This window comes from Zea mays, chromosome 1, assembly GCF_902167145.1.
Source record: "Zea mays cultivar B73 chromosome 1, Zm-B73-REFERENCE-NAM-5.0, whole genome shotgun sequence".
NCBI classification, from domain to species: Eukaryota; Viridiplantae; Streptophyta; class Magnoliopsida; order Poales; family Poaceae; genus Zea; species Zea mays.
The window spans coordinates 87,175,314-87,246,660 of record NC_050096.1 but is presented as its reverse complement, the minus strand read 5'-3'; the positions used below and the strand labels follow the sequence as shown (position 1 = coordinate 87,246,660).

Sequence of the window (71,347 nt, the reverse complement as noted above, 5' to 3'; positions counted from 1 at the left end):
CATGACTTGTGAAATATAGTCATCAACTAATACATGTGCTAGTCATCGACTCTGACTAGGGACATCATTTAGAATAACCATATAAGTAAAGAATCTCACAAACAATTCACATAATTGCTAATCAATACAAGGTGCCTTCCATGGATATTCAATTAAGCAATATATATATCATGGATACAAAGAAATATGCTCATCTCTATGATTATCTCTAGGGCATATTTCTAACAGTCCGGTGCACCACCGGACACTGTCCGGTGCACCACCGGACAGTCCGGTGCCCCAGACCGAAACATCCTCTTGGCTGTACACAGCCAACTCTCCTCTTCTTCTTTCTGTTTCTGATACTTAGACAAGTATATTAGTACACAAAACCAATGTACTAAGACTTAGAAACATACCTTTGCTCTTGATTTGCACTTTGTTCATCCATGGGCATAGATTCACATTTAAGTACTTGTGTTGGCACTCAATCACCAAAATACTTAGAAATGGCCCAAGGGCACATTTCCCTTTCACTAAGCAATGGCATGAAAAGTTTGATAATACTCTTACAGCTGCTGGTTTTGCTGTAAATGAATCTGACATGTGTGTGTATTATCGGTATGGTGGGGGTGAGTCTGTTATGTTGTGCCTTTATGTTGATGACATCTTGATCGTTGGATCAAATCTCAATGTGATTGAGGAAGTTAAAAATCTTCTATCGAGCAATTTCGAAATGAAAGATTTGGGAGAGGCTGATGTCATTCTAAACATCAAGCTTGTTAGAGAAGCTGATGGTGGGGTAACTTTGTTACAATCCCATTATGTGGAAAAGGTATTGAGTCACTTTGGTTTTAGTGACTGTGATCCTGCTCCAACACCTTATGACCCCAGTGTGCTATTAAGAAAGAATCGAAGAATAGCAAGGGATCAATTGACATACTCCCAGATCATTGGCTCGCTCATGTACCTTGCAAGTGCAACAAGGCCAGACATCTCTTATGTTGTGAGTAAGCTAAGTCGGTTTGTGTCGAAACCAGGAGATGATCACTGGCGTGCTCTTGAGAGAGTGTTGCGGTATTTGAAAGGTACTATGACATACGATATTCATTATACTGGAAACCCAAAAGTGCTGGAAGGCTATTATGATGCCAACTGGATTTCTGATGCTGATGAGCTTTATGCCACAAGCGGATATGTGTTTCTGTTTGGAGGTGGCGCTGTTTCCTGGAAGTCTTGCAAGCAGACTATCTTAACGAAGTCTACAATGGAAGCAGAACTCGCAGCATTAGACACTGCTGGGGCTGAGGCCGAGTGGCTTCATGATTTCCTATTGGATTTATCGGTAGTTGAAAAACCAATACCGGCTATTTCTATGAACTGTGACAACCAAACGGTGATTACAAAGGTTAACAGTTCTAGGAATAACATGAAGTCTACAAGGCATGTTAAGAGGAGATTGAAATCTGTCAAAAAGCTGAAAAACTCCGGAGTTATAACGGTGGATTATGTCCACACATCAAATAATCTGGCAGATCAATTCACTAAGGGTCTGTCACGCAGTGTGATAGAAAGTGCATCGAGAGAAATGGGTATGAGACCCATGTGAGATCTACTCTAGTGGTAACCTGCTCTATGTGATCGGAGATCCCGTGAAGTAGAGTGGAGAAACAAGCTAGGAGTAGATTGTGAGGAAAGATCCCTTCTTTAACTCATTTCTGATGCACGTCTTTCCTATCTGTAAGGCAGGATGGTTTTTACCTTAATGTATTCCAAGAGTCTTATAAAGGTGAGATGTTGCCCTACAGAACATCTTTTGAGGAATACACCTATATGAGTCAGACTGCTGGTCACAGTCTATGGGACTTGGGTAATCCCTAAATACTCATGAAAGACAATGAAGTGTGACTTATATGCTTCTAAACAGCGGGAATACCCTTTTGCAGCATAGTATCACCAAAGGATTTGAGTGAATCTTATTTCGCACAAAACTGTCAATTCAAGGCATAGTCCATTGTTCAGTTGTGAATGAGTGAAACTCTTATTCTAGATGGATGTTCAACTTAACAGTCTCCATCGAAACACTTGTATATCAAAAGATTGTGATTCTGATACTTCATCATTACAAACCCTAGAGTTTGGTGGGGATTGTTGGATCTTTTATGGGCTTGGCCCATTTATTGAATAAACTCTATGGTGTGTAGTGGTGGAGAATACCAATAGTACCATATTGGAAGTCCAAGGGTCTGTTGGCTTGACTTATATGGCGGGAATTATTCCACCTAACTTGAGAAGTCAAGAAACGGTCAAGGGCGTGCCACACGCGCGCGCGCGCCGCCGCCGGTCGGGCCGGGCGTGGCGTGGCGTGGCAGGCAGGCGAGCGAGCGGGCGGGCGTGGTGTGGTGTGGTTGTGTTAATTTTTAGCACCCACTAATCGCGTAAACCTTTCAGCTGCTTGTCTCTTCGTCAGCTGCATGCGAGACTCTTGTCCTTCAGCTACCTGTCCCTTGGCGTGGAGACTCTTGTCCTTCAGCTGCTAGTCCCTTGGCGTGCAGACTCTTCTCCTTCGGCTTCCCTCTGCGAGAGGTTAAATAGAGGAGAACCCCTGGCACTTGGCACACACGAGAAAAGAACCATTTTTAGAGTCACTTTCCAGCCGCAAGTGTGGGTGTTTCCATCTCGTAGCTCTGCGCGCACAGAGAGGCGAGAGGGCAGGTGCCTCCGAAGCCCTTGCCGTTCGAGACCCTGCTCGGGGGATCGGCAATTAGGTTTTTGGGGAGCGTCTACGCGATTGCCCAACGTCCGTCTTCACTGGTTCCTGGCGTCTTCATCTCGTACGGATGGCAAGAGAAGTTGGACAAGGATCAGGATCCTCGGACCGCATGGGAGGGTATGATCAATTCAGTTCGTTACTGTTTTACATTCTGCATATTACATATTGTCGGCGTTTCGAGACAGGGGGGTCCCTAAGCCGACGAGTGAGTGTGTTGCGTGCCCCAGCCCAGATGGGTCGAGCGCGTGGGCGAGCGCGAAGGGGGGAGAGGCGAGGTGGCCGGAGCCGAGCGTGAGAGTGAGAGCACCTAGAGGGGGGGTGAATAGGTGATCCTGTAAAAACTTCAAACTTAAGCCACAAAAACTTGTTAAGTGTTAGCACGATTATTTCCAAGTGGCTAAGGTGAAGTCTCAACAATCTCAACAAAACACAGTACCACAAGAGAATCAAACACAGAGTGACACAGTGGTTTATCCCGTGGTTCGGCCAAGACCAACGCTTGCCTACTCCACGTTGTGGCGTCCCAACGGACGAGGGTTGCAATCAACCCCTCTCAAGCGGTCCAAAGACCCACTTGAATACCACGGTGTTTTGTTTTCCTTTCACTATCCCGTTTGCAAGGAATCTCCACAAATTGGAGTCTCTTGCCCTTACAAGTATATGATCACAAATGAAACACAGAGTAAGGGAGGGAAGCAACACACACAAATCCACAGCAAAGGCGCACACACACGGCCAAGAATCGAGCTCACAAGACTATCTCAGAGTTCTCACTTAGAACAGAGCTCGAATCACTTAGAAACACAAACGAATGCGCAGAGACTTAGTGTGGATGATCAAGAATGCTCAAAGGTTGCTTATTTTTCTTCTCCATGCGCCTAGGGGTCCCTTTTATAGCCCCAAGGCAGCTAGGAGCCGTTGAGAGCAAATCCGGAAGGCCATCCTTGCCTTCTGTCGTCGGGGGCACCGGACAGTCCGGTGCACACCGGACACTGTCCGGTGCCCGATTTGTTTCCTTAAACGGCGAAGACGACCGTTGCAGACCGTTGGCAGATCTGGCGCTGTTGGCGCACCGGACATGTCCGGTGCACACCGGACAGTCCGGTGCCGTCTTCCGACCGTTGGCTCGGCCACGTGTCCCGCGCGGATTGCGCGGCCGACCGTTGGCCCTGGCCGACCGTTGGCTCACCGGACAGTCCGGTGCACACCGGACAGTCCGGTGAATTTTAGCCGTACGCCGCCGGCCAATTTCCCGAGAGCGGCCAGTTCGAGTCGCGCCAGCCTGGCGCACCGGACACTGTCCGGTGCACACCGGACAGTCCGGTGCTCCAGACCGAGCTGGGTCTTGGCAGCACACAGCCAAGTCCCTTCCCCTTTTCTCTATTCTTCTTCTTTCTGTTTCTAACACTTAGACAAATATATTAGTACTTAAAACCAATGTACTAAGGCTTAGAAACATACCTTTACTTCATGATTTTCACCTTGTTCATCCATGTACATAAATTCACATTTAGGCCCTTGTGTTTGCACTCAATCACCAAAATACTTAGAAATGGCCCAAGGGCACATTTCCCTTTCAATCTCCCCCTTTTTGGTGATTTATGCCAACACAACATAAAGCAAGTGGAACAAGTGCAAAATCACTTCAAATAAAAACTCAAATTGGTTTTGATTCAATTTTGGCATATATGGATCATCCTTTGCCACCACTTGGTTTGTTTTTGCAAATCAAACTCAAATCTCTATCTCTAAGTCAAACACACATGTTGAAGTATAAAGGGAGTCATTCCAAAAGAGATTGATCAAAGATTTCAAAAACTCCCCCTATTTCCCATAATCAATACTTCTCCCCACAAGAAGCCAACTTTTGACAAGAGAGACAATAAAAGCTTTTGACACAACAAAAACGACAATAAAAGCTTTTGACACAACAAAAACTCTATTCTACTATTTTCAAAATCTCTCAAGTGGTAGCTGATCCATTTATCGCTTTGGCCTTTATTTTCTCCCCCTTTGGCATCAAGCACCAAAACGGGATCAATCTTGGCCTTTTAACCCCATTGCCTCACCAAAGTCTTCAATTAAGAGCAAATGGCAATAAGATTTCATGAGATGTACTTGGAATTAGTTACCCTCTCATCGGAGTGCAGTGGAAGTCTTTCATGGTCCAAGTCCACCTTTTCCCTTTCAATCCTCCTTCGAGACTCAAACAAGCAAACTCAAGCAAATGGTTAGTCTCAAAGGGTCAAGTTGTAACACATCTCCCCCTAAACATGTGCATCACTTTGCAACGGACTTGTGAGGTCCAGGGAGTGGTTGTACAACTTGAGCACCATAATAAGCAACAAAATGCAGAATGAACCTGATCAAATGCATAAACACATATATGCTACAATTCAATCCAAGTTCCGCGAATCTAAGACATTTAGCTCACTACGCAGCCTGCAAAAGGTCTTCTCATCTAGAGGCTTGGTAAAGATATCGGCTAGCTGGTTCTCGGTGCTAACATAAAACACTTCGATATCTCCCTTTTGCTGGTGGTCTCTCAAAAAGTGATGCCGGATGTCTATGTGCTTTGTGCGGCTGTGTTCAACAGGATTTTCCGCCATGCGGATAGCACTCTCATTGTCACATAGGAGTGGGACTTTGCTCAGATTGTAGCCAAAGTCCCTGAGGGTTTGCCTCATCCAAAGTAGTTGCGCGCAACACTGTCCTGCGGCAACATACTCGGCCTCAGCGGTGGACAGGGCAACGGATGTTTGTTTCTTAGAGTTCCATGACACCAGGGACCTTCCTAAGAATTGGCACGTCCCCGATGTACTCTTCCTATCGACCTTACATCCAGCATAGTCGGAGTCTGAGTATCCAACTAAGTCAACGGTAGACCCCTTTGGATACCAGAGCCCGAAGCAAGGCGTAGCAACCAAATATCTAAGAATTCGCTTCACCGCCACTAAGTGACACTCCTTAGGATCGGATTGAAATCTAGCACACATGCATACGCTAAGCATAATATCCGGTCTACTAGCACATAAGTAAAGCAAAGAACCTATCATTGACCGGTATGCTTTTTGATCAACGGACTTACCTCCTTTGTTGAGGTCGGTGTGTCCGTCGGTCCCCATCGGAGTCTTTGCGGGCTTGGCGTCCTTCATCCCAAACCGCTTTAGCAGATCTTGCGTGTACTTCGTTTGGGAGATGAAGGTGCCGTCCTTGAGTTGCTTCACTTGGAACCCAAGGAAGTAGTTCAACTCGCCCATCATCGACATCTCGAATTTCTGCGTCATCACCCTGCTAAACTCTTCACAAGACTTTTGGTTAGTAGAACCAAATATTATGTCATCGACATAAATTTGGCACACAAACAGATCACCATTACAAGTCTTAGTAAAAAGAGTTGGATCGGCTTTCCCAACCTTGAAAGCATTAGCAATTAAGAAATCTCTAAGGCATTCATACCATGCTCTTGGGGCTTGCTTAAGTCCATAGAGCGCCTTAGAGAGCTTACACACATGGTCGGGGTACCGTTCATCCTCGAAGCCAGGGGGTTGCTCCACGTACACCTCCTCCTTGATTGGCCCGTTGAGGAAAGCGCTCTTCACATCCATTTGGTACAACCTGAAAGAATGGTGAGCGGCATATGCTAGCAAGATTCGAATTGACTCTAGCCTAGCCACAGGAGCAAAGGTCTCCTCGAAATCCAAACCTGCGACTTGGGCATAACCTTTTGCCACAAGTCGAGCCTTGTTCCTCGTCACCACCCCGTGCTCGTCCTGTTTGTTGCGGAACACCCACTTGGTTCCCACAACATTTTGCTTTGGACGAGGCACCAGTGTCCAAACTTCATTGCGCTTGAAGTTGTTTAACTCCTCTTGCATGGCCAACACCCAGTCCGGATCTAGCAAGGCCTCTTCTACCCTGAAAGGCTCAATAGAAGAGACAAAGGAGTAATGCTCACAAAAATTAGCTAATCGAGATCGAGTAGTTACTCCCTTGCTAATGTCACCCAGAATTTGGTCGATGGGATGATCCCTTTGTATCATTGCTCGAACTTGGGTTGGAGGTGCCGGTTGCACTTCTTCCTCCATCACTTGATTATCTTGTGCTCCCCCTTGATCAAGCGCCTCCACTTGAGGTACCTGTTCGTCATCTTTGGTTGGGGGATGCACCATAGTTGAGGAAGAAGGTTGATCTCGTTCATCTTGTTCCTGTGGCCGTACTTCTCCAATCGCCATGGTCCGTATAGCGACCGTCGGAACATCTTCTTCATCTACATCATCACAATCAATAACTTGCTCTCTTGGAGAGCCATTAGTCTCATCAAATACAACGTCGCTAGAGACTTCAACCAAACCCGATGATTTGTTGAAGACTCTATACGCCTTTGTATTTGAGTCATAACCTAACAAAAACCCTTCTACAGCTTTGGGAGCAAACTTAGAATTTCTACCCTTCTTCACTAGAATGTAGCATTTACTCCCAAATACACGAAAGTACGATACATTGGGTTTGTTACCGGTTAGTAGCTCATACGACGTCTTCTTGAGGAGGCGATGAAGGTAGACCCTGTTGATGGCGTGGCACGCCGTGTTCACGGCTTCCGTCCAAAAGCACTCGGGGGTCTTGAACTCTCCTAGCATCGTCCTCGCCATGTCGATGAGCGTCCTGTTCTTCCTCTCTACCACACCATTTTGCTGTGGTGTGTAGGGAGCGGAGAACTCGTGCTTGATCCCTTCTTCTTCAAGGAACTCCTCCACTTGAAGGTTCTTGAACTCGGACCCGTTGTCGCTCCTTATCTTCTTCACTTTGAGCTCAAACTCATTTTGAGCCCTCCTGAGGAAGCGCTTGAGGGTCCCTTGGGTTTCAGACTTATCCTGCAAAAAGAACACCCAAGTGAAGCGGGAAAAGTCATCAACAATAACTAGACCATACTTACTTCCCCCTATGCTTAGATAGGCGACGGGTCCGAAGAGGTCCATATGCAGCAGCTCCAGGGGTCTTGAAGTGGTCATCACATTCTTGCTGTGATGTGCTCCTCCCACCTGTTTACCTGCTTGACAAGCTGCACAAGGTCTATCTTTTTCGAAATGCACGTTAGTCAAACCTATCACGTGTTCTCCCTTTAGAAGCTTGTGAAGGTTCTTCATCCCCACATGTGCTAAGCGGCGATGCCACAGCCAGCCCATGCTAGTCTTAGCTATTAAGCATGCATCTAGACCGGCCTCTTCTTTTGCAAAATCAACTAAATAAAGTTTGCCGTCTAATACACCCTTAAAAGCTAATGAACCATCGCTTCTTCTAAAGACAGACACATCTATATTTGTAAATAAACAATTATATCCCATTTGACATAATTGACTGACAGATAGCAAATTATATCCAAGACTCTCCACTAAGAATACATTTGATATAGAATGCTCATTAGAAATTGCAATTTTACCTAGCCCTTTTACCTTGCCTTGATTCCCATCACCGAATATAATTGAATCTTGGGAATCCTTATTTTTGACGTAGGAGGTGAACATCTTCTTCTCCCCCGTCATATGGTTTGTGCATCCGCTGTCAATAATCCAGCTTGAACCCCCGGATGCATAAACCTGCAAGGCAAATTTAGGCTTGGGTCTTAGGTACCCAACTCATGTTGGGTCCTGCAAGGTTAGTACAAATGTCCTTAGGGATCCAAATGCAAGTCCTGTCTCCCTTGCATTTTGCCCCTAACCTCCTAGCAACTATTTTCCTATCCTTTCTACAAATAGCAAAGGAAGTGTTTAAAGCACAATAAATTACAGAAGGTTCATTCTCTACTTTTCTAGGAGCATGAATAACATTCTTTCTAGGCACATGAGCAATATTTCTCCTAGGCATATCCCTATCATGCTTATAAGAAGAACTAGAGGCAAACATGGTATGAGAATCATAAACATGTGAATCAAATTCATTATAAGCATTTCTAGCATTTCTCCTATCATAATACATAAAAGCATGGTTCTTTTTAGCATTACTAGCCATAGGGGCCTTCCCTTTCTCCTTGACGAAGATGGGAGCCTTATGGCTTGTTAAGTTCTTGGCCTCTCTCTTGAAGCCAAGTCCATCCTTAATTGAGGGGTGTCTACCAACCGTATAGGCATCCCTTGCAAATTTTAGCTTATCGAAATCATTCTTGCTAGTCTTAAGTTGAGCATTAAGACTAGCCAGTTCATCATTAAGCTTGGAAATTGAAACTAGGTGTTCACTACAAGCATTAATGTCAAAGTCTTTACACCTAGTACAAATTTCAACATGTTCTACACAAGAATTGGATTTGTTTGCTACTTCTAATTTAGCATTTAAATCATTGTTGACACCTTTCAAAGTAGAAATGGTTTCATGACAAGTAGATAGTTCAAAAGAAAGCATTTCATTTCTTTTTACTTCTAAAGCATATGATTTTTGTGCCTCTACAAATTTATCATGTTCATCATACAATAAATCCTCCTGCTTTTCTAAAAGTCTATCCTTTTCATTCAATGCATCAATCAATTCATTGATTTTATCTATCTTAGATCTCTCTAAGCCCTTGAACAAGTATGAATAATCTATGTCATCATCACTAGACTCACTATCACTAGAAGAAGCATAAGTGGAGTCTTGAGTACTCACCTTCTTCTCCCTTGCCATAAGACATGTGAGACGCTCGTTGGGGAAGAGAGCCGATTTGTTGAAGGCAGTGGCGGCGAGTCCTTCGTTGTCGGAGTCGGAGGAGGAGCAATCCGAGTCCCACTCCTTTCCTAGATGCGCCTCGCCCTTTGCCTTCTTGTATTGCTTCTTCTTTTCTCTTTTGTTCCCCTTTTCCTGGTCACTTTCATTATCGGGACAGTTAGCGATAAAATGACCAAGCTTACCGCATTTGAAGCATGAGCGCTTCCCCTTGGTCTTGGTCTTGCTTGGCTGCCCCTTGCGACCATTTAGCGCCGTCTTGAATCTCTTGATGATGAGAGCCATCTCTTCATCGTTGAGTCCGGCCGCCTCAATTTGTGCCACCTTGCTAGGTAGCGCCTCCTTGCTTCGTGTTGCCTTGAGAGCGAGAGGTTGCGGTTCGTTGATCGGACCATTCAAGGCGTCGTCCACATATCTCGCCTCCTTGATCATCATTCGCCCGCTAACAAATTTCCCAAGAACTTCTTCGGGCGACATCTTGGTGTACCTGGGATTTTCACGTATATTGTTCACCAAGTGAGGATCAAGAACGGTAAATGACCTTAGCATTAGGCGGACGACGTCGTGGTCCGTCCATCGCGTGCTCCCGTAGCTTCTTATCTTGTTGATAAGGGTCTTGAGCCGATTGTATGTTTGCGTTGGCTCCTCGCCCCTTATCATTGCGAACCGTCCAAGCTCGCCTTCCACCAACTCCATCTTGGTGAGTAAGGTGACGTCGTTCCCCTCATGAGAAATCTTGAGGGTGTCCCAGATTTGCTTGGCGTTATCCAAGCCGCTCACCTTATGGTATTCATTCCTGCACAAGGAAGCTAGAAGAACAGTAGTAGCTTGTGCATTCTTATGAATTTGTTCATTAATGAACATGGGACTATCCGAACTATCAAAATGCATTCCACTCTCTACAATCTCCCATATACTAGGATGGAGAGAGAATAGGTGACTACGCATTTTGTGGCTCCAAAATCCGTAGTCTTCTCCATCAAAGTGTGGGGGCTTGCCGAGTGGAATGGAGAGCAAATGAGAATGTGAACTTTGCGGAATACGAGAGTAATCAAAAGAAAAGTTCGAATTAACCGGTTTTCTTTGTTTGTCGTAGTCGTTGTGGTCCTCGTCCTTTTGGGAAGAAGTAGACTCGTCGCTGTCGTAGTAGACGATCTCCTTGATGCGCCTGGTCTTCTTCTTCTTCCCTTCCTTCCGTCTTTGGCCCGAGCCGGAGTCGGTAGGCTTATCGTCCTTTGGCTCGTTGACGAAGGATTCCTTCTCTCTGTCGTTGATCACTATACCCTTCCCCTTAGGATCCATCTCTTCGGGCGGTTAGTCCCTTTGTGAAGAGAACGGCTCTGATACCAATTGAGAGCACCTAGAGGGGGGGGTGAATAGGTGATCCTGTAAAAACTTCAAACTTAAGCCACAAAAACTTGTTAAGTGTTAGCACGATTATTTCCAAGTGGCTAAGGTGAAGTCTCAACAATCTCAACAAAACATAGTACCACAAGAGAATCAAACACAGAGTGACACAGTGGTTTATCCCGTGGTTCGGCCAAGACCAACGCTTGCCTACTCCACGTTGTGGCGTCCCAACGGACGAGGGTTGCAATCAACCCCTCTCAAGCGGTCCAAAGACCCACTTGAATACCACGGTGTTTTGTTTTCCTTTCACTATCCCGTTTGCAAGGAATCTCCACAAATTGGAGTCTCTTGCCCTTACAAGTATATGATCACAAATGAAACACAGAGTAAGGGAGGGAAGCAACACACACAAATCCACAGCAAAGGCGCACACACACGGCCAAGAATCGAGCTCACAAGACTATCTCAGAGTTCTCACTTAGAACAGAGCTCGAATCACTTAGAAACACAAACGAATGCGCAGAGACTTAGTGTGGATGATCAAGAATGCTCAAAGGTTGCTTATTTTTCTTCTCCATGCGCCTAGGGGTCCCTTTTATAGCCCCAAGGCAGCTAGGAGCCGTTGAGAGCAAATCCGGAAGGCCATCCTTGCCTTCTGTCGTCGGGGGCACCGGACAGTCCGGTGCACACCGGACACTGTCCGGTGCCCGATTTGTTTCCTTAAACGGCGAAGACGACCGTTGCAGACCGTTGGCAGATCTGGCGCTGTTGGCGCACCGGACATGTCCGGTGCACACCGGACAGTCCGGTGCCGTCTTCCGACCGTTGGCTCGGCCACGTGTCCCGCGCGGATTGCGCGGCCGACCGTTGGCCCTGGCCGACCGTTGGCTCACCGGACAGTCCGGTGCACACCGGACAGTCCGGTGAATTTTAGCCGTACGCCGCCGGCCAATTTCCCGAGAGCGGCCAGTTCGAGTCGCGCCAGCCTGGCGCACCGGACACTGTCCGGTGCACACCGGACAGTCCGGTGCTCCAGACCGAGCTGGGTCTTGGCAGCACACAGCCAAGTCCCTTCCCCTTTTCTCTATTCTTCTTCTTTCTGTTTCTAACACTTAGACAAATATATTAGTACTTAAAACCAATGTACTAAGGCTTAGAAACATACCTTTACTTCATGATTTTCACCTTGTTCATCCATGTACATAAATTCACATTTAGGCCCTTGTGTTTGCACTCAATCACCAAAATACTTAGAAATGGCCCAAGGGCACATTTCCCTTTCAGAGAGAGGTGGAAGTCCCACGGCCTTCGTGTTCGTCCCGCGCCCAGGTCAGGTGCGCTTGCAGTAGGGGGGTTACAAGCGTCCACGCGGGTGAGGGAAGCGAGCGGCCCCAAGAGAGCGCCTGTCCCGTCCTCGGTCCCGCGCGGCCAACCTTCTCTGAGAAGGCCCTGGTCCTTCCTTTTATAGTCGTAAGGAGAGGATCCAGGTGTACAATGGGGTGGTGTAGCAGAGTGCTACGTGTCTAGCGGAGGGAGAGCTAGCGCCCTAGGTACATGCCAATGTGGCAGCCGGAGAGATCTGGGCACCCTGCTGGCGTGATGTCGTGGCTGTCGGAGGTGCGGCGGAGCCTGATGGAGGGACAGCTGTTGGAGCGGTCGAGTCCCTGCTGACGTCGTCCGGCTTCCGTAAGAGAGCTGGGGGCCACCGTCGTCATGGAGCTTGTGGAGCACCATCATTGCCCCTCTGGCGGAGCTGGCCGGATGAGACGCCGGTCTTGTTCTCCGTGACCCGAGTCGATTCGGGGTAGGATGATGATGGCGCCTCCTATTGACGTGGCGGTCTGTGCCCTAGGCAGGGCGACGTGGGGTTTCCTCCGAAGCCGAGGTTGAGTCTGCCTTCTGTTGCCGTGGCCGAGCCCGAGCCAAGGGGTCGGGCGAGGCGGAAGTCGTTCGGCCGAGGCCAGGGCGGAGTCCGAGCCCTGGGGTCGGGCGAGGCGGAGTTTCGTCGTCTTCCGGGTCTTAGCCCGAGTCCGAGCCCTGGGGTCGGGCGGAGCGGAGTTCGCCGTCTTCCGGGTCTTAGCCCGAGTCCGAGCCCTGGGGTCGGGCGGAGCGGAGTTCGCCGTCTTCCGGGTCTTAGCCCGAGTCCGAGCCCTGGGGTCGGGCGGAGCGGAGTTCGCCGTCTTCCGGGTCTTAGCCCGAGTCCGAGCCCTGGGGTCGGGCGGAGCGGAGTTCGCCGTCTTCCGGGTCTTAGCCCGAGTCCGAGCCCTGGGGTCGGGCGGAGCGGAGTTCGCCGTGGCGCCTTTGGCAAGGCCTGATTGCCTGTCAGACTCACTCTGTCGAGTGGCACTGCAGTCGGAGTGGCGCAGGCGGCGCTGTCCTTCTGTCAGACTGGCCAGTGGAGCGGTGGAGTGACGGCGGTCACCTCGGCTCTGCTGGGGGCGCGTGTCAGGATAGAGGTGTCAGGCCACCTTTGCGTTAAATGCCCCTGCAATTTGGTCAGTCGGTGTGGTGATTTAGTCAAGGTTGCTTCTGAGCGAAGCCAAGGCCTTGGGCGAGCCGGTGATGTGTCCGCCATAAAAAGGGGGCCTCGGGCGAGACGGAAGTCTCTTGAGGTCGGCTGCCTTTGGCCGAGGCTAGGCTCGGGTGAAGCGTGATCGAGTCACTCGTGTGGACTGATCCCTGACTTAATCGTGCCCATCAGGCCTTTGCAGCTTTATGCTGATGGGGGTTACCAGCTGAGAATTAGGCGCCTTGAGGGTACCCCTAATTATGGTCCCCGACAGTAGCCCCCGAGCCTCGAAGGGAGTGTTAGCACTCGCTTGGAGGCTTTTGTCGCACTTTTTTGCAAGGGGACCAGCCTTTCTCGGTTGCATTTCGTTCCGGTGGGTGCGCGCGAGCGCACCCGCCGGGTGTAGCCCCCGAGGCCTCGGAGGAGTGGTTACACTCCTTCGAGGTCTTAATACTTCGCTTAACGCTTCGGCTGGTCTGGTCGTTCCCTCATGCGAACTGGCCGTAGCCCGGGTGCACGGTCGGGGCCCAAGCTCTCGGGCTGGTATGTTGACGCTGTCAACGATTTGGTCGGAGCCGGTTTTTGCGAGAGCAGCCCCCGAGCCTCTGCACAGGGCGAGAGGACGATCAGGGACAGACTCGGCTTTTTACATACGCCCCTACGTCGCCTTTCCGCAAGGAGGAGGGGGGAGTGCGCCATGTTACCCTCGATGGGCACCGAACATGGTGTCTCCGGTGAGCTGCAAGCGGGTAATCCGAGTGGACGTCCGTGCCCCGTTCGTTGGGGGTCGGCTAGGGGCCCAGAGGCACGCCCAAAAGTACCTGCGGGTGATTTGCCGGACCCGGTCCCCTGGCGACGGGGTCCGAGGGCTCGATGCCTCCCTCCGATGGGATTCCGTTACAAGATCGTTCCCGCTGGTCTCGGAAATGTCCTAGGGTACCTCGGGAGCGCAGCCCGAGCCTCGGTTATGTATCGAACGTACCCCTGGTCATCCCTCGCTCGGTGTCTGAGGCGACTGTGAACCCTTCGGGGGCCAGCCTTCGAACCCCTGATCAGTAATGGGCGCGGAGCCCGAGTAGCCTGAGGCGGCCATGGAGCCCTTCGGGGGGCTGGCCTTCGAACCCCTGACCAGTAGTGGGTGTCGGGCCCACGCGATCTGAGGCGACTGTTGAACCCTCGGGGGGCCAGCCTTCGAACCCCTGATCAGTAATGGGGGGCTCGGAGCCCGGTTCCTTCGCGGAGCAGGATCCCTTTCGGGGTATCCCCCTTTCCCGGTCCCTGTTGCAAGAGATAGAGAAAGAGGAAAACGGAAAAGGATACGAAATCGGACGACGTGGCGTACCTTTTCTGGCGCGGTTATTGCGGCGAAGGTGAAGCGTCGCGCGCTCCTCCTACCAGAGGCGCCGCGTGTCTCGCCGTCGTTTCCAGGATCCGCTTTCCGAAGTAGTCAAGAAGCACGAAAGAAATCCTGCTAAAAAGAGATCCTTTTTCGAGGAAAGATTCGACGCAGAGGGGGTCTCCCCCCTTTTAGCCCCCGAGGGAGGGTCGGGCTTTGCCGAGGCTAGGCCGACCCTTCCTTGACAACTAAACTTTGCGTAGGTGCGAGGTATATGAACAACTTGAAAACATCTTAAGGGTAGAAGCGACGTAGCTGTTTGATGTTCCAAGCGTTGCCGTAGATCTCGCCTTGATTGCTGGCCAGCTTGTATGTTCCGGGCTTCAGAACTTTGGCGATGACGAATGGCCCTTCCCAGGGGGGCGTGAGCTTGTGCCTCCCTCGGGCGTCTTGTCGCAGCCGAAGCACCAGGTCACCCACCTGGAGTTCTCGGGACCGGACCCCTCGGGCGTGGTAGCGTCGCAGGGACTGTTGGTACCGCGCCAAGTGCAGCAAGGCCCTGTCCCGAGCTTCCTCCAGCTGGTCCAGCGATTCCTCTCGGCTGGCTTGGTTGCTTTGTTCGGTGTAGGCCCTCACCCTCGGGGAGCCGTATTCCAGGTCAGTGGGCAAGATAGCTTCAGCCCCGTAGACCAGGAAAAACGGCGTGAAGCCCGTGGCACGACTCGGCGTCGTCCTTAGGCTCCAGACCACCGAGGGGAGTTCCTTCATCCATCGCCTGCCGAACTTGTTGAGGTCGTTGTAGATCCGAGGCTTGAGCCCTATGCTGTTGGCACGCTCTACCTGCCCATTCGACATGGGATGAGCCACGGCGGCCTAGTCCACCCGGATATGGTGATCTTCGCAAAAATCCAAGAATTTTTTGCCGGTGAACTGGGTGTCGTTGTCGGTGATGATGGAGTTCGGGACCCCGAAGCGATGGATGATGTTGGTGAAGAATGCCACCGCCTGCTCGGACCTGATGCTGTTCAGAGGTCGGACCTCGATCCACTTGGAGAATTTGTCGATGGCGACCAGTAGGTGCGTGTAGCCCCCGGGCGCCTTCTGCAAGGGACCGACGAGGTCCAGACCCCATACAGCGAAGGGCCAGGTGATGGGTATTGTCTGCAGAGCCTGAGCGGGCAGGTGTGTCCGCTTCGCATAGAATTGGCACCCTTCGCAGGTGCGGACAATTCTAGTGGCGTCAGCCACCGCCGTTGGCCAGTAGAAGCCTTGCCGGAAAGCATTTCCAACAAGGGCTCGGGGTGCTGCGTGGTGGCCGCAAGCCCCCGAGTGTACTTCTTGCAGCAGTTCCCGACCTTCGGCGATGGAGATGCATCGCTGGAGGATGCCCGAGGGGCTGCGATGGTAGAGCTCCTCTTCGTCGCCCAGCAAGATGAATGACTTGGCGCGTCGCACTACCCGCCGAGCCTCGACTTGGTCGAGGGGTAGCTCTCCTCGACGGAGATATTGCAGGTACGGGGCCTGCCAATCTTGGTCTGGCGTGGCCCCGCTCTGCCCTTCCTCGATGTTCAATGCCCCGCCCTCGGGGGCCGAGGGTACCTCGGGCTGGGCCGAGGGTGCCTCGGGCTGAACCGAGGGTACCTCGGGCTGAGCCGAGGGTACCTCGGGCTGAGCCGAGGGTACTTTGGGCTGAGCCGAGGGCACCTCGGGCTCGGGCGCGTCGTCGAGCTTGACGGAGGGTTGATGCAGATCCCGGGAGAAGACGTCCGGGGGGACTGTCGTTCGCCCCGAGGCTATCTTAGCCAGCTCGTCTGCGGTTTCGTTGTAGCGCCGAGCGATGTGGTTGAGCTCGAGCCCGAAGAACTTGTCTTCCAGGCGCCGAACCTCGTCGCAGTAGGCCTCCATCTTCGGGTCGCGGCAGTGGGAGTTCTTCATGACTTGGTCGATGACGAGCTGCGAATCACCGCGGGCGTCGAGGCGTCTGACACCTAGCTCGATGGCGATCCGCAATCCGTTGACCAGAGCTTCGTACTCGGCCACATTGTTGGACGCCGGGAAGTGGAGGTGCAGCACGTAGCGCAAGTGCTTTCCGAGGGGCGAGATGAAGAGCAGGCCCGCGCCGGCCCCCGTCTTCATCAGCGACCCGTCGAAAAACATGGTCCAGAGCTCCGGTTGGATCGGAGTCGTTGGCAGTTGGGTGTCGACCCATTCGGCCACGAAATCCGCCAACACTTGGGACTTGATGGCCTTCCGAGGGGCGAACGAGACCGTTTCGCCCATGATCTCCACCGCCCACTTTGCGATCCTGCCCGAGGCCTCTCGGCACTGGATGATCTCCCCCAGGGGGAAGGATGACACCACAGTCACCGGATGGGACTCGAAGTAGTGTCGTAGCTTCCGCCTTGTCAGGATCACAGCATACAGCAGCTTTTGAACTTGTGGGTAGCGGATCTTAGTCTCGGACAACACTTCGCTGATGAAGTAGACCGGCCTCTGAACGGGCAATGTATGCCCTTCCTCCTGCCTTTCGACCACAATCGCGGCGCTAACCACCTGAGTGGTCGCGGCGACGTAGATCAAGAGGGTTTCTCCGTCCGCCGGCGGCACCAAGACTGGCGCCTTTGTAAGGAGCGCCTTCAGGTTGCCGAGGGCTTCCTCGGCCTCAGGGGTCCAAGCGAAACATTCGGCCTTCCTTAAGAGGCGGTACAGAGGCAGACCTCTTTCGCCGAGGCGTGAGATGAAGCGGCTCAAGGCCGCGAGGCATCCCATGACCCTCTGTACCCCTTTTAAGTCCTTGATGGGTCCCATGCTGGTGATGGCCGCAATCTTCTCCGGGTTGGCTTCGATGCCTCGCTCAGAGACGATGAACCCTAGGAGCATGCCTCGGGGTACCCCGAAGACACACTTCTCAGGATTAAGCTTGACTCCTTTCGCCTTGAGACACCGGAATGTCACTTCAAGGTCGGAGAGGAGGTCGGAAGCCTTCCGTGTCTTGACTACGATGTCATCGACGTAGGCCTCGACTGTGCGACCGATGTGTTGGCCGAACACATGGTTCATACACCGCTGGTACGTCGCGCCTGCATTCCTCAAGCCGAACGGCATGGTGACATAGCAGTACATGCCGAACGGCGTGATGAAAGAAGTCGCGAGCTGGTCGGACTCTTTCATCCGGATCTGGTGATACCCCGAGTAGGCATCGAGGAAGGACAGGGTTTCGCACCTAGCAGTGGAATCCACGATTTGGTCGATGCGAGGCAGAGGGTAGGGAACCTTCGGACATGCTTTGTTGAGACCAGTGTAGTCTACACACATCCGCCATTTCCCCCCTTTCTTCCTCACAAGCACAGGGTTGGCAAGCCATTCGGGATGGAATACCTCTTTGATGAACCCTGCCGCCATTAGCTTGTGGATCTCTTCGCCAATCGCTCTGCGCTTCTCCTCGTCGAATCGGCGCAGAGGCTGCCTGACGGGTCGGGCTCCGGCCCGAATATCCAGCGAGTGCTCGGCGACATCCCTCGGTATGCCGGGCATGTCCGAGGGACTCCACGCAAAGACGTCGGCGTTTGCGCGGAGAAAGTCGACGAGCACTGCTTCCTATTTGGGGTCGAGCCCGGAACCGATCCGGATCTGCTTGGTGGTGTCGCCACTGGGGTCGAGGGGGACGGCCTTGACCGTCTCCGCTGGCTCGAAGTTGCCGGCATGGCGCTTCACGTCTGGGACCTCCTTGGAGAGGTTCTCCAGGTCGGCGATGAGGGCCTCGGACTCGGCGAGGGCCTCGGCGTACTCCACGCACTCCACGTCGCATTCGAACGCGTGTTTGTACGTGGGGCCGACGGTGATGACCCCGTTGGGGCCCGGCATCTTGAGCTTCAGGTAGGTGTAGTTGGGGACGGCCATGAACTTCGCGTAGCATGGCCTCCCTAGCACGGCGTGGTAGGTTCCTCGGAACCCGACCACTTCGAACGTCAGGGTCTCCCTTCGGAAGTTGGAGGGTGTCCCGAAGCAGACTGGGAGGTCGAGTCGCCCGAGGGGCTGGACGCGCTTCCCAGGGATGATCCCGTGGAAGGGCGCAGCGCCTGCTCGGACGGAGGACGGATCGACGCGCAGAAGCTTGAGGGTCTCGGCGTAGATGATGTTGAGGCAGTTGCCCCCGTCCATCAGGACCTTGGTGAGCCTGACATTGCCGACAACGGGGTCGACGACGAGCGGGTATTTCCCCGGGCTCGACACATGGTCGGGGTGGTCGGCCCGGTCGAAAGTGATGGGCTTGTCGGACCAGTCTAGGTAGACTGGCGCCGCCACCTTCACCGAGCAGACCTCCCGGCGCTCTTGCTTGCGGTGCCGAGCCGAGGTATTCGCCGCATGCCCTCCATAGATCATGAAGCAGTCGCGGACCTCGGGGAACCCCCCTGCTGGGTGATCTTCGTTCTTGTCGTCGTCGTGGGCCCTGCCACCCTCGGCGGGTGGCCCGACCCTGTGGAAGTGACGCCGAAGCATAACGCACTCCTCGAGGGTGTGCTTGACGGGCCCCTGATGGTAGGGGCACGGCTCCTTGAGCATCTTGTCGAAGAGGTTCGCACCTCCGGGGGGCTTCCGAGGGTTCTTATACTCGGCGGCGGCGTCGCGTTTCGATTGTGACTTCTTCTTGCCTTTCTTCTTGGCGCCGCGCGGAGCAGACGCCTCGGGAGCTTCTTCCGATGGGCGGCCCTGGGGGTGCTTGTCCTTTCGGAAGATAGCCTCGACCGCCTCCTGGCCGGAGGCGAACTTGGTGGCGATGTCCATCAGCTCGCTCGCCCTGGTGGGGGTTTTGCGACCCAGCTTGCTCACCAGGTCGCGGCAAGTGGTGCCGGCGAGGAACGCGCCGATGACATCCGAGTCGGTGATGTTGGGCAGCTCGGTGCGCTGCTTCGAGAATCGCCGGATGTAGTCCCGGAGCGACTCCCCCGGCTGTTGCCGGCAGCTTCGAAGGTCCCAGGGATTCCCGGGGCGCACGTATGTGCCCTGGAAATTGCCAGCGAAGGCTTGGACCAAGTCGTCCCAGTTGGAAATCTGCCCCGGAGGCAGGTGCTCCAACCAGGCGCGGGCAGTGTCGGAGAGGAACAGGGGGAGGTTGCGGATGATGAGGTTGTCGTCGTCCGTTCCACCCAGTTGGCAGGCAAGGCGGTAGTCCGCGAGCCACAGTTCCGGTCTTGTTTCCCCCGAGTACTTTGTGATAGTAGTCGGGGGTCGGAACCGGGTTGGGAATGGCGCCCGTCGGATGGCCCGACTGAAGGCCTGCGGGCCGGGTGGTTCGGGCGAGGGACTCCGATCCTCCCCGCTGTCGTAGCGCCCCCCACGCCTGGGGTGGTAGCCTCGGCGCACCCTTTCGTCGAGGTGAGCCCGACGGTCGCGTCGATGGTGCTCGTTGCCGAGGTGGCCCGGGGCCGCAGGCGCGGTGTTGCGCGTGCGCCCGGTGTAGACCGAGGCTTCCCGCATGAATCGGGAAGTCGCGGCATGAGGTTCCGAGGGATATCCTTGCCTCCGGGATGCAGTGCTCTCGGCCCGCCGGGCCGCAGCGCCTTCCAGGAGATTCTTGAGTTCTCCCTGGATTCGCCGACCCTCGGTGGTTGACGGCTCCGGCATCGCGCGGATGAGCATCGCTGCGGTTGCCAAGTTCTGACCGACCCCGCTGGATGCGGGCGGCGGCCTGATCCTGACATCGTTGGCGACGCGGTGCTGGAGACCTTGGGGCAGATGACGTATTTCTCCGGCCAGGGGTTGGCCCACCCATGCCTGTCCGACGTCCCGACGGATCGGCTCAAGCGCTCCTGTTCCCTCGTTGAGCCTGGCCTGCGCCTCGCGGACTTGCTCGAGTTGTGGGTCGTAACCCCCCGCCGGAGCGGGGACCACAGCTAGCTCCCGTGGGATGTCGGCGCGAGGCACCGGCCTGGGGAGGTCACCATCCTCCGGCATGCCAAGATGGTTGCCTTCGGTGGGATCCCCTAGCTCGATGTGGAAACATTCGCGGCTTGGGCCGCAGCTCTCGTCGCCAAGGCTGCGGCTTCCATCGGAACAGTCGGATAGACAGTAGTCACATGCGGTCATGAAGTCCCGCACGGCACTGGGGTTGCCAAGTCCGGAGAAATCCCAACCGATGCTGGGATCGTCATCTTCCTCGGACCCAGAGGGCCCGCAGGTCGAGACGTCCGTCAGTCGGTCCCAAGGCGACCGCATACAGAACCTCAGTGGGGTTGCACTCGCCTCAATGAGAGCGCCCGCCAAAACGAGGTCGTTTGGCGGGTTGAGGCCGAGTCGAAATGACGCAAGATGGGAGTTAGTCGTTACCTTTTGGTCGACGAGGAGCGACGTAGTCACACCGGGGACTGGTTGCGCCGTCATCCCTGGTTCGAGGGCGACGTCCTGCAGGCTTTCCGTCGGGGCGTCGGGGGCGTCGATTCGCTCGACGGCCGACGAAGCGCGGCCTCCCGTCTGGCCTTGACGGCTCTGCCTCCTCCTCCGTTGGCGGGGGAGAGAACGGAGCGAGCCCGAATATTGCTCTTCCATCACGCGGGGAAGACGTCGTCGATTCCGCCGCCGGCGGGCGGGTTGTCGGCCGCCATTGTCGTAGTCGCGCGGCGGTGGAAGAAGTGTCATGTCGTAGCTGCCGTCGAAGGACATGAACTCGAGAGTCCCGAAACGAAGCACCGTCCCGGGCCGGAGAGGTTGCTGGAGACTGCCCATCTGGAGCTTGACGGGGAGCTGTTCGTCAGCACGCAGCAGGCCCCTACCTGGCGCGCCAACTGTCGGCGTTTCGAGACAGGGGGGGTCCCTAAGCCGACGAGTGAGTGTGCTGCGTGCCCCAGCCCAGATGGGTCGGGCGCGTGGGCGAGCGCGAAGGGGGGAGAGGCGAGGTGGCCGGAGCCGAGCGTGAGAGAGGTGGAAGTCCCACGGCCTTCGTGTTCGTCCCGCGCCCAGGTCAGGTGCGCTTGCAGTAGGGGGGTTACAAGCGTCCACGCGGGTGAGGGAAGCGAGCGGCCCCAAGAGAGCGCCTGTCCCGTCCTCGGTCCCGCGCGGCCAACCTTCTCTGAGAAGGCCCTGGTCCTTCCTTTTATAGTCGTAAGGAGAGGATCCAGGTGTACAATGGGGTGGTGTAGCAGAGTGCTACGTGTCTAGCGGAGGGAGAGCTAGCGCCCTAGGTACATGCCAATGTGGCAGCCGGAGAGATCTGGGCACCCTGCTGGCGTGATGTCGTGGCTGTCGGAGGTGCGGCGGAGCCTGATGGAGGGACAGCTGTTGGAGCGGTCGAGTCCCTGCTGACGTCGTCCGGCTTCCGTAAGAGAGCTGGGGGCCGCCGTCGTCATGGAGCTTGTGGAGCACCATCATTGCCCCTCTGGCGGAGCTGGCCGGATGAGACGCCGGTCTTGTTCTCCGTGACCCGAGTCGATTCGGGGTAGGATGATGATGGCGCCTCCTGTTGACGTGGCGGTCTGTGCCCTAGGCAGGGCGACGTGGGGTTTCCTCCGAAGCCGAGGTTGAGTCTGCCTTCTGTTGCCGTGGCCGAGCCCGAGCCAAGGGGTCGGGCGAGGCGGAAGTCGTTCGGCCGAGGCCAGGGCGGAGTCCGAGCCCTGGGGTCGGGCGAGGCGGAGTTTCGTCGTCTTCCGAGTCTTAGCCCGAGTCCGAGCCCTGGGGTCGGGCGGAGCGGAGTTCGCCGTCTTCCGGGTCTTAGCCCGAGTCCGAGCCCTGGGGTCGGGCGGAGCGGAGTTCGCCGTCTTCCGGGTCTTAGCCCGAGTCCGAGCCCTGGGGTCGGGCGGAGCGGAGTTCGCCGTCTTCCGGGTCTTAGCCCGAGTCCGAGCCCTGGGGTCGGGCGGAGCGGAGTTCGCCGTCTTCCGGGTCTTAGCCCGAGTCCGAGCCCTGGGGTCGGGCGGAGCGGAGTTCGCCGTGGCGCCTTTGGCAAGGCCTGATTGCCTGTCAGACTCACTCTGTCGAGTGGCACTGCAGTCGGAGTGGCGCAGGCGGCGCTAACCTTCTGTCAGACTGGCCAGTGGAGCGGTGGAGTGACGACGGTCACCTCGGCTCTGCCGGGGGCGCGTGTCAGGATAGAGGTGTCAGACCACCTTTGCGTTAAATGCCCCTGCAATTTGGTCAGTCGGTGTGGTGATTTAGTCAAGGTTGCTTCTGAGCGAAGCCAAGGCCTTGGGCGAGCCGGTGATGTGTCCGCCATAAAAAAGGGGGCCTCGGGCGAGACGGAAGTCTCTCGAGGTCGGCTGCCTTTGGCCGAGGCTAGGCTCGGGTGAAGCGTGATCGAGTCACTCGTGTGGACTGATCCCTGACTTAATCGTGCCCATCAGGCCTTTGCAGCTTTATGCTGATGGGGGTTACCAGCTGAGAATTAGGCGCCTTGAGGGTACCCCTAATTATGGTCCCCGACACATATATTCATCTCTATTGTTTCGTATGTAGCTCTGTTCTGTCATATTATAATATGTTATATATGTCTGTTATAATTTTACAGTCATCCTGTTTAAATTGCTATATGTTTATTTCCAGTTGTTCCGTAATAATTCATGAACCATGTTTACATATTTATTATATTTATATGATTTACATGCTTCATATGTTTTGTGTTCTCATGATCCATATTGTTATGGATATTTTTTAGATCACGATTTCGATGGGTAATTATTTATTATATGTCATCATCATAATGTTAATTTATGAAATTAAAATGGTACAAAAAATGCCTATAATTCTAACCGGAAATTTGTACCAACTCATGGTTAGTAGCCTGGCATCCAAAAAATGAGTTCAACGAACGATGTGGCAACTCGTTGATGCTTTGCATGGATGCATGCGACAAAATAAAAAAATGCGGGGTCCAACATGCACACGCAACGCCGGACGGATTGGGAGGTATAAATCACGCGAAAATATGAGGGATGAGAGCAAGCGGATGAGGGACAATGGTTTTTTGGAGAAAGAATGAGGAAGCTGTTGGAGCAAGAAAAATATTTTTTCTTCCCTAATATTTGTTTTGGGTTGGTTTACATTTTTCCGTTGGAGTTGCTCTAAGCCATTCGTAAAAAGCTACATGATTTGCTTAAAGACTCCATGACCGCTATATACATGAAAAATTATTGGTTGTATTCCACTCTTTGTTTGTGCAAATGTCAGCTTCATATGACCATGTAATGAAGAATCTACATCAGTGCTTTGAGGCCTACCATGCTTCCACAATTGTTAAATTATGATAATGCATAATCGCATGATAAAAGAACAAGAGAAAATTCTTTGTATACCACATTAATTACATCCAGTATCTTATTTACTATTGTAAATATCCTAATTCCTTCTATGCTACTCAGGTGTAATTTTGTACCCTTTTCATGCCATCGTCAGTGACATAGAAGGATAAAAAAATGCATGTCATAATCTCTTCTATGCCACTGGGGATGGAACCGAATAATGTAGAAGATATTATGATATATTAATATTTATGATGACAAATAGAGTACTAGATAGAATTTCAGTGACATACGGAGAATTGTCCCAAAAGAACAAACAACAGACAAACCAACAAACACAATATCCACCCATGATCCACAAGCATAGAGCAAGAACGGCCGTAGAGAAACGCACCCTATCATCCTGATGTCATCATAGCGAAGTAAGAAATGTATTAATCTTGGTCACTATGGGGTGTTTGGTAGGCTATCCAGTCTATTATGTAGGCTATGGATGTGCAACTAGGATTGTTTGGTAGTCTGCACTAGCACTTGTGCCTGCCTTTAGCAGTGCAAAGAGGACTACAGTTGTTCGGCATACTATGTGGTATTTATTTCAAGGAAGAAAACATGGGGTTTACAATGATTGGGCCACTTGTAATGACCAAAATGTGGGTTATGGAAGGCCGCATTCCTAAAGTATGCTAGTGAGCATGAAGCAAGAATTGCATTCAATTCATATATGCATAGTCGAAGTGATGAACTTGGAAAACATTACTACAAGCATGTTGCTACACCGCCTAGTAATCAAGAGATGGTTTGTGTAGTTGGAAGGATATAGTTATCATTGTTCAGAGTACTGTCATAGTGTCATTCTTTTGCTCCTTTATTTACTGATGTAACCACACCTCACTATACATGTCCCTTTTTAATTAAGTGAGGGTGCGAACATTAAGTGAGGCCTTGTATGTCACTTTTAATTAGAAATAAGTACTTATTGTTGTAGAACAATTATGGCACTAGTAATCAAGAGAAGTCTGCTTTGTGTATGATTAATTGTGCCACTATTAACATGATCATCCATGTGGTGAAATAATACTTGCTTGTGTTTTGAACCTTGAACGACTTGTGGTTGGTAAACTCACCACCACTGTACAATAGTAGACCACATTCTGTTATGCAGGGAACCAAACAAACAAGGCATCGTGCTATGTAGGAAATTTTACACATGAAACCAAACAAGCACTCCTAGCTAACTGGATGCAACCCCTGACAGCCTGCCTAATACAACCAGGCATCAACTGTAAAATGCACAATCTTCGGTGAAAAGACAAAATACAGATGTGGTTAGTATCAATTCGTACTTCGACAACAAGCAAGATTAGCTTCCTTTGCAGACTTCAAACCAAGAGACAAAAGATGGAAACATTCTATGACCATCCGAATGTGTGAAGAGTTGGTTTAAGTATTCAAAGATTTGGCTCACATATGAAGAATATAAGATAATGTCATGAAGCTAAGTGCGATGAATCAAGCTCGAGTTAAGTGGAGTCATAATCATTCATATTAATGTCATGAAGCTAAGTGCGATGAATCAAGCTCGAGTTAAGTGGAGTCATAATCATTCATATTCTAAAGTAACCACTCAAAAAAGTCTATATGTGGTAATTACCATAACTATATTCTTGTTTTACGGGAACCCGCCGTTCCATATTTAGTACCGAAGTACTCTCTCCGTTTTTTTATTTGTCGTCGTTTAGTTCAAAAATAAACTAGCGAGACAAATATTCGAAAACGAAGGTAATATTAGTCATTAACTTGTAAATTATCAAGCACAAAATACTATTTCTAGTTACGGATAAACCTTTTCTACATTCAATCGAAAATGTTTTCGAGATTTGATAAAAGGTTCAACCTTAATAAATATAAAATAAAAATGTTCCGTTTGCTTATTTATAATGCACTATTAAATATATTTTTTGTTTGTTTTATTTGAAACCAATGTATCACTAGACACTGGAACATTTTGAAATGTCATACTAAGATAATAAACACAGAATCAAGAAGAATAGAAATTAAAAAGAGATCAGAAAAAGAGAAATTGCTAAAAAAGAAAACGCGAAACGGCCCAGGACAAGGCCCGTGGGCCGTGGTGAGCTCTCCGTGTCCGTCGGCCGAGCCGAACCCTCGGACTGGGCTACCGCCGCATGCCCCGTCCCGAATCCATTCCGTTCACCCCGTCCCCCTCGTTCTCTCTCTCGTTGCGACGACTGTGTGGAGTACCGCCCCCGCCCCCTCACCCTCACCCCCCGACGCCGACGCCCTAGGCGGCTACGCCAGGTCCCGAGGGACGGGCCCTTCATCTTCGTCAGTCTATTCGCCGGGCGACGAGCACCCGCCAGGTATTCTTACCCTTCTCTTCCGTTCCCGCTGTGTGAAACGGAGCACCTAAACCCTAACTTAAATCTGAATGCATTTGTCTATTCGGTGCCTGAAAACTTCGAACTTTTTGCAAAAAATATCTTGTGTACCATGTCTCTCTAGGTTTTGTTAAACAAGTTAGGGGTACAAATACAATACATTCTACAGGAGAATCAATCCAGAGGGGGGTTGGGCGATCCCTCTCCCACCACCCAAACCCCTCCTGCCTGGAAGGACATAATCCATTTTGTTTGATTGCCAATTTGGGATAGGTTTCGATTGTTATGGATTTGCATGTATTTCAATATTTGGCTCATGGCTGAGGCAAGTTTTAGACCATTTGACTATGTACATGATAAAATCAGTGTAGTAAACAAGATATATTATTTCTCTTGCATAATAAGATACTGAGCGAGTATCACGTATACAGAGACAACTTTGACTCAGTAATACACTAGAAATTTGTGTCTAGTTAGGCCCAACACTCAGTAACTTGGTCAATATACCAAACTTGCTCTCCCGCTGAAGCTGAGAGGTGGGCTATGAAGCAGCATCTGCACTGTGAGAGACTGAGAGCACAAATGAATCCATCAAAAGTGGTCACTAAGGAACACTGAACTGCAAAAACGAAGATAAATAAAGCATTTGTTAGAGTAAAAATAATGATCACTGAAAACTTCACGAATTGCGTTTTGCAAAGAGCACACCACTATTGAGATACTAACAATAAAGGATTTCAAGACGATTTCGTTTTGGGGCCTAAGCAATATTAAATCAGTCCTCCTCAAATAGAAAATTTAATCGGTGCTATATCAGTACATAAAAAAAGAATGCTGGATGAAAACATGTTTTTTTCCTTGTACTCGGAAAAGTGAAAAACAAAGTTTTGCTTGACCGCTGAACATATATGGATAAATAGCTCTGTGTTAAGTTCTTCCAGAATACTGTCCACGGAAAATTTCTGCTAAAATTGAGAATTACTAAATTACAAAAACTCTGAAAGTATCAATTTAGCAGTAGCACTAGACACTAGGATATTTATCCAAATAAAATGGACTTAATATCACAGGGAAAAACCTCAAATTAATCTGATCACCATACATTTTAAAAATAATATACTAGTACAGCATGAAAATAACTAGTACTCGGAAAAATGTAGAATAGACATAGAGTAACGATTTTCTGAACAATTTAGCAGAGCAAGAACTCAGTCAGATAGGTTAACCAAGAACAAATGAGAGTAGCACTGTAGCAGTAAGCTAGTAACGACCAGATAAAATTATATAATGCATACCAATGATACTGATATAATACTCTATTCTGCAGTGAACTAGTGAAGTATGGCCAGAGACAAGTGAAAACAATTGAAAATAGTAACTCTATTCTGGTTTGTCATAAATGTGGATAATCTTCTATATAAACTTGGTCAAGCATAAAACATTTCGTTTAAGATAAAACCAAAACGCCACTCTTTGCAGGGTAGAGGTAGTATTAATATTAATATAACTTTGTAAGTTCAAATCTGTGAGATTGTACTTTGAAAAATTCAAATCCATGTTGCCAACTAAAAGCTAACTAATACAATACATTCTTCAACAGTAACTGTCATACTGTCTGCATCTTCTATGGTCTATTAAAGTAGCATAAGAGATCCAATTAACAATTCACAACTGCAAGATAATACCTGTAGTGGAAATCCAGTTTCTGGTGAGTCTGAACATTCAGAAATAATGAGAGCACATGAGAAAATGCTGCAGTAGGACAGTACCTAATTATCATGTGCGTGCCCCTAGACACACCATTTTTATCTTATTGAGGAAACAGAAAATCTAAATCAAATGCAAGAAATATTAGCCAATACTAAGCGGCAAAATTTCCTTCCTCAACCCTTAATCCCTTATCAATATTTTTTACTTATCCCATTCATCCTACCACTATTGTCAGGACAAACAAAACTAATGTATGCCGAAATGAACAGAGCACATATATTTAAAATGTCCTTCATAGTTGTTAAGGCGTCGCTTAATCGGTAAGGCGAGGATTAGGGGCAAGGCATCCGCCTCGCCTTACGTAGTTACGTCAGTGACTAAGGTGTCCGCCTTAGACCTCAAGGCGTCGCCTTGGCGCCTAGAGTCTCTGAGGCATCGCTCCGCGGACGCCATGAAATGATGTAGGGCTGGCCGGCTGGGTACATACCTTAAGCGGCTACGCGTTGAAGGTGCTCTGGAGCCTGGATCTCCAGCGACGGCGGCGGTTTCCCGGTGGTGGTGATTGCGTTGCGCCTCTCTAGGCAGCTTCTCAAGGCGGTGGGTGGCCAACACGGGAGAAGCTCCCCTCCGGGCTCAGTGGCAAGTGTCGGCTGTGCTCCCAAGAGTTCCAATCGAACGAACTGTTGGAGGTGGGTCTGTCAGCCGTGGAAGGAAGGAGGATTTAGGGTTAGGTGTTTTATAGTGTTTCCCTGTTTGGCCTTTGGGCTATTGGGCTGCAGCCTCCCTATTTGCTACTATTATCTCTATCTATTTGAGACAATTCCTATATTTTCTAATTTTATTTCCTATTTTCATATATTACTAAGGTGTCGTATCGCCTTACGCCTTATCGTTTAAAAGGTAGGGGGGGGTCGGTCGCCTTGCCGCCTTAGCAACTATGCTGTCCTTACCTTCTGATAGTACAAACGAAACATAAGCCGTAAATTCATTTTGCAACTTCTAGTGCTTTCAATGGAAACATAATTGATTTAACCTACTAATTTGCAAGCAAAACTGAGTAAGTGCTAAACTAGATTCAGATCCCAGCCTATTATAGGCTTAAAACACTGCCATATACTTTAAGGAGTTGCAGTGGTAATTAAAAAAACACTAGCCAAAATCGATTCCCAGCTGCAATCACTAAACCATATGTTTTACATTTTAGAATGAAGTGAACTATACCATGTGGATTTTGGTACACAACCAAGTACCCTATGCCGTTCTCGTTTTCAATTTGCAAGCACAAATAAATATATGCACCTCGAATTGTGACACTAGGCACCTTACTATACTACACTTTGTATTTATCAACACTACTGTATTAGAACTTTAGAAGCTTGGAAGATTAAAAAAACCATTTTAATCCACTGGCATTAGTTTCTCTATCTTCTGAAAGTTCTATTGTTGAAATGGCAAAACGTTTTTATTGGTTTGGAAATATATATGTTTCCTAATACTATCAGAGAACCAATTTATCAAGATGATATGAACAGTACAAAATTGATCCAAAAAATCTAGTTATCTGTCCCTAAGGAAAATAATACCGAAGATTGTAAGAGGCACTAGGATAAGGCTGGATTTTGCCTCCTGGCTGGAGGTGTCCCAAACATCATACTTGTTCGGGCTGGAAGCATATGAGCCACACGGCATCCCATTGCAGCATTGTGCATTCTCCGTGGATCTATGGCGTGAGCAAGCCATTCACCATGTAAGACTGTAGCACAGAGGGAGGGAGGGGGGGCAAGTACCAGGCGCCGCCTGCCAAGGAGAAGAGTGCTGAGAAGGAGCTCTGCTGGAATTGCGTGTAGTCTTGTTGGTGTCGGTGTGTTGGATGCGTGAGGGTCACACGACAACACAACCCACCCGACCTCAAGTGGGGATGCTTGTTTCCACTGTGGATCGATGTTTATTGGGCTACAACAAATCCAACCCATGTCATTGCCAAATGCTCGTTTGGCCCAAGACACAGTTTGCTCCCCGGCGTGGGTTTCGCTCCCCACATGCCCGTGGATCTGCCCCTGAACTACCCGTTCCATAGTCTTCCAAACAAGGCCTTACAGGGTTTACCATTGTGACCTACAGTGGGAACTTGAGCATGCTTATAGTGAAGGTTGGTGGGTTTTGTGGGACAATGGGACATAGCCACATAGGATTGGATTTTAGTCTGGTTTTGGTGTTTTGCTGTGGACAGAAAGAAGATCAGCGGTTTGTTGGAGTATCGAAGGTGGTGATTTCGTAGCGTGGTGTTGCAGTTTGGTTGGAGCTTGGAGTTTAGAGGGAAGATTTGGTGATGAGCAGCCGCAGCCTGCCGCCGAAGGATCGCAGGATGCGTACTGAACGCACCTCATACCGTGATGCACCATATCGGAGGGACAGCCGCCATGGTCCAAGCAGGTTTGAGCTAATCTAAGTCAAACAGGATGAATGTTTGGCATTGTTCTTCCAAACATCACTCTTCCTCTCGTTGTCATATATATATTTGGCTAAATGCTATGTGAATGGGTCGTACACAGTTTAAGTTCGTGGTGGTAGAATAACCATGTTTATTTGATTTATATGTAAAGTTTTCTCTATATTTATCCCATTATAATCACTTGTGCATGTATGTAGCATAAATAAGGACACTTGATATTGGTTAATGATAGCTCTAGTTCATCTAAAAGTCTAGTAAAACAAAATGTAATAGAGTAGGGTAAAATGATTTAGGATTCAAATTTTTCGATGAATTCATGTTGTGGCATGAAGGACACTTGGCGCAGTGGTGAGAAGCCTTTCCACTGGGCCAAAGGTCCTTGGTCCAACACAACCTCTCTGCAAAAATACAGGATTAAGGCTTGCCTCGGTTATTCCTTCCCCATGCCCCACTCATGTGGGAGCCGCAAGCACTGGGTCTGTCCTTTAATTCATGTTGTGGTATGGTTTTAGGAGGAAGCTTCTGTGTGGGATTGTAACTAGATGAGTCATGAAAAAAATGGTGAAATTACTAAACGATTTATGCTAATGGAAATGGAATATATTATTATTCAGACATTTGGAAGGTTATGTATCCTTTAGTTATTTCTGTTTCCATTGTGCAGGTTTCGTAATGATTTGTGCAACAATTGTAAGCGTCCTGGGCATTTTGCTAGAGAGTGTCCTAGCGTGGCTGTCTGCCATACCTGCGGGCTTCCTGGGTAATAACTTTGTATTATTCTGCTTGCACATATTCATGCTCACATGTTATTAGTTTTAAGATTTTGATCATTCGTTCAACTGCACTTTGCTTGTAATGCTTACCATACTTCTAATCATTGTGGCACAACCATTCTAGTGAAACCTTAGAGCGTCTCCCAGAGTTTCCAAAACCCACTCCCAATCTAGATTTTTTTGGCATGTTTAAAAAACTCCCCTCCGACAACTCCTTATCTCAACTCCCAATTTTCCCGCACTTGGAAAAATCGACCTCGCTGCGCAGATATATACACATGTTTTAACATCGTGCCAGTCTGAAGGTGGAAGGAGGTGGGAAAGAATAAGAAGTAGGACAGGGTTTCTAATGCAAATGTACAAGGGAGAGAAGATATAAAAGTGGTTAGCGTGATTTATAAATAGTTCAGGATTCCTGATATAATATTATCTTCTATCTTATCTTATAGGAGTGAGATTTAGGAAACTATTGGAGGAAGCAAAAAAAAAATGCTCCCAACTATTGGAATTATAATATAAGTGAATTGTCCTTGTCCACCTCTTCCTATCAGCTTAAGCTTTTGGGTTAAACTGGTGTTGCATGCAACTTAATATGGTATCAAAGCCAGAGGTCACGAGTTCGAATCCTGGTTAGCGCAATTAAAATAAAATAATTGTTGCTCGTTGCTATATTCCATGTCTGAGACCCAAGAGAGGCTCGACGTGAGGGGAGTGTTGAAATATAATATAAGTGAATTGTCCACCTCTTCCTGTCAGCTTAAGCTTTTTAGGTTGAATTGGTTGGCGCATGCAACTTAATACCAACTTTTTTAGTCACTTGAAGAATAATTGTTGCTCGTTGCTATATTCCATGTACTCCCTCCGTCCCAAAATATATTTCGTTTTAGACTAATTACACATTCATTAAGTAACATATGAATGTAGTTTGCATGTATGTCTATATTCATCATCATTTGAATGAATGTGGACAGAAAAAGTGGGCTAGAAAGAACTATATTTTGGAACGGAGTGAGTATTTTTTTAAGAAACTATTGGGGATGCTCTTGGTACCTTATGTAGAATTATCACTATGCCCATGCTATACCAAAACCATCTCAATTGTTCTATTGAATTCTTTCATGATTTGCGATCAGGTTATGTTTAGCATTATTGGTTCTTTTATGCATACAAGGGGATATCCCTTGGTGTATACTTTTTGTGGATGATGTAGCGTTTATGCATACAAGGGGATATCCCTTGGTGTATACTTTTTGTGGATGATGTAGCACTGGTGGATGAAAGTAGGTCGAGAGTAAATAGTAAACTAGAGTTGTGGTGGGAGACCAGAGTCCAAAGGTTTTAGACTCAGCACAACTAAAACCGAATATATGAGTTGTGGCTTCGGCGCTACTACTTATGAGGAAGAAGATAGTTTGGAAGGTCGAATAGTGCCCAGGAAAGATACGTTTCAGTATTTATGATCAATGCTACAGAGATATAGGGGTATTGATGAAGATGTTAGTCATAGAACCAAAGCAAGATGGATGAAGTGGCGTCAAACATCTGACATTCCATATGACAACAGAAGCTAAATGCAAGCTTTATAGGACGCTGGTTAGATCTGTTATGTTGTATGGTGTAGAATGTTGGCCTACAAAAGATGACATGTTTAGCAGATATGTGTTGCAGAAATACGTGTGTAGCGTTGGATTTGTATTCGTACAAAAAGGGATCGAACCTGGAACGATGACATACATAATAAGCTAGGGGTAGCACTAATTGAAGGAAAGATTGTCTAACACTGATTGAGATGATTTGAACTCTAGTCTACTTGAACTTGCTTGGGGAAAGGCTTTGTTATCGTTGGCTTTTTTATGCATCCTCAGTAGTATGGAGATGGGTTTCATGTCTCCCTAAGAGCTAGGGGTATCGCTTTTTCATACTTCAATTCATTTAAATGTTGCAGGCACATTGCAGCCGAATGTTCTTCCAAAGGTGTTTGCTGGAACTGCAAAGAGCCTGGCCACATGGCTAACAGCTGCCCAAATGAAGGGATATGCCGTAACTGTGGCAAGTCCGGTCACATTGCAAGAGACTGCACCGCTCCACCAGTGCCGCCAGGAGAAGTGATCCTTTGCAGCAACTGCTACAAACCAGGGCATTTTCGTGAGGAATGCACCAATGAGAAGGCCTGCAATAATTGCCGGCAGAGCGGCCACCTTGCCCGTAACTGCACCAATGATCCTGTTTGCAACCTGTGCAATGTTGCTGGCCATCTGGCCCGTCAGTGCCCCAAGTCTGATACATTGGGTGAGAGGGGTGGGCCTCCTCCCTTCCGTGGTGTTGGCGCTCCCTTCCATGATGTTGGCGCTCCCTTCCGTGGTGGCTTCAGTGACGTGGTCTGCCGGGCCTGCAACCAGATTGGCCATACGAGTCGTGATTGCATGGCTGGTGCCTTCATGATCTGCCACAACTGTGGCGGCCGTGGCCACATGGCTTATGAGTGTCCCTCTGCCAGTCTCATGGACCGGTTCCCCCCTCGCCGTTTCTGAAGGAAGGACATCCAAGGGCTGTTCAGATGGCTGTTGTTTTCAGCCCATTTTGTCAGGAGCACCTGTTTTGCTTTGCTTTATGTATTTCTAAACCCGAATGGATTCTAGATATTTCAGATTCATAACTCGTCAGCGCTATTTGTAATTCTGGATATGTTACCCGACTCCGATGTTCTTGATGATAATGTTTGAAGACGGGGATACTTGCCCTTACGAACTCAAATTCATCTCATGAGTTTTAAATAATTTGCTCCCTGTGCAAATTATTATTAAATAATTTGCTCCCTGTGCAAATTATTGTAGGTTGCTGTATTTGAAGTACTTGAATTTTGTAGACAATAATTATAAACAACTAACTTGTATAATTTTGAACAAGATATGAGAATTTATAATTATTTCAGTTCATCAATGAGAAAATTATGTGTTACCTAAACAACAATCAGACAAAGAAATATAGTAGAATAGCAAGGGAGAGTTGCCTAAAAAAGTGGTACTCCGTCCCAAAATATAATTTTTATGTATTCTTTAAATAATATATTTATGTTGTTTACATATATGTCAATGTTTATTAGCATTCATATTATCATTCAAAATATAATTTGTTTAGACTAATTATGTATTCTTTAAATAACATATGAATGTTTACACGTATATATCTATGTTTATTATCATTCATATCATCATTTGAATGAATGAATGTGGCCGGAAAAAAGTGGACTAAAAAGAACTATGGGTCTATTTGATATCGTAGTAATTTAAAATTTTGAGACAATACTACGGTATATAAGAATACTACAGTATTCTAGCCTAAATGTTGTTTGGTTGGTCATAGAAAAAGTATAGTTACAATACCATGGTTTAGCCAATACTACAATATTTTACGGTATTTTTGTGGTATTTGATACTCCACTTACACCTAAAGTTCTCTCCACGCGCTCTTTGTCATGGCTGGATGTATGGTTCAGAAATAGAAATGATGTCTAAGGATTTTTCTATTGCTTTGATATTTGGGCTTTTGAAGAGCACCGGTCTGCTGCTTCAGTGAATCGGATTGTCTATGCTATTTTCCATCTTATACAATTCGATATGTCAAGGCTTTGACAATGAGGTGTTCAATTTCTTTTGGCCATATATTAAGGATGTCACCGAATCTCACTGTACACTGAAATGCTGCTGTGTTCTCTGTTTAAGCCATGAAACCAAACAAGTCTTGGTTTATTATTAGAGTTTTATTGTAGTATGTTAAAACCATGGTTTTGGTGCCACGACAATTGTAAACTTTGGGTTTTGGAAACCACGGTTTTTAAAAACTATGTTGTCAAACAGGCTCTATATTTTGGTATTTTAGGACAGAGGGAGTATTAGCAGCAAGGGAGAGTGTATACGTGAATGCCGATGCTACGGTAAATTGATTATATTTTCCTTTTGCTTGCTATTGCCTATTGCAAAACATATTCAGTGCACCCGTATAGTTATAAATTTCGATTTTCTGAAAAGTTGGATGAAAGTTTCTTTAATTTGAACTTTTTGACCTGTCGTGGGGCAGTAGAAGTTTGTTGAAAACTAGGTTGAGTACCTAGTTTAAAACATAAAACAATATGGTATACTAGAAAACTATACAGCAACTGGTCCAAATTAATAAAAGCACGGAGCGAACTCGATGAACTTTAAGAATTGGCGTTGTTATTCGTGAGAGTTGCGTTGTTATTCGTCAGCGTACAAGTTCCATAGAATTTCATAAACGCTAGAAAAAAAAAAGAAAGAAGGCAGAGCTGAAAGCTGTATGCCTGCTACAGAAATGAGAACACACGTGACCAGCCCAACTCAGCAATATCCCATTTCGAAATGCCACAGTGAAGTCGATGACCATAGAAACACTCAAGATGCACTATATCTTGCAATCTAATCCAGTTTCACATAGCTGGGTCCGCTGCCGTCTCCTTTCTGGCCATCATTATGCCCCAGATCCTTCAGCTGCATCGAGGGGAGGGCAATAAAAAAAGTCAGCTACTTGGTCAACTCAATAACTAATACTGGGAACATCTGTAAACTCCTTGTTATTTCTAAGCTAGTATGGAAAAATGTTTGAAAACAGTCAACAGTAGAAAATACCTTTGCTAGGTATGTTTTGTGGAATCTGTAACCCTGAAAGAACAAAGAACTCAAGATTAGAAATCTGATAGTTCTATCAATTCTTAGTACCACCTTCCAAAATGTGTGTAAAGGAGAAACTTACTTTGTCAGTGCCATATAAGTAATCACAGTAAGTGAAAACAGAAGCAAAATTGCTTTGGCTCTGGCCTCCTACATAATGATGATAGTCATGGTATTCTGCTCCTCCATAGAATGGAATATACTTTGTCGGGGTGAATGGGAAATCAAAGCTGCAAAATGACAAAACAAGTTATTTCTTTTCCCTTACAGAAGCTTCAGTGCTTTCCATTGTGGGTGATGGTGCTAAAACCCTTTTTTGGTCTGATAGATGGTTGCAGGGGCAGTCAATTGAAGCTATTGCCCCCTCCTTGGTAAGCCGAATTCCAAGGAAAATAAAAAAAAAACAGAACAGTCCAGGGAGCCCTAATGGAAAATAGATGGGTTCAGGACATCTCTGGAAGTCTGCCGGCAGTGGTTATTAGGGATTTCTTGCTGATTTGGGATTTAATTCAAGGTGTGCAGCTACAGCGTGGGGTTTCTGATGTTCACCGCTGGTTACCGTGTGTTTCCGGCTTATACTCTTCAAAGACAGCATACAATAGATTTCTAGTTGGCACAACACCTTTTGAACCAGCTGATAGAATCAGGAAGAGTTGGGCACCCCCGAGATGCAAGTTCTTCATCTGGCTTGCATCTCTAAATCGGTGTTGGACGGCTGACAGATTAGCTCGTAGAGGGTTGGAACACCATGACAAATGCCTCCTTTGTGATCAGCAGGAAGAGACAGCTCAACATGTTCTGGTTTCCTGTGTTCTCCAGGGACATATGGTGGCGGGTATTGTGTAAAGTGGGTCTGCAACACTTGGCACCTGGGCATGAGGATATGATATTCCAAGACTGGTGGAGTAGAACAGAAAGCCTTGTGCCAAAAATTCAGAGAAAAGGTTTTAATACGATGGTAATCTTAGTGGCATGGTGGCTTTGGAAACATCGGAACGCCTGTGTCTTTGATGGAGTAGCCCCAAGCACTGGCACCATTCTTCAGCACATTCATGAGGATGCAACTTTGTGGGGAATGGCTGGAGCTAGAGCTCTTAGAAGCCTATGGCCTTAGCTTGTGGCCTGTGCCTACTCTCTAACGGCTAGGTCGTTGTGTCGTGTTTTGGCTCATAGATGAGTCTCTTTATGTTTTTTGTGTTTTCGTCCTCCATGAGGAGTGTCCTCGTATTTTGGTCTGTTCCAGACCTTTACTCTTCTTCTTAATATACTAATACACAGCTCTCTTGCGTGTTCGCGAAAGAAAAAAAAAAGCAGTACCTAGCACAGAACAGGACAAACTAAGGTAAGTCCTAGCTGGGATGGTGAAATGTATAACACTAAACAAAGTATAACTGGATTGTATCAAAAGGCTGGGCAAACAAAAAGGACCAGTGTGATATGCATTATACCAGTAGAATTTCAGTCCCATCATATCACTGAACAATGAGTTATTCTGGTGACATGGTAGTTAACTTCAATCGTATAGGAAGGTTGGGCAAACAAAAAAGGTGCAGTTTCATATGTATGGTATTGGTACATCTCGGTCCTGTCATAGCACAAGCCAACTGGACAACGGGCCATTCTGGTGACATGGTAGTTTAACTCCAATCATATAGTGAAACTAGGATTTGAATCTCCACCTAAAAATTGGGACAAGAACCACTGATAAACGGCGTAGGGGTTTCCTTTGGAAAGGGCATGAGACTGCTCACGGGGGCAACTGCCTGGTTTCCCGGGACGGGTTCAGTGTCAGCTTCAGTTTGGGGGTCTTGGTATTCATAATCTGGAGACTCTGGGCTGTGCCCTGCGTATCCGTTAGTTGTGAGCGCAGAAAACTGATCCGGCTAGAGCTTGGGCTGGGTTACCAATCCCAGTATAGCAAAATGCTCAAGCCCTGTTTCATATGGCAGTTGACTGCATTGTGGGCAATGGTGAGAAGGTAAAATTCTGGACTGACAGATGGGTACAGGGGAAGACGATTGCTGAGTTAGTGGCCAACTTGATTATGGCTAGGGATGAAAACGGTTTCGGAATTTTTCGGTTTTTCGGAAACCGTTTTCGATTTTTTTCAACTGAATTCACCGGTGACAATTTTTTTCGAAAACAGTATTGGGTATCGGAATTTTAGTTTAGCGTTTTACCGACCGTTTCCTTCAGTTGCCTATTTTAACCAAAATTTAAGTTTCGAAATTTTCCGAAAATAAAAAACAAATTAGTCAGCTCAAGGCCCAGACCCACTCCGGCCCAAGCTCCCATCGGCTTGGGCCTTCAACAATTGGCGTTCACCTGGGCGTCTTGATGTCCTTATGTAGAAAAGTTTGTGCCTTAGTGTTGTTTGGCTAGACGAGGTGGAACTAAACTCACACACTGCATACTGCTACATCGCGGGCGGCGTGGGCCATCGTCTGTCGACTTCGACGACCCGCATTGCGGGCGAGGTGGGGCACCGTGTTAATGCTGCAATGTGCACAGGGCTGTGGCCCATTGGCTCTGCATTGACTGTCCACTATCGAGTTAACTTATCTTGCTGGTCTTAGTCTGGTTCACGACACTTTATGTCGGCTGACCGCAGCGACAGTAGGAGGTACGATTGTGAGGAGAATACCATTTTTTTCTTTTTTCTCTATTTTTTTGGCTAATTAGGACGCATGTACTTTAATAATTGAGTCTTTGTTTCTCTATTTTATTGGCTAATTAATAGTTCTAAAAAAACATAATATACTATATGGTATGGATGAATAAAGTTATACATAGTTATATTGTGAACTTGTGAATTGCGATCTTTATAAACTTGTTATATTGAGATATTTTTATATTGATATATTTACTGATCATATTTTAGATTCCGACCGTTACCGGTGTATTTTCCGTATCGAACTTTTATTTCCGATGTATCCAAAATACCGATATTGTTTCTGTTTTCGAAGTTAACGTTTTCGATTTAGTTTCCGATAAAAAATACGGAAACGGAAATGGTTTCAGTATGGTTGTCCCAAAGAAGTCTATTAAAAGGAGGACAATTGCTCAAGCGCTTGGGAGCAGTTGCTCAAGCGCTTGGAAACCGTGTTTTGACAAGGCAGATTTGGGCTGCTGTTTTTCAGAAGGTGGGTCTGACTGCTGCAGCCCCTGTGGGCTTTTCGGGCAGTTTTTCTAAGTGGTGGAGGGTTACTATCAGTGCGGCCCATAAGAATCTGCGCAAAGGGTTGAATTCCCTTATTATCCTGGTGGTTTGGGAAGTTTGGAAGCATTGCAACAGTTGTGTCTTTGATGGTCTGGCACCTCATGTGGACGCTGTCCTTCAAAAAGTGGCTGATGAGTGATGAGTGAACTGTTTGGTGCATGGCTGGAGCCATCAATCTTTAGAAGCTCCTAGCCAAGTCGTTGCCCCCTAATCCTTAGGATTTGTGGGGTTTAGGTTGGGTTCCTACCTAATGGGCGTGGTTTGCAATTGGATTTACTTTGTGTTTTTCGGGTTATGCTTTTTTAACCTTACCCTTGTTTCTTCTCTCTCAATGAAATGACAAGAAGCTCTCCTACGTAGTTCGAGAAAAAAAGTACCAATACAATATGACAATATGAAGAGTAACTAGTGTGCACATTTAATCAAAAACAAAAACCTAAATACTCTGTGTTGCAAGGTCATAGGGCTCCAGCAAATGGCATATGTTGAGAGTTTGAGACTTGAGACAATGTTGACTGAGTAGAAACATCCAAGATAACAAAAAAACTTCCCAGCCACTAAGTATGAATGAAGAAGGATAAATTTCCAACATGATCCACTTAGACTGAGCAATACAAGTGCAACTGCAGCAAAGTATTGAATCAGTAAATCCTGAATTTTCCAAGCTGCAAGTAAGCATATAACATTTTTGTCTTTGTGTAGGAGTTAATTCCATTCATATTTAAAAAGCAAGCATAAACGCTGTTATTCAGATTTTTTGCAAGGCTTTGTAGTAGAATCAATTCAAACGTCCCCTTATGAATTGATAAGCTGTGCCCATTTTGTTAGTAGAGCAAAACTGCAAGTAACAAAAATTTAATTCAAATCTGCCATGCCTAACCATAGGCCTCCACAGTTAGTAGGCAGTGTTTTATTCCTCCACAACTTAGGCTGCCTAACTTCTGAGCATTCTCACCCACATCTACTCAGGTTTCTTGGCTGTGCCAGAATAAGCTAGGTGATTATTTTTCTTGCCAGAAAAGCATGGGAAGGCTAGGTTAGCCACCATAGCGAAGAATGTGCAAGTGTGCAACAACATTGTAATTTAGAAAATTTCGACTACAGCTTCAAAATCAGTAAGTGCATTTTTGGTTGTCTCAACATAGTAGGTCCCAAGACTTGGTAAAGAATGAGAGTTGTGATAGGCTTGATGGCCAACGTTGAACCTAGCCATTCTAATGGAAACGAAACTTGAAAGAAATCTGTTGGGCGTAACCCTCTTAGCGACACGCCATATCGAAACCCAAGTATGGTGTTAAATGGGCAAGGGCTAGGTCGACACCCCCTGACGACACATTGTGTCGTGGTCTAGGCACAATGTCAAGTTAGCAAGGATCAGGTCGTTGCTTCCTTAGTGGTGTTCTACATCAGCGCCCTAGTGTAGTGAAAATATGCAAATGTCCCCACATCATCAACAGGTGCAAAGGGTAAGGAAGCTATAGGATCCATTTAAGTATTTGGAATGTAAGGCCAATTACAGGTAAGGTAAGAGAGTTAGCTGAGACAGTGATTAGAAGGCGTGAAAATATATTATGCGTCCAAGAGACTAAATGAAAGGATCGGAAAGCAAAAAAGATGGACAATACCGTCTTCAAGATTTGGTACACAAGGACAACTGCAAATAGAAATAGGAGTTCAGATTGACAAGAGCCTCAAAAACGGTGTGGTGAATATGAGAAGGCAAGAAGATAGAATTATCTTATTCAAGCTTGTCATAAGTGATTTGGTCTTGAACATAATTAGCACTAATCCCCCCCAGTAGGCCACGATGAGTGTAAGAGACTTCTCTAAGAACACTTAGATGTCATGGCTAGAGCTATGCCTATTAGTGAGAAGCTTTTCATAGGAGAATAGGATATCTCAATGGACATGTAGGTACAACAAGTGCAAGTTTCGAGGCGGTTCATAGAGGTTTTAGGTATGGTACTAGGAATCAAAAGGGAGAGGAAGTCTTAGACTTTGCGATAACTTTTTACCTATTGATAGCCAACACTTTCTTTAGGAAGATATAATCCCATTTAGTGACCTATAGTAGTGATCAACACTGTAGTCAGATTGACTTTGTCCTCGGAAGAAGAGAGGATAAACGGGCATGCTTCAATGCTTGAATTGCAAAGTGGTACCTAAGAGTTTGTTGTCTCTCACCATAAGCTTGTGTAAGCTTGTGGTGGCAGACTTTCGTTTTCAGGTGTGCGACTATAAGAGACGTGACTTCGGTACTACTATAGTCGAGGAAGGGGATGTTAATTTGAAAGGCCAAGTAGTGTTAAGAAGGATACTTTTGATATTTAGGATCAATGTTATAAAGATACGGGGATATTGAAGAATGTTAGCCATAGAATATAAGCAGGGTGGATGAAGTGGTGTCAAACATCTGGCGCACTATATGACAAAAGAGTACCACAGAAGCTAAAAGACAAGTTTTATAAAACGGCAATTAAATTTGGTATGTTGTATGGTGCAGAATGTTGGCCTAAAAAACATGACATGTTCAGTAGATAAATGTTGTGAAAATGTATATGTTGTATTTGTGAACATACAAGCAGCGATGAGTCCAGAACAATGATATATGTGATAGACTAGGTGTAGCATCAATTAAAGAAAAACTTGTCCAACACCAGTAGAGATGGTTTGGACATGTTCAATAGAGGCCTCCAAAGGCACTAGTGTGTAATGGGAATAGTGGTAGGGAAGGCCGAAGTTAACATGGGAAGAGGGAGTAAAAAGAAATGTGAAAGGATGGAATATACCCAAAGATTTAGCCTTAAATAAAAATGCATGAAAAACAGCTATCACATGCTGAAACATTAACTTGGGGCTTTTGTTGGATCTCAACTCTAGCCTAACTCAATTTTCTTGGGACTAAAAGGCTTTGTTATTGTAGTATTTTTATTTCTATTACCATAAAGCAGCAGCCAATGCTAATCCATGTGTATTATTCCTTCATTACCAGGAAATACCCCAAAGAAGTATAGAGTAAAAAAACCTTTAACAGTAAACAGCCAGCTAAGAACTCTCAAGGCAATCCTATCAGTTATGCAGACATCAACATCAGTTTAATTCAGCTTCTAATCAATGAAAAACTTATGGCGAGAAGAAACTCCGTTCACTCAGATCATTGTCAGTGCTGTGCACACCACAGTAACCCAGGAGCTCCACACACAAACTACATCCATCACTACCAACAAAAGCAATACAATGTTGCACAATAACTATAATAATTATAAAAGCATGTTAAATCAATTCAATTGTTGTGCATGGGTGTACCATAGACAGGAAACATACAACAGAAAATCCTTACCCGCTATGTGTCTCGATAGCCTCCACCTGACGGAGTATAATCCAGAGCCAGAATGTGATCATGTGGCCTGGAACAATGGCTGGCCCGACGAAGGAGGGGATGCCGAGTATCAGCACCTCAGCCCAGTGTGCATATGGAGCTGCGAATCCTATTGGCGCAGTGAACTCATGGTGAACACGGTGGATATTCTGGTACCCCCACTCCCCGTGGAGAAACCTGTGGATCCAGTAATTGAGGTAGTCCTCAACAAGGAAGTACACCAGTAGCTGTGCTGCCAACTCCGCAAGGGACGGCAAAGGCAACTTCGTGTGAATTCCCACAAACTGATTTGATCAAAGAAAACGAAATATATGAGATTACAATTTTAGCATGGAAGATTTTTTTCTGCTTTACAATAATAGGCAAACTCAGAGGAATCTTCTAGATAGGACGCATCTAAGAAGGGTTATTGGAGCAGAACCCAGATCAGGAAGTCCTCGAAGGAGAGGAAAACATGCAGGGAAATGTAATTAAAACCTTTTCCTGTATCTACGAAGAGATCGATCAAGGGGGCACAAGAACAGTATGGAAACGCGATATCTTGTACTGAATCCGCCCCCGAGAGGCCGTGATCTCATGAACCAATCAGGTACATTGCGCTGAATCACCGAACGAGCGCAGAAGGATGATGGAAGGGAACCGACCTTGACCGCCGGGTAGGAGACGAGCTGGAGCGGGCCGATGACGAGGAAGAAGATGCGGAGGACGTCCTTGTAGCACCGGACGAACTCGGCCCTGGAGAGCCGCACCCGCGGCTGCAGTTTGTACGGCGAGACCGCGGCCGGGGCCCGGAGCTCGAGGAGCGCGATGGGAAGCGGGGCCACCGTGAAGACGACGAAGAGGAAGAGGATGTTGCAGCAGTAGAGGTGGTAGTCGGACACCCCCGCGGTGTACCGGAACCACAGCGCCTCGGCGGGCGTCATGGGCCGGCCAAGCGCCGCCTCCGCCTCCGCCGCCGTCGCGTAGGGCAGCATCTCCGGCGATCCGAGGGGCCCAGCCGTTCCACGCTGCCCCGGAGACCGATCCGCAACTCCCAAGAAATCAGGGGGCGGTGAATGGGCAGCGCGCTGCTCCCGCCTTTCGCCGGCGCCTGTTCTCTTGGAGTGGAGGAGACGAGAGACCAGGGAGAGTGAGCGGGCCGGCGGAGAGAACGAGCTCCCCAGTCCCCACAGTTTATGCCTGCCAGCTTCAGTCTCTGGCGTGTGGACCCGTCCGCGGTGCGTGCGGCCTTGGCGTGGTGTGACACGAACCGTTGGATGGATCTGGCGTCTCAGTCTCACACGTGGGGCGCGCGTGGGCATGGGGCGTGGCTGGGTGGGTCCATGCGAATGCGAGTCATGTGACAATGCTGTGGGCTATGGAACGTTTGTTCTGGCCCTTCGGGGCGTGTGTCTGTCCCTCTGTCCTGTGAGGTGAAACTTGAGATACGTGTCCAGTCCAGAGGTTAAAGTCGATGCACTGTCGAAAATGATGAGAAAACATCTACATTATTTTTGTTTTCGTATTTTATGAACAGAACAAAACGAAAATCAGCGGTCGAACTATGAGACCGGGTTTGTCGGCTATTCCAAAACGATACTCTCAAAAAGATAAAATGACAAATATTTTATAGTTTTCATAAATACATAATAAAGTGGTATATTGTCTAATTTTTAAGGTATTAAAACAAAAATAATTTTCTTCATATTCATATTATCCAGAGTAACTAATAATTTTTTTCCTTCTTCATTCACTTGAACATAACAGTCCAGCTTACATAGTTTATATGTCAGATATATCTCCCAAGTCGAAAATGAAAATTTTGAAAACGATCGTTTTCATTTTATTTCTAATCGTTTATCAAATAATTCGAAAATGAACGAAAAAATATATATACGGAACATGACGATACGAGATTTTTTCCGTCATCATTTCATCACGTTTAGTGTTCTATCGATGATTCTCATCTCGTCTCACACAACCGAGTAATAGCGGTTGGAATACGTTTGGACTGGATCATAGGTTCCATCATCTCTAATAGATCCTAATAATTCTATTTCTAACCCTTGATTTAGGGAAAAGTAAAAAAATATCCAACATATTTCTATCAATGTTCCCTTTTCTTCCTCAAGAGAAAAATGGCTCCTCCCTTGCGCAAATTTTCGACGTGTTAGCATCGATCTAGCGCCAATCACTAACGAGATGTACCGGCGGCGGTGCTCTCTTCTACAGCGCGGACGGTCCGTGACCCTACGGCAGGAGCGGGTCTTCCCTGTGTTAAACCAGACGATCCGCGCGTGGTGCTTAGACAGTCCGTATATGCGCAAGGGCGGCGGCGATGCCAAAAGCACTTGGATCTCGCCTCTAGGAGGAACCCCGTCAGGGAGGAGAGATCCTAAGATTGTCTTGGGGTCGTCAGTCCATCCAAGATGCCTTTAGACGATGTAGAGTCGAAGAGAGGTGGAGATGGAGATGAAAGAAGGCTACGTTACTGCTACTCCTAGGTCAAGAAAGTGAAGGAATGAAATATAGATTGATTGGTTCGATTGTTGGTGCCCGTAATCGGCCCTGTCCCTTCATATATATAGGGGAGGTCTCAACCCGTTCCTAGGTGTTCCCCAATAGAATCCGCAAGTTTAGATAGATAAACACACACAGAAAAAGGTGTTAAACCGCATGGTCTGATCTACTCGAGGACCGTTGTCACACCCAGTTTTGGAAGACAAACCGAATGCGAATTATGTACGTGTCAGGATCAGAAACTCATGTACACGACGATTATATAATTGGACATCACCACACATTGTTCAAAGTAAATAGCGGAAATGTACTTTATTACATCAAGATGTCCAAGACATCCACATAGTCATTACTTAACATTGTCATTAGTATTATCAAAGTGCGGAAAAGCGAACGTAGCAGATATGGCCTTTACAAGCAGTTGACTGGGGGTTTGCCACTAACATAACTAGAATTCATCGTAGTCCTGGAACTCCTCAAAGTCCTCCATGTTGTCTGCATCTCCTCCTGAGCACTGATTACAGTTGGGGACAACCTGGGGTGGGGTGGTTTTTAAAGCAAGTGTGAGTACACATCAATGTACTCAACAAATATCTCATTTGGCTAAAGTGGACTAGCTGTATGTGGAGTTAAGGTTAAGCAATTGCTTTTAGTTAGTCAAGTATTTATCACTAATAGCATAGCCAAGTTTTAGTAATAAACCAGTTATTACCCAAAAGTACTCCCTCCAAGAGGAAATACTAGAGGTCAGGATTATAATCATCAATATTAATCATCATCATATAAGAGTATCCAAAGTTCTTCTAATCAAAGAGGATCCCAAGGTTGCTCTTAACTATGAGCACGGCTGATATACCAGTTTATAACACTCTGCAGAGGTTGCACACTTTACCCACGAGTCGTGATCCCTTTCCAGCTTGGGTTGTACAGACCCGATCTTCACTACTGAGGTGAATGACCAGGGATACACTACGTAGCCTTTACAAAGACTCCCCTGGTGCATAGCTGCTCGTTAGGTTTCACCAGTCATACATACATAGTACACCTCCCTAAGGTGGGTGACTAACAAAACCAAAACGAATGAACCTCGGCACCACCCCTTAGCAGAGCGAGCACTATGCCTAGACCTCCATTGACGGTCCTCCGGCAAAGCCAACTACACCCCCAGGTTCATCTAATTATTCAGCTAAGGGTGTTCCATTCCACCCTCATGGTTGCACTGTTATCCTGGGTGGTCACTCAACGAACAGGTCCTTATGGAGAGGTACTCAGGAAACAGCCTGAGTTCCCTGAAGTATCACAAGATCATCATCGAGATAACATCATCGTATCATAAAGATTCACATCATAATGGGGATGACAGGCCGGGCCTAGCGGCAGGGGCACGAGTGAGGGGGAAATCCGAGCGGTCAGATTTCAAGCGGGCGGTTGAGATTAGGTTTGGTCTCATTAGATTCGGGCCATCCGATCTTGGACGGACGCCTGGGATCTAGCGGCTAGCTCGGCAAGGTCCCGCCAGTGGTGGCGCCGCTCGCATCAACGGCGGAGGCCCACCGGAGACGAGTGTGCGGGCGCGCTAGGCCCCCGAGACGCCAGGAAGGTCTCAGGGAGGTTTGGGGGATGTGGCAAACGCGGTCACGGGCACAACAACGGCGCAGAGGCGCCGGAGGACAACTGACCGCGGCGGGATGGCTCGGCGGTGGCGCAACTACACTCCGGCGAGCAATCGTGTCCATCCAAGAACAAAGAAAGGATAAATTGGGGGCGGGAAAGGTTGGTTACCTTGAGAGGAGATTCCAGGACCCTTGAACAGTGACAGGGACACGACGAGGGCTTGGGTCGACGGTGGCGGCTCTCCGGCTGCGCGGGGAAGCTCCGGTGAGCACGGGCAGAGAGAACCAAAGGGGAGAGAGAGTAAATTGAGGCACGTCCCGAGTTGCTGTAACACCCTGAATTTGGGGGTATAAAAATTTCTTTCTTATGATCATCCAAATTCAGGTGTTACCCTTCTCTATCTCACTCTAGTTTCTCTCTCTCTAGTTTTCTCTCTCTCTTTCTCTTTTAATTAGAGTTAGTTGTATTAGTGAGGGATTATTTATTTTATTTTGCCCAAAACATATGAGTCATGGAATGTTGCATCATATTGAGCCTAAATATTCTTTGAATTGTTGCACATATTTGATTTGGTTTGAATTTGAAACTTGAATTGAATTTGAATTAAAAATCCTAGAGAAATAAATAGAAAAGGCAATAGAAATTCCAGGAAAATAGAAAAAGCCATTTCAGCCCAGGCCAGCCCATTTAGCCCAGCCCGCGCGCGCCCACGCCTGCGCGCCACCTCTGCCTGACAGGCGGGTCCCGCCTCTCGGCGCCAACCCGTTCGCGCCTCTCTCCCTCTCTCTCTCTCTCTGTCGCGTGGGCCAGACCTGTCGGCGCTAGTTCTCCCGCGCGCACCCGCTCCCCTCTCTCTGTCCCGCCGTCCCCACCTGTCAGCCGTCTCTAACCTCTTGCCCACGATCTCCCCACCGTGGACGCGCCCACGACCGCACGTTCTCTGGCCACGTCCGAGCCCTCGCGCCCCTTTTGAGCCCCGCACCCTGCTCGCCCACCTCCCCTCTCTCATTTGCGCCCTCTGCCCAGCTCCCTTGCCCTCTCTCTCGCTCTATCCGTGCGAACCGAGAGCCCGCCATCGCCTGCCGCCGACTGCCGTTTGTTTTGCGACCACCGTCGCGTTCACGCCCCGTTCAGTGCCACGGTGAGCTCCGCCTCACTGTCAGCTGCTCGGGACACCCTTCAGTGTGCCCCTTCCCTCCCTAGTTCAGCCGACCCGCGCTCACCGGAGTGATTCTCGCACAGCCGGAGCTCCGCCACCGTCGTCCGTCGCGTCCCTGCGCCACCACCGTTGCCCTGTTGTTCCATCACTTCCCCTCGAGGTGAGAAACCTGCCTGTGCCCCTAATTTCCTGTGTACTGCGTTGTTGTTCGCGCGATTGCTCGCCAGAGCAATCTAGCACCGTCGCTAGTCCGCCTCTCAGCGCGCAGCGCCCTCTAGTGCTCCCGCGCTGGTGTGAAGGCCATGGCCGAGTTCGCCAGACCCCTCTGATTGCGCCTAGACTAGTCCCCGAGCCCCTAGTGCCCTGTCGTGGCCGGTCTCCTCGTCTCCGGCGAGCTCCTGCCGTGGGATCGAGCAGCGCCACCGCACCTAAGTCCGCCCCCTGCCGTTAGATCTCGACCATCCACCCGAAATCGGGCGATTTAGACTTAACCCGAGCGGATCGGATCGTAGCCCTCCGATCCAGATCCACCGTCTCTCCTCTCTCCCCCTCACCCGCGTCTCTGCCCCTGGGCCTAGCCGGTCAGCCCGCCCTGGCTCGCTGGCGCCCTGGCCCCGCTTGACAGCCGCGCCCGCACGCGTGCCCGCGTGATCTAATCTGGGTCGTTGATGCCTGATCCGACGGCTGAGGTTACCCCGTACCCCTTCGTGTGGTTGTTTTGCTTAAGAAACCCTCTGGTTTTAGGAAATCAATCTGCCGTCCTCTGTTTTAGCGCATAGGTCCCTGGTTTCTTTAGAATAGCCCCCCTGGACTTTTATTTAATCACAGATTTAGCCCTAATTTCATATTTCAAACTTCAAAACTTGTTTATTTCATATCTTTTCCATATGAACTCCAAATTTAGTGGTTCAAATTGCAAAATGTTTACAAGATTATTCTCTGTCCAAATAAAATATGACCAACTGTAATCTGTATACTTTAATTTTTACACTTAGAATATAGGATTAAAGTATATCTTGATTTTATTTATTTAATGAAATAAATAAAAAGGGAATCCTAGGAGTTAAAATATATTTAAAGTTTGTGATATTAGTGTAGTGCATTTCAGGGATTCATTTTTGGTTAAACCTTTAGACCCTAATGTGATAAATAGAATTAGATATGTAATTGTGGATAATGTTTAAAGGATAATCAAATTCCTAAATAAGAGTAGTTCATCTTATAATGTAATCTTTTCTTTGTTTAATTATCACTCTATCTTTTAGGTTATGTTTCAACACTTAGACACAAATGAAAGTTGCCTAGAGGGGGGGTGAATAGGGCGAATCTGAAATTTAATAACTTAAACACAACTACAAGCCGGGTTAGCGTTAGAAATATAAACGAGTCCGAGAGAGGGCGTAAAAACAAATCGCAAGTGAGTGAAGAAGTGAGACACAAGGATTTGTTTTATCGAGGTTTGGTTCTCGCAAACCTACTCCCCGTTGAGGAGGACACAAAGGCCGAGTCTATTTCAACCCTTTCCCTCTCTCAAACGGTCCCTCGGACCGAGTGAGCTTCTCTTCTCAAATCAACCGGGAACAAAACTTCCCCGCAAGGACCACCACACAATTGGTGTCTCTTGCCTCGGTTACAATTGAGTTTTGATCACAAGAACAAATGAGAAAGAAAAGAAGCAATCCTAGCGCAAGAGCTCAAAAGAACACAACAAATCTCTTTCACTAATCACTAAAGCCTTGTGTGGAATTGGGAGAGGATTTGATCACTTTGGTGTGTCTTGTATTGAATGCCTAGCTCTTGTAAGTGGTTGGAAGGTGGAAAACTTGGATGACTTGAATGTGGGGTGGTTGGGGGTATTTATAACCCCAACCACCAAACTAGCCCTTTGGTGAAGGCTGCTGTCGACGGGCGCACCGGACAGTCCGGTGCGCCACCGGACACTGTCCGGTTCGCCAGCCACGTCACCCGGCCGTTAGGATTTGACCGTTGGAGCTCTGACGTGTGGGCCCGCCTGGCTGTCCGGTGGTGCATCGGACAAGCCCTGTAGGCTGTCCGGTGTGCCACCCGCGCGTGCTCTGCTCCTCTGCGCGCTGGCACGCATTTAATGCTGTAGCAGGTGACCGTTGCACTGAAGTAGCCGTTGCTCCGCCGTTACACCGGACAGTCCGGTGTGCACCGGATATGTCCGGTGAATTATAGCGGAGCGGATTCCCGAAGCTGGCGAGTTCAGAGTCGCTTCTCCTTGGAGCACCGGACACTGTCCGATGTACATCGGACAGTCCGGTGAATTATAGCGCGGCGCCTCTGAGTTTTCTCGAAGGTGCGAAGTTTAGCTTGGAGTTCCCTGGTGCACCAGACAGTCCGGTGCGCCAGACCAGGGTGCCTTCGGTTGTCCCTTTGCTCTTTTGTTTGAACCCTTTTTCTTGGTCTTTTTATTGGCTTATTGTGAACCTTTGGCACCTGTAGAACTTATAAACTAGAGCAAACTAGTTAGTCCAATTATTTGTGTTGGGCAATTCAACCACCAAAATCAATTTAGGAATATAGGTGTAAGCCTAATTCCCTTTCAACTAATCAATTCCCCCAATTAAGATTGCTTCATTTTATAACTTGATATCATTCCCCTATACTTAATACTATACCTTTTTGAGTTGTGTCCCAATGTTTGTACATGTTTGATGTGATGTTCATTTTTACCTTCCAAATGTATTGAATGAATGCTTGCTTTACTTAGACAACGAGCAGCTCGTGGTTCCTGAGTGTGTTGTCGAAGATCCCTCTGAGCAACAACCTGGTGAAGGCAAGTGTCCTCTGACCTATTATGTCCTACTTTACTTTATAATTCACCGTCCCGCATTACAAAAATGTGCAACACGAGATCTAGTTGTTACCCCCTTATGAATGTCGCCGAGGATGGTGTCGACGGGGTGATCTCGTTGGATTGCTTGGTGGACTCTTGGGTGTGGCAGTCTTGGTTCTTCATCCTCCTTGTCTTGATCATTTGCATCTCCCCCTTGATCATTGCCGTCATCTTGAGGTGGCTCATCTTTTTGATCTTCTCCATCATCAACTTGAGCCTCATCCTCATTTTGAGTCGGTGGAGATGCTTGCGTGGAGGAGGATGGTTGATCTTGTGCATGTGTTGGCTCTTCGGATTCCTTAGGACACACATCCCCAATGGACATGTTCCTTAACGCGACGCACAAAGCCTCTTCATCACCTATCTCATCAAGATCAACTTGCTCTACTTGAGAGCCGTTAGTTTCATCAAACACAACGTCACAAGAAACTTCAACTAGTCCTGAGGACTTGTTAAAGACTCTATATGCCCTTGTGTTTGAATCATATCCTAGTAAAAAGCCTTCTACAGTCTTAGGAGCAAATTTAGATTTTCTACCTCTTTTAACAAGAATAAAGCATTTGCTACCAAAGACTCTAAAATATGAAATGTTGGGCTTTTACCGATTAGGAGTTCATAGGATGTCTTCTTGAGGATTCGGTGTAGATATAACCGGTTGATGGCGTAGCAAGCGGTGTTAACCGCCTCAGCCCAAAACCGATCCGACGTCTTGTACTCATCAAGCATGGTTCTTGCCATGTCCAAAAGAGTTCGATTCTTCCTCTCCACTACACCATTTTATTGTGGGGTGTAGGGAGAAGAGAACTCATGCTTGATGCCCTCCTCCTCAAGGAAGCCTTCAATTTGTGAATTCTTGAATTCCGTCCCGTTGTCGCTTCTAATTTTCTTGATCCTCAAGCCGAACTCATTTTGAGCCCGTCTCAAGAATCCCTTTAAAGTCTCTTGGGTTTGTGATTTTTCCTGCAAAAGGAACACCCAAGTGAAGCGAGAATAATCATCCACAATAACTAGACAGTACTTACTCCCGCCGATGCTTATGTAAGCAATCGGGCCGAATAGATCCATGTGTAGGAGCTCCAGTGGCCTGTCAGTCGTCATGATGTTCTTGTGTGGATGATGAACACCAACTTGCTTCCCAGCTTGGCATGCGCTACAAATTCTGTCTTTCTCAAAACGAACATTTGTTAATCCTAAAATGTGCTCTCCCTTTAGAAGCTTATGAAGATTCTTCATTCCAACATGGGCTAGTCGGCGGTGCCAGAGCCAACCCATGTTAGTCTTAGCAATTAAGCAAGTGTCGAGTTCAGCTCTATCAAAATCTACCAAGTATAGCTGACCCTCTAACACTCCCTTAAATGCTATTGAATCATCACTTCTTCTAAAGATAGTGACACCTACATCAGTAAATAGACAGTTGTAGCCCATTTGACATAATTGGGAAATGGAAAACAAGTTGTAATCTAATGAATCTACAAGAAAAACATTGGAAATGGAATGGTCAGGAGATATAGCTATTTTACCCAAACCTTTGACCAAACCTTGGTTTCCATCCCCGAATGTGATAGCTCGTTGGGGATCTTGGTTTTTCTCGTAGGAGGAGAACATTTTCTTCTCCCCTGTCATGTGGTTCGTGCATCCGCTATCGATGATCCAACTTGAGCCCCCGGATGCATAAACCTACAAAACAAGTTTAGTTCTTGACTTTAGGTACCCAAACGGTTTTGGGTCCTTTGGCATTAGAAACAAGAACTTTGGGTACCCAAACACAAGTCTTGGAGCCCTTGTGTTTGCCCCCAACAAACTTGGCAACTACCTTGCCGGATTTGTTAGTCAAAACATAAGATGCATCAAAAGTTTTGAATGACATGTCATGACCATTTGATGCATTAGGAGATTTTTTCTTAGGCAACTTAGCACGAGTTGGTTGCCTAGAGCTAGATGTCTCACCCTTATACATAAAAGCATGATTAGGGCCAGAGTGAGACTTCCTAGAGTGAATTCTCCTAATTTTGCTCTCAGGGTAACCGACAGGGTATAAAATGTAACCCTCGTTATCCTGAGGCATGGGAGCCTTGCCCTTAACAAAGTTGGATAATTTCTTAGGAGGGGTATTAAGTTTGACATTGCCCCTGTTTGTTTCGGCTTTTCGCAGCTTCTAGCCACCAAAAGCTGCTACGGACTGCCAAACACTCAGCTTTTCAGCTAGCTTTTATAAAATTCGTTTGGATAAAAACCATTCAAAATCAACATAAACATATAATCAGTTGAGTCGTCGCAATAGTAATAATCTGTCACTTTATAGATCCTGAGCCCCATGGACAACTTTATCTTCCTCCGCACGTAATCCTAATGATACTCAGATTCTCTACACAGCCAGATTCTCCCCACAGCTAAATTCTCGAAAAAGCTGGTCAGAAAAAAGCTGAACCAAACAGGCCCATTGTCTCTCCTTTGGAAGCCAATGCCATCCTTGATGCCAGGGCGTCTCCCACTATAGAGCATACTTCTAGCAAATTTAAACTTTTCATTTTCTAAGTTATGCTCGACAATTTTAGCATCTAATTTAGCTATATGATCATTTTGTTGTTTAATTAAAGTCATATGATCATGAATAGCATCAATATCAACATCTCTACATCTAGTACAAATAGACACATGCTCAACGGTAGATGTAGAGGGTTTGCAAGATTTTAATTCCACAACCTTAGCATGTAATATATCATTTTCACTTCTAAGGTTAGAAATAGTAACATTGCAAACATCAAAATCTTTAGCCTTAGCAATTAATTTTTCATTTTCAAACCTAAGGCTAGCAAGAGAATTATTCAATTCTTCAATCTTAGCAAGCAAATCAACATTATCATCTTTAAGATTGGGAATTGAAACATTACAAACATGAGAATCAACCTTAGCATTTAAACTAGCATTTTCATTTCTAAGGTTGGCAATAGTGTCATGGCAAGTGCTTAGCTCACTAGTTAATTTCTCACATTTTTCAACTTCTAGAGCATAAGCATTTTTTTACCTTAACATGCTTTTTGTTTTCCTTGATTAGGAAGTCTTCTTGGGAGTCCAAGAGTTCATCCTTTTCATGGATGGCACTAATCAATTCATTTAATTTTTCCTTTTGTTGCATGTTGAGGTTGGCAAAAAGGGTACGCAAGTTATCCTCCTCATCACTAGCATTATCATCACTAGAGGACTCATATTTGGTGGAGGATTTGGATTTAACCTTCTTCTTTTTGCCGTCCTTTGCCATGAGGCACTTGTGGCCGACGTTGGGGAAGAGAAGTCCCTTGGTGACGACGATGTTGGCGGCGTCCTCGTCGGGGGAGGAGTCAGTGGAGCTCTCGTCGGAGTCCCACTCGCGGCACACATGAGGATCACCGCCCTTCTTCTTGTGGTATCTCTTCTTCTCCTTTCTTCTCCCCTTCTTGTCGTCGCCCCTGTCACTGTCACTAGAAATAGGACATTTAGCAATAAAGTGACCGGGCTTACCACACTTGTAGCAAACCTTCTTGGAGCGGGACTTGTAATCTTTCCCCCTCCTTTGCTTGAGGATTTGGCAGAAACTCTTGATGATGAGCGCCATTTCCTCGTTGTCGAGCTTGGAGGCGTCGATGAGTTGTCTACTTGATGTAGTCTCCTCCTTCTTCTCCTCCGTCGCCTTGAATGCCACCTGTTGTGCTTCGGGCGTGGAGGAGGTACCTTGCTCGATGATTTTCTTTGAGCCTTTAATCATTAGCTCAAAGCTCACAAATTTTCCTATAACCTCCTCGGGAGACATTAGCTTATATCTAGGATCACCTCGAATTAATTGAACTTGCGTAGGGTTAAGAAATACGAGGGATCTAAGAATAACCTTGACCATCTCATGGTCATCCCATTTTTCGCTCCCGAGGTTGCGCACTTGATTCACCAAGGTCTTCAAGCGGTTGTACATGGATTGCGGATCTTCCCCTTGGTGAAGCATGAAGCGACCGAGCTCCCCCTCGATCGTCTCCCGCTTGGTGATCTTTGTCACCTCGTCACCTTCGTGCGCGGTCTTGAGTACGTCCCAAATTTCCTTCGCACTATTTAACCCTTGCACCTTATTATACTCCTCTCGACTTAGAGAGGCGAGGAGTATAGTGGTGGCTTGGGAGTTAAAGTGGTGAATTTGGGCCACTTCGTCCGAGTCGTAGTCTTCATCCCCTATGGATGGTACCTGTACACCAAACTCAACAACATTCCATATGCTTGTGTGGAGTGAGGTTAGATGATGCCTCATTTTGTCACTCCACATATTATAATCTTCACCGTCAAAAACCGGTGGTTTGCCTAATGGAACGGAGAGCAAAGGAGTACGCTTTGAAATATGGGGATAGCGTAGGGGAATCTTACTATACTTCTTGCGCTCATGGCGCTTAGAAGTAACGGACGGCGCGTCGGAGCCGGAGGTCGATGGTGATGAAGTGTCGGTCTCGTAGTAGACCACCTTCCTCATCTTCTTGTGCTTGTCTCCTCTCCGATGCGACTTGTGGGAAGAGGATTTCTTCTCCTTCCCCTTCTCCTTGTTGCGAGACTCTTCCGATGAAGTCTTCCCGTGGCTTGTAGTGGGCTTGTCGCCGGTCTCCATCTCCCTCTTGGTGTGATCTCCCGACATCACTTCGAGCGGTTAGGCTCTAATGAAGCACCGGGCTCCGATACCAATTGAAAGTCGCCTAGAGGGGGGTGAATAGGGCGAATCTGAAATTTAATAACTTAAACACAACTACAAGCCGGGTTAGCGTTAGAAATATAAACGAGTCCGAGAGAGGGCGTAAAAACAAATCGCAAGTGAGTGAAGAAGTGAGACGCAAGGATTTGTTTTACCAAGGTTCGGTTCTCGCAAACCTACTCCCTATTGAGGAGGCCACAAAGGCCGGGTCTATTTCAACCCTTTCCCTCTCTCAAACGGTCCCTCGGACCGAGTGAGCTTCTCTTCTCAAATCAACCGGGAACATAACTTCCCCGCAAGGACCACCACACAATTGGTGTCTCTTGCCTCGGTTACAATTGAGTTTTGATCACAAGAACAAATGAGAAAGAAAAGAAGCAATCCAAGCGCAAGAGCTCAAAAGAACACAACAAATCTCTCTCACTAATCACTAAAGCCTTGTGTGGAATTGGGAGAGGATTTGATCACTTTGGTGTGTCTTGTATTGAATGCCTAGCTCTTGTAAGTGGTTGGAAGGTGGAAAACTTGGATGACTTGAATGTGGGGTGGTTGGGGGTATTTATAACCCCAATCACCAAACTAGCCGTTTGGTGAAGGCTGCTGTCGACGGGCGCACCGGACAGTCCGGTGCGCCACCGAACACTGTCCGGTGCGCCAGCCACGTCACCCGGCCGTTAGGGTTCGACCGTTGGAGCTCTGACGTGTGGGCCCGCCTGGCTGTCCGGTGGTGCACCGGACAAGCCCTGTAGGCTGTCCGGTGTGCCACCCGCACGTGCTCTGCTCCTCTGCGCGTGCTGGCGCACATTTAATGCTGTAGCAAGTGACCGTTGTGCTGAAGTAGCCATTGCTCCGCCGTTACACCGGACAGTCCGGTGTGCACCGGACATGTTCGATGAATTATAGCGGGTCGGATTCCTGAAGCTGGCGAGTTCAGAGTCGCTTCTCCTTGGAGCACCGGACACTGTCTGGTGTACACCGGACAGTCCGGTGAATTATAGCGCGGCGCCTCTGAGTTTTCCCGAAGGTGCGAAGTTTAGCTTGGAGTTCCCTGGTGCACCGGACACTGTCCGGTGGCACACTAGACAGTCCGGTGCGCCAGACCAGGGTGCCTTCGGTTGTCCCTTTGCTCTTTTGTTTGAACCCTTTTTCTTGGTCTTTTTATTGGCTTATTGTGAACCTTTGGCACCTGTAGAACTTATAAACTAGAGCAAACTAGTTAGTCCAATTATTTGTGTTGGGCAATTCAACCACCAAAATCAATTTAGGAATATAGGTGTAAGCCTAATTCCCTTTCAACTAATCAATTCCCCCAATTAAGATTGCTTCATTTTATAACTTGATATCATTCCCCTGTACTTAATACTATACCTTTTTGAGTTGTGTCCCAATGTTTGTACATGTTTGATGTGATGTTCATTTTTACCTTCCAAATGTATTGAATGAATGCTTGCTTTACTTAGACAACGAGCAGCTCGTGGTTCCTGAGTGTGTTGTCGAAGATCCCTCTGAGCAACAACCTGGTGAAGGCAAGTGTCCTCTGACCTATTATGTCCTACTTTACTTTATAATTCACTGTCCCGCATTACTTTATTGAAAACCTAAGGATTGACTAGTCTGTATTTACCTTACCCTTGTTCACCTTTTTGGGTTAATCATGGTTAGCTTATGCTATTGCTTTAACTTAATCAATGAACATGGTGTGATCTTTTATGATACGACGATGTTATCCTGATGGGGTTCTTATGATTCTTTAGGGGGCTCAGGCTGTTTCCTGAAGTACCTCTCCGTAAGGACCTGTTTGGGGGGAGTGACAACCCGGGATAACAGTGCAACCATGAGGGTGGAATGGGACACCCTTAGTTGATTAATTAGAGGAACCAGAGGATTAGTTGGCTTCGTCGTAGGGCCGTCAATGGGGTCCGGGCACAGTACTTGCTCTGCCGAGTTTGGTTGCAGAGGTTCTTTGATTTGGTTTTGTTAGTCACCCTTCCTTTGGGGAGATGTACTGTGTTTATCAAACTGGAGAAACCTAACGGGCGGCTATGACCTCTGTGAAATCTTTGTAAAGGCTACGTAGTGAGACCCTGGTAGGTCACCTTGGTAGTGATCAATGGGGAGGCTAGAACCCTGGGCAGAATGGGAATCACGGCTTGTGGGTAAAGTGTGCAACCTCTGCAGAGTGTTAGAAACTGATATATCAGTCGTGCTCATGGTTATGAGCAGCCTTGGGATCCTCTTCGATTAGAAGAACTTTTGTTACTTATATGATGATGATTAGCAATGATGGTTATAAATATGATCTCTAGTATTTCCTCTTGGAGGGAGTGCCTCTAGGTAATAACTGGGTTATTACTAAAATTTGGCTCTACTTATAGTAATAAAACTTGACCAACGAAAAGCAACAACTTAGCCTTAACTCCACATACAGCTAGTCCACTTTAGCCAAACGGGACATTTGCTGAGTACGTTGATGTGTACTCACCCTTGCTTTACAAAATACCCCACCCTAGGTTGTCCCCACTGTACTCAGTGCTCAGGAGGTGAAGCTGGTAACATGGAGGACTTTGAGGAGTTCCAGGACTACAACGAGTTCTAGTTTACTTTAGTGGCAAACCTCCCAGTCAGCTGCCTGTGTAGGCTTACATTCTACGTTTTCATACTCCACACTTTGATGTTATTGTTAAACACTATGTTTATGTAATAGACTCTATGGATGTCTCAGACATCTTGATGTAACTAAGTACCTTTTCGCTATTTAATTTAAGCATTGTGTGATGATGTCCAATTATGTAATTGTTGTGTACGTGAGTTCTGATCCTGGCATGTACATGGTTCGCATTCGGTTTACCTTCTAAAACCGAGTGTGACATAAGTGGTATCAAAGCCTTGCTGACTGTAGGACCGCTAACCTAGACTAGAATGGTCGACCCAAGGACTATAGACCCTTACTCTTACCTTGACCTTAGTGTCTTCTCAAAAGTTGGTCATCTTGACCAACTCTATATTATTTACTTATCTCAAAAAGTTTCGTCTCACTTTTCTTTCTGTTCACTTTCTGGTCTCATATTTCTACTCTTACTCTTGTGCTTACGATGTCTTTTGTAGATGGCCCGTATCAGGTGCACTGCACGTAAGTCTGTGATCCCTTTTTGCCTTCTCGACTGGCGGAGTGTCCCCTGCGTCGCACGGTGTCAGGTCAGTCTAGTCACTTGGAGAGACTGCATCGTCGCCTACATGAGGAGCAGGAGCGCCGACGCCAGGAGCAGGAGCAGGACTAGGAGCAGCAGGACTCTTCCCCCTCGCCTCAATGGGAGCTGGAGTCTGAGAGGCCTCCTTCCCCTGCGCCTCAGCCAGAGATGCCCCCTGCACCACCACAGGGCATCCCGGCTGCTGGAGGAGACCCCGACGGAGATGGAGATGATGACGACGCCGGTGGCAGTTCAGACGAGCCGGAGCCGGAGGGGGTGGATCGCAAGACCCATCTGAAAGGGAAATAGGGTCAAACCTTTTCCTATATGAATTTTGGTGGTTGAATTGCCCAACACAAATTATTGGACTAACTAGTTTGCTCTAGATTATAAGTTCTACAGGTGCCAAAGGTTCACAACAAACCAATACAAGTCAAAAGAAAGGGTTCAAATCAATGGAGCAAAGTATACCGAAGGCAGCCCTGGTCTGGCGCACCGGACTGTCCGGTGTGCCACCAGACAGTGTCTGGTGCACCACCGGACAGTGTACGGTGCACCAGGGAGGATCCACTCGAACTTGCCAGCTTCGGGAATTTGGGGAGCCGCTCCGCTATAATTCACCGGACTGTCCGGTGTGCCAGCGGAGCAACAGCTACTTCGCGCCAACGATCGTCTGCAACAAGCATTAAATGCGCGTCTGCGCGCGCAGAGGTCAGAGCAGCGCCAGAAGGCGCACCGGACAGTCTACAGGACCTGTCCGGTGCACCACCGGACTGTCTGGTGGCCCCACTTGTCAGAGCTCCAACGGTCGAAACCCAACGGCCTGGTGACGTGGCTGGCGCACCGGACAGTGTCCGATGGCGCACCGGACTGTCCGTTGCGCCATTCGACAGAAGCCCTCACCAACGATTCTTTTGGTGGTTGGGGCTATAAATACCCCCAACCACCACACTTCAATGCATCCAAGTTTTCAGCCTTCAAACCTCATACAAGAGCTATAGCATTCAATACAAGACACAAACAAAGAGATCAAATCCTCTCCCAAGTCCGGAATCACTCCAAACAAATTAGTGACTAGAGAGAGAGACTTTTGTGTTCTTTTGAGCTCTTGCACTTCGATTGCTTTTCTTCTTCCTCATTCTTGTTTCCATAACACTTGTAATCAAAGCAAGAGACACCAATTGTGTGGTGGTCCTTGTGGTGGACTTAGTGTCCCATTTGATTGAGAAGAGAAGCTCACTCGGTCTAAGTGATCGTTTGAGAGAGGGAAAGGGTTGAAAGAGACCCGGTCTTTGTGACCACCTCAACGGGGAGTAGGTTTGCAAGAACCGAACCTCGATAAAACAAATCACCGCGTCTCACTGTGATATCCTGGCCCCTGGGATGGGATATCATGGCCCAAGGCTTAATAGAATTAATAGAGTAATCATATCAACAAGGTGCATCTTCTTTTTCGGAAGCCTATCTCGAAAGAACCTCCAAGTTAAGCGTGCTTGGCTTGGAGCAATTTAGGATGGGTGATCGACCGGGAAGTTTTCTCGGGTGGCGCATGAGTGAGGACAAAGTGCGCACAAAAGACTCGTGTTGGTCTGTGGGGACGATATATGATCCTAGAGAGCTGCCAGGAGTAAGTACCGCCAGTCTAGGGATTGGACAGGGTGTTACAAGTGGTATCAGAGCCGACCCTCGAGGTTTCACGGGCGTGTGTGGGCTAGGGGGTTCGGGTATATGGCGCATGGCGCATGTGGGCCCGGAGTGGTCACATGGCATGGCATATGACGACACTAGACACACAGACGTGGCTAAGAGGGGAGGTTCCTGGATTGGGGTTGACCGACGAGGACGTCGGTCTTCTAAGGGGGGTGGATTGTGATATCCTGGCCCCTGGGATGGGATATCCTGGCCCAAGGCTTAATAGAATTAATAGAGTAATCATATCAACAAGGTGCATCTTCTTTTTCGGAAGCCTATCTCGAAAGAACCTCCAAGTTAAGCGTGCTTGGCTTGGAGCAATTTAGGATGGGTGACCGACCGGGAAGTTTTCTCGGGTGGCGCATGAGTGAGGACAAAGTGCACACAAAAGACTCGTGTTGGTCTGTGGGGACGATATATGATCCTAGAGAGCTGCCAGGAGTAAGTACCGCCGGTCCAGGGATTGGACGGGGTGTTACACTCACTCTTCATTTGCTTGTGATTTATTTTCGTCCTCTCTTTCGAACTCGTTTATAATTCTAACGCTAACCCCGGCTTGTAGTTGTGCTTAAGTTAATAATTTTCAGATTCCGCCTATTCACCCCCCTCTAGGCGACTTTCAATTGGTATCAGAGCCCGGTGCTTCATTAGAGCCTAACCGCTCGAAGTGATGTCGGGAGATCACGCTAAGAAGGAGATGGTGACCGGCGAGAAGCCCGTTACAAGCCACGGGAAGGCTCCATCGGGAGAGTCCCGCAACAAGGGGAAGGAGAAGGAATCCCCTCCTCACAAGTCGCATCAGAGTGGCAAAAAGAAAAAGAAGATGTGGAAGGTGGTCTACTATGAGACCGACTCTTCGTCGCCATCCACCTCCGGCTCTGATGCGCCGTCCATAACTTCTAGGCGCCCTGAGCGCAAGAAGTTTAGTAAGATTCCCCTACACTACCCTCGCATTTCTAAACGTACTCCATTACTTTCCGTTCCATTAGGCAAACCACCGGTTTTTGACGGTGAAGATTATAACATGTGGAGTGATAAAATGAGGCATCACCTAACCTCACTCCACACTAGTATTTGGAACGTTGTTGAGTTTGGTGTACAGGTACCATCCGTAGGGGATGAGGACTATGATTCGGATGAAGTTGCCCAAATCCGGCACTTCAACTCACAAGCCACCACAATACTCCTCGCCTCTCTAAGTCGAGAGGAGTATAACAAGGTGCAAGGATTGAAGAACGCCAAGGAGATTTGGGATGTGCTCAAAACGGCACGAAGGAGACAAGGTGACCAAAATCACCAAGAGGGAGACGATCGAGGAGGAGCTCGGTCGCTTCATGCTCAACCAAGGAGAAGACCCCCAAGCCATGTACAACCGGCTAAAAACCTTGGTGAACCAAGTGCGCAACCTCAGGAGCACCAAGTGGGATGACCATAAAATGGTCAAGGTTATTCTTAGATCACTCGTATTTCTTAACCCCACTCAAGTTCAATTAATTTGTGGTGATCCAAGATATAAACTAATGTCTCACGTGGAAGTGATAGGCAAATTTATGAGCTTTGAATTGAGCAAGGGGCCTCCTCCTCCATACCCGAGGCACAACCGGTTGCATTCAAGGCAACAAAGGAGAAGAAAGAAGACTCTACACCAAGTAGGGTCCCCATCGACGCCTCCAAGCTCGACAATGAGGAGATGACGCTCATCATCAAGAGCTTCCGCCAAATCCTCAAGCAAAGGAAGGGGAAAGATTACAAGCCCCGCTCCAAGAAAGTGTGCTACAAGTGTGGTAAGCCCGGTCATTTTATTGCAAAATGTCCATTATCTAGTGATAGTGACAGGGGCGACGACAAGAAGGGAAAGAGGAGAGAAAAGAAGAGGTACTACAAGAAGAAGGGCGGCGATGCCCATGTTTGCCGGGAGTGGGACTCCAACGAGAGCTCTAACGACTCCTCCTTCGACGAGGACGCCGCCAACATCGCCATCAACAAAGGGCTCCTCTTCCCCAACGTTGGCCACAAGTGTCTTATGGCGAAGGACGGCAAGAAGAAGAAGGTAAAATCAAGATCCTCCACTAAATATGCAACCTCTAGTGATGAGGGTAATTCTAGTGATGAGGAGGATAACTTGCTTACTCTATTTGCCAATCTTAACATGCAACAAAAGGAGAAACTAAATGAATTGATTAGTGCCATTCATGAGAAGGATGAACTCTTGGATAGCCAAGAGGACTTCCTTATCAAAGAAAACAAAAAGCATGTTAAGACTAAAAATGCTTATGCTCAAGAGGTAGAGAAAAATGAAAAATTAACTAGTGAGCTAAGCACTTGCCATGACATTATTTCCAACCTTAGAAATGAGAATGCTAAATTAATTGCTAAGGTTGAGTTAAATGTTTGTGATGATTCTCTTGTTAATCTTAGAAATGATAATGCCAATTTGTTTGCTAAGATTGATAAGTTGAATACCTCTCTTACTAGCCTTAGAAATGAGAATGAAAAATTGATTACTAAGGCTAAAGAACTAGATGTTTGCAATATTTCTATTTCCAATCTTAGAGATGAGAATGACATTTTACATGCTAAGATTGTTGAATTAAATGACTGCAAACCCTCTACATCTACCGTTGAACATGTTTCTATTTGTACTAGATGTAGAGATGTTAATGTAGATGATATTCATGGTCACCTTGCTTTAATTAAACAACAAAATGATCACATAGCTACATTAACTGCTAAAATCAATGAGCATGACTTGGAAAATGAGAAATTTAAATTTGCTAGAAGCATGCTCTATAGTGGGAGACGCCCTGGCATTAAGGATGGCATTGGCTTCCAACAGGGAGACAATGTCAAGCTTAATGCCCCGCCTAAAACATTGTCTAATTTTGTTAAGGGCAAGGATCCCATGGTTCAGGATAACAAGGGTTACATTTTATACCCTTCCGGTTATCCCGAACACAAAATTAGGAGAATTCATTCTAGGAAGTCTCACTCTAGCTCTCATCATGCTTTTATGTATAAGAGTGAGGCATCTAGTTCTAGGCAATCAACCCATGCTAAATTGCCTAAGAAGAAAACTCCTAAAACATCAAATGATCATAATGTTTCATTCAAAACTTTTGATGCTTCCTATGTGCTCACTAACAAATCAGGCAAGGTAGTTGCCAAATATGTTGGGGGCAAACACAAGGGGTCAAAGACTTGTGTTTGGGTACCCAAAGTTCTTGTATCTAATGTCAAAGGACCCAAAACTGTTTGGGTACCTAAAACCAAGAACTAACTTTGTTTTGTATGATTATGCATCCGGGGGCTCAAGTTGGATCATCGACAGCGGGTGCACAAACCACATGACAGGGGAGAAAAGGATGTTCTCCTCCTATGAGAAAAATCAAGATCCCCAATGAGCTATCAAATTTGGGGATGGAAATCAAGGTTTGGTCAAAGGATTGGGTAAAATTGCTATATCACCTGACCATTCCATTTCCAATGTTTTTCTTGTAGATTCATTAGATTACAACTTGCTTTCTGTTTCTCAATTATGCAAAATGGGTTACAACTGTCTTTTTATGGATACAGGTGTTACTGTCTTTAGAAGAAGTGATGATTCAGTAGCCTTTAAGGGAGTGTTAGAGGGTCAGCTATACTTAGTTGATTTCAATAGAGCTGAACTCGACACTTGCTTGATTGCTAAGACTAACATGGGTTGGCTCTGGCATCGCCGACTAGCCCACGTTGGAATGAAGAATCTTCACAAGCTTCTAAAGGGAGAGCACATTTTGGGACTAACCAATGTTCATTTTGAGAAAGACAGGATTTGTAGCGCATGCCAAGCTGGGAAGCAAGTTGGTGTTCATCATCCACACAAGAACATCATGACGACTGACAGGCCACTTGAGCTCCTCCACATGGACCTATTCGGCCCGATAGCTTGCCTAAGCATCGGCGGGAGTAAGTACTGTCTAGTTATTGTGGATGATTATTCTCGCTTCACTTGGGTATTCTTTTTACAGGATAAATCTCAAACCTAAGAAACTTTGAAGGGATTCTTGAGACGGGCTCAAAATGAGTTCGGCCTGAGGATCAAGAAAATAAGAAGCGACAACGGGACAGAGTTCAAGAACTCACAAATAGAAGGATTCCTTGAGGAGGAGGGCATCAAGCATGAGTTCTCTTCTCCCTACACGCCACAACAAAATGGTGTAGTGGAGAGGAAGAATAGAACTCTATTGGACATGGCAAGGACCATGCTTGATGAGTACAAGACTTCGGATCGGTTTTGGGCCGAGGCAGTCAACACCGCTTGCTACGCCATCAACCGGTTGTATCTACACCGAATTCTCAAGAAGACATCTTATGAACACCTCACTGGTAAAAATCCCAATGTTTCATATTTTAGAGTCTTTGGTAGAAAATGCTTTATTCTTGTTAAAAGAGGTAGAAAATCAAAATTTGCTCCTAAGGCTATAGAAGGCTTTTTACTTGGTTATGACTCAAACACAAGGGCATATAGAGTCTTTAACAAGTCCACTGGACTAGTTGAAGTCTCATGTGACATTGTGTTTGATGAGACTAACGGCTCTCAAGTAGAGCAAGTTGATCTTGATGAATTAGATGATGAAGAGGCTCCGTGCGTCACGCTAAGGAACATGTCCATTGGGGATGTGTGTCCTAAGGAATCAGAAGAGCCCATTCAAGCACAGGATCAATCGTCTTCCTCCATGCAAGCATCTCCACCAACCCAAGATGAGGATGAGGCTCAAGATGATGAAGAAGATCAAGATGAGCCACCTCAAGAGGACGATGATGATCAAGGGGGAGATACAAATGATCAAGACAAGGAGGATGAACAAGATCCAAGACCACCACACCCAAGAGTCCACTAAGCAATCCAACGAGATCACCCCGTGAACACCATCCTAGGAGATATTCATAAGGGGAGGAAGCACTTCAAGATTCGGATTGGGTGTTGGCGATGCAAGAGGAGCTCAACAATTTCACAAGGAATGAGGTATGGCATTTAGTTCAACGTCCTAACCAAAATGTTGTAGGAACCAAGCGGGTCTTCCGCAACAAACAAGATGAGCATGGAGTGGTGACAAGGAACAAGGCAAGACTTGTGGCCAAGGGGTATTCACAAGTCGAAGGTTTGGATTTTGGTGAAACCTATGCACCCATAGCTAGGCTTAAGTCAATTCATATATTACTTGCCTATGCTACTTACCATGGCTTTAAGTTATATCAAATGGACGTGAAGAGTGCCTTCCTCAATGGACCAATCAAGGAAGAGGTCTATGTTGAGCAACCTCCCGGCTTTGAAGATAGTGAGTATCCTAACCATGTCTACAAACTCTTTAAGGTGCTTTATGGGCTCAAGCAAGCCCCAAGAGCATGGTATGAATGCCTAAGAGATTTTCTTATCACTAATGGCTTCAAAGTCGGCAAGGCCGATCCTACTCTCTTTACTAAAACTATTGAAAATGATTTGTTTGTGTGCCAAATTTATGTTGATGATATCATATTTGGGTCTACTAACAAATCTATTTGTGAAGAGTTTAGTAGGATCATGATTCAAAAATTCGAGATGTCTATGATGGGGGAGTTGAAGTATTTTCTAGGATTTCAAGTGAAGCAACTCCAAGAGGGGACCTTCATTAGCCAAACGAAGTACATTCAAGATATACTCACCAAGTTTGGAATGAAGGATGCCAAGCCCATCAAGACACCCATGGGAACCAATGGGCATCTCGACCTCGACACGGGAGGTAAATCCGTTGATCAAAAGGTATACCGGTCGATGATAGGTTCTTTACTCTACTTATGTGCATCTCGACCGGACAGTATGCTTTCCGTATGCATGTATGCAAGATTCCAAGTCGATCCTAAGGAAGTTCACCTTAGGGCCGTAAAACAAATCTTGAGATATTTAGTTTAACTCTTAAGTTTGGCCTTTGGTACCCCAGGGGATCCACTTTTGATTTAATTGGTTATTCAGATGCTGATTTGGCGGGTTGTAAGATCGATAGAAAGAGCACATCAGGGACTTGCCAGTTCTTGGGAAGATCTCTGGTGTCTTGGGCTTCAAAGAAGCAAAATTCTGTAGCTCTTTCTACCGCCGAAGCCGAGTATATTGCCGCAAGCCATTGTTGCGCACAATTACTTTGGATGAGGCAAACCCTTAGGGACTATGGTTACAAATTAACCAAAGTTCCTCTTCTATGTGATAATGAGAGTGCAATCCGCATGGCGGACAATCCCGTTGAGCATAGCCGCACTAAACACATAGCCATAAGGTATCACTTTTTGAGGGATCACCAACAAAAGGGGGATATCGAGATTTCTTATATTAACACCAAAGAACAATTAGCCGATTTCTTTACCAAGCCATTAGATGAGAAAACATTTACCAAACTTAGGCATGAGCTAAATATTCTTGATTCTAGGAATTTTGATTGATATTTTGCACACATAACCTATTTATGTACCTTTGATCATATCTCTTTCATGTGCTATGACTAATGTGTTCTTCAAGTGTATTTCATGCTAAGTCATAGATTGAAAGGGAAATGGAGTCTTCGGCGAAGACAAAGGCTTCCACTCCACTCCATTGAATTACTTATCCTTCGTCGTCGCTCCGCAACGCTCTCCAAAATTTTGCATAATCTTCACTCCTATCTAATTTGCCAAAGGGGGAGAATTTCCAAAGGGCTTATATTTCACTCACAAGTATCCGTTTTTGGTGATTCATGCCAAAGGGGGAGAAAGTATGAGCCCAAAGCAAAAGGACCACACCACCACCACCGAATTTTAAAAATGAAGTTTTTCAAATTGATATCTTATTGTGTTCAAAAAGGGGGAGTATCTTCAAAAATTTATAAAACCCTCTTGAACACTAAGAGGAGAATTTCATTAAGGGGGAGTTTTTGTTTTAGTCAAAGGAAAAGCATTTAAGACAGGGGGAGAAGATTTCAAATCTTGAAAATGCTTTCTTCAATCTTATTCATATACCTTTGACTATTTGCAAAATGATATTGAAAAGAATTTTACAAAGGATTTGCAAAAACAAAACTCGTGGTGCAAATGTGGTCCAAAATTTTAAATAAGAAGAAAACCATCCATGCACATCTATTGAAATAAGTTTATTGGTTTCAATTCCAAGCAACCTTTTGCACTTACATTATGAAAGCTAGTTCAATTCTGCACTTTTATATTTGCTTTGGTTTGTGTTGGCATCAATCACCAAAAATGGGGAGATTGAAAGGGAAATAGGGTCAAACCTTTTCCTATATGAATTTTGGTGGTTGAATTGCCCAACACAAGTTATTGGACTAACTAGTTTGCTCTAGATTATAAGTTCTACAGGTGCCAAAGGTTCACAACAAACCAATACAAGTCAAAAGAAAGGGTTCAAATCAATGGAGCAAAGTATACCGAAGGCAGCCATGGTCTGGCGCACCGGACTGTCCGGTGTGCCACCGGACAGTGTCCAGTGCACCAGGGAGGATCCACTCAAACTTGCCAGCTTTGAGAATTTGGGGAGCCGCTCCGCTATAATTCACCGGACTGTCCGGTGTAACACCGAACTGTCCGATGTGCCAACGGAGCAACGACTACTTCGCGCCAACAGTCGTCTGCAACAAGCATTAAATGCGCCCCTACGCGCGCAGAGGTCAGAGCAGCGCTAGAAGGTGCACCGAACAGTCTACAGGACCTGTCCAGTGCACCACTGAACTGTTCGGTGGCCCCACTTGTCAGAGCTCCAACGGTCGGAACCCAACGGCCTGGTGACGTGGCTGGCGCACCGGACAGTGTCCGGTGGCGCATAGGACTGTTCGATGCGCCATTCGACAGAAGCCCTCACCAACGGTTCTTTTGGTGGTTGGGGCTATAAATACCCCCCAACCACCACACTTCAATGCATCCAAGTTTTCAGCCTTCAAACCTCATACAAGAGCTATAGCATTCAATACAAGACACAAACAAAGAGATCAAATCCTCTCCCAAGTCCGGAATCACTCCAAACAAATTAGTGACTAGAGAGAGACTTTTGTGTTCTTTTGAGCTCTTGCGCTTGGATTGCTTTTCTTCTTCCTCATTCTTGTTTCCATAACACTTGTAATCAAAGCAAGAGACACCAATTATGTGGTGGTCCTTGTGGTGGACTTAGTGTCCCATTTGATTGAGAAGAGAAGCTCACTCGGTCTAAGTGACCGTTTGAGAGAGGGAAAGGGTTGAAAGAGACCCGGTCTTTGTGAACACCTCAACGGGGAGTAGGTTTGCAAGAACCGAACCTCGGTAAAACAAATCACCACGTCTCACTCTTCATTTGCTTGTGATTTGTTTTTGCCCTCTCTTTCGGACTCGTTTATATTTCTAACGCTAACCCCGACTTATAGTTGTGCTTAAGTTTATAATTTTCAGATTCCGCCTATTCACCCCCCCTCTAGGCGACTTTCACCATCACCTATGACGCTGCTCGCGGGTGTCACTTCCACGACGCTCTCGATACCCTGTTGCGTCAGGCCTTCGACTGACACACTTGGTCTATCGAGTACCGTTGTGTAGTCTACCAGCATCGTCGTGGGTTATACCAAGACTAGTGGGAGGCTACTTGCTTGGTGCGCCGTCCGGACGATGATCTCCGGGGTGCAGAGGGCTTCTCAGAGCACTATTCTATCACTAAGAGGGATACTACTGATGCAGCCATGCAAGATGCAGCACGACGGGCACTTTCTTAGTATTGCTCGTTGTTCAGTAGGGTAGCTGACGGCCTTGACCTGAAGTACTACCCTCGCCGTTCGACCGACAGTGCTGGAGGCGTGATTGTCTCGCCAGTTGGTGAGGGCAATCCCATGCTAAGTAGCATGGTCAACCTGGTCGTCGTGCTCAACACAGAGCTGGACCACGCCCTTGACAAGTTAGGCAAGGTTCGGGCGGAGGTTGCAGAATTACGTGCTGAATGCGTGGCACGCCACTATCTTGATGGTGGTTCTCCCGCCCTTGTCGGGATTCATCACCCTTACTGTTCACCGCCTCGCTGTCGTTTCGACTATGGTACCCCAAACTGCAGGACCCGAATAGATTTAGATCCATAGATCGACAAAGTCAGAGTCTGTAATAATGCTTACATTAGTGTCTTAGTCTAGTTAGTCTTAGTTCGAATTAGTTTGCTTGTCGTAGGTTGAAATGCTTGTCATGATGAACATGTAATGAAGTTGGATCTTTGTAATGATTGTCATCAAGCTGTGGGTATCCCCTACAACTTGGTGTATTTATTAATAAAGTCAGTTATGTAGTTGGGTAATCCATTTATTTCCACTTTCCTCTTTATTTGAGAAGTTGTCAGTGAAGATGATCCTTTGCTCGGTGCTATGAAGATTTCCGTATACCTTTTCTTATGCTGAAAGACTGCAGAGTTAGGTCTGATATGTGTGTGGTTTCTACAGGTGTCTGAGAACAGGCGTAGAGGTGCGAGGCGTGCTCAACCAGCTAAAACAGAAGGCACCCTAGGAGGCGGCAGCCCCGCAGCAGCATTTGCCACTGCCACCCCCGATGACCATTGAGCAAATGTTCATGATGCAAACTCAGGCAGTTCAGGCAATTGGTCAGACCTTAGCAGCGATGCAACAAGTGCAGCAGCAGCCACCCCCACCACAGCCTCCAGTGCAAGTCTAGATGCCACAAGTGCCCAGAGACAAGCGGGCAGAATTCATGAGGGGCCATCCCCCTGTCTTTGCTCACTCTGTTGATCACATGGACGCGGAAGATTGGCTACGTACCATGGAGCGTGAGTTGCACACTGCCCAGTGCAACGATCGTGAGAAGGTGTTGTATGGTCTCCGACAGCCGAGGGGAGCAGCACAGTCTTGGTGGGAGTCTTACCTCGCCACCCATGCCAACCCTGAAGCCATTACTTGGGAGGAGTTCAGGGACAACTTCCGTCGCTACCATGTGCCTGAGGGACTGATGATAGTAAGGAAGGAGGAGTTTCTCGCCCTGAAGCAAGGTCCCCTGTCCGTTAGTGAGTACAGGGATAAGTTTTTGCAGCTGTCACGTTCTTGCCCCAGAAGACGTCAACACAGATACCAAGCGGCAATACCGCTTTCTGAGAGGATTGGTTGATCCCCTCCACTACCAGCTAATGAACCACACTTTCCCCACCTTCCAGCATTTGATAGACAGAGCAATCATGACTGAAAGGAAGCATCGGGAGATGGAGGATAGGAAGCGCAAGATTGGTGGACCTCAGGCCGGGAGTAGCAGCTGTCCCCGCAACTTAGGCAACTCACCACAACAATTCAAGCAAGGTCTCCAGCATTAGCGTCAGCACCAGCACCAGTACCAGAGACAGTTTCCTCAGCAGCAGCAGCAGTACCGTCAGAACACTCAGCCGGGAGGAAATCAATACCAGCGTCAGAACAACCAGGCAGCTCGTCTTCTTGTCCTAGCAACCAACCAGAATGGCCAAGCAACCCCAGCTCAAGTAGGAGGTCGTGCATGCTTCTACTATGGAGAACAGAATCACTGGGTGAAGAACTGTCCCAAGAAAGCAGCCTAGCAACCACCAGCAGTCAATGTCCTAGCAAGACAAGGAGCGCCACAGCAAGCACCCGGAGTCCGTGGTCAGGCTTACAACCATGGAAAGGTGAACCACCTGGAGGCCGAAGCAATCCAGGATGCTCAGGACGCGTCAGTAGATATGTTTCCAGTCGAATCCTACCCAGCAAAAGTACTATTTGATACTAGTGCCACGCATTCTTTTGTTTCTGCATCTTGGGTACAATCACATAACATCCCCATAGAACCAATGATTCCACCTTTAAGAGTTAATTCAGTTGGGCGAAAAGTTCAGTCTGATAGGATTTGTCCAAATCTAAGGATCGAAATAAGGGGGATAGCCTTCCCCGCTAGCCTAGTAGTCATGAGAACTCAAGGGTTAGATTTCATCCTAGGGATGAATTGGCTACACAGAAATCAAGCCATTGTCAGTTGCAACAAGAGAACCGTTAAGTTGGTGTCCCCATCAGGAAAGGAAGTAGTAACCAAGCTGTACTTACCTAAACTAGAAGAAGGAGCCTGTCACCATTTATCAGTAGATGACAAGGAGTCTAATTCGATTGAGGCAATTAGGATTGTGTTAGAATTTCCCGATGTATT

General features: G+C 47.3%; 2 protein-coding genes across 4 annotated transcripts; one reads left to right on the top strand and one right to left on the bottom strand.

The window, feature by feature from the left end:
* Positions 1-26,017: 26,017 nt before the first annotated feature.
* LOC100282947 (DNA-binding protein HEXBP) lies at positions 26,018-34,006 on the top strand. Of its 3 annotated transcripts, none has more exons than XM_008678777.3 (4): positions 26,018-26,248; positions 30,268-30,409; positions 31,093-31,188; positions 33,147-33,959. In XM_008678777.3, the coding sequence occupies exons 2-4, from the start codon at positions 30,306-30,308 to the stop codon at positions 33,730-33,732; spliced, it is 786 nt and encodes a 261-aa protein (XP_008676999.1). In that variant the 5' UTR covers positions 26,018-26,248; positions 30,268-30,305; the 3' UTR covers positions 33,733-33,959. The 3 variants fall into 3 exon arrangements, with proteins under 3 accessions (XP_008676999.1, NP_001149324.1, XP_035823180.1); NM_001155852.1 differs by having other exon boundaries at positions 26,068-26,248; positions 30,207-30,409; positions 33,147-34,006; XM_035967287.1 differs by lacking the exon at positions 26,018-26,248 and having other exon boundaries at positions 26,266-30,409.
* A 1,392-nt stretch (positions 34,007-35,398) lies between these two features.
* On the bottom strand, positions 35,399-43,660 carry LOC100282314 (uncharacterized). Its single transcript, NM_001155226.1, has 5 exons — positions 43,130-43,660; positions 42,447-42,769; positions 35,969-36,116; positions 35,845-35,877; positions 35,399-35,706 (listed from the first exon to the last, which is right to left on the bottom strand). Exons 1-5 carry the CDS (start codon positions 43,457-43,459, stop codon positions 35,635-35,637), a joined length of 906 nt encoding a protein of 301 aa, NP_001148698.1. The 5' UTR covers positions 43,460-43,660; the 3' UTR covers positions 35,399-35,634.
* Between the last annotated feature and the right edge of the window lie 27,687 nt (positions 43,661-71,347).

Coding starts and splice junctions, on each gene's coding strand:
- LOC100282947 (NM_001155852.1), top strand. CDS start 30,306: ATGAGCAGCCGCAGCCTGCCGCCGAAGGATCGCAGGATGCGTACTGAA. Junction 30,410..31,092: donor AGCCGCCATGGTCCAAGCAG/GTTTGAGCTAAT, acceptor TCCATTGTGCAG/GTTTCGTAATGATTTGTGCA. Junction 31,189..33,146: donor CATACCTGCGGGCTTCCTGG/GTAATAACTTTG, acceptor TAAATGTTGCAG/GCACATTGCAGCCGAATGTT.
- LOC100282314 (NM_001155226.1), bottom strand. CDS start 43,459: ATGCTGCCCTACGCGACGGCGGCGGAGGCGGAGGCGGCGCTTGGCCGG. Junction 36,117..42,446: donor GCTATCGAGACACATAGCGG/GTAAGGATTTTC, acceptor GTCATTTTGCAG/CTTTGATTTCCCATTCACCC. Junction 35,878..35,968: donor ACTTATATGGCACTGACAAA/GTAAGTTTCTCC, acceptor TTGTTCTTTCAG/GGTTACAGATTCCACAAAAC.